Below are 71,818 nucleotides of genomic sequence, written 5' to 3'. Positions count from 1 at the left end.
TCTCTTTGACCCATGTGGATCATCCAATCCTTAATCTCTCTTTTCAATAGTTGTCCTTGAGGTAGGCCCAGGGCTTGGCTGTGAGTCTCTGTATGTTTTTCTGTCAGTCACTGGATGAAGGCTCTCTCATGACAATGTGGGTATTCCCTACCAGATTATAGGAGATGGACAGTTAAGCCTACTTATCCACTATTGATAACAGTCTTAGTGTGAGTCATCCTTATACATTCATTGGAATTTCCCTTCCATCAGGTTTCTCCCTGATCCCAAAATGCCCCCATCAAGATAGCTCATTCATTTTTCTCCCTCTCCAACCATGTCCCCAAGCTAATCTGTCATGTCCCCACCCAAACCAGCCCCAAGTCAACTCAAGAAATCTGTTCCATTTTCCTTCACCAGGAATAACCATGGGTAACTGTGTTGCTTTGGGCACTCCTTGTTACCTATTCTTTCAGAGGATATGGATTGTAGCATGCTATACTCTACTGTACATCTATTATTCACTTATGAGTGAGTACATATGTTTGTCTTTCTGTGTCTGGGTTACCTCACTCAGGATGATTTTATTTTCTAGTTCCACCCATTTTCCTTCAAATTTCCTAATGTCATTGTTTTTAACAGTTGATTTATGTAAATTTACCTCCTTTTCTTCAGCCTTTCTTTGGTTGAGGGGCCCATAAGTTTTTTTCATATTCTGGCTATGTTATGAACATAGTTCAACAATTGTACTTGTGAAAAGATTGAACATCCTTTGGGTATATGCCCAAGAGTTGTATAGCTGAGTCTTCCATCAGATTGGTTCCCAGTTGCAAGTGGAGTTCATATAAAATATATATATATATAATATATATAATATATATATTATATAACGAAGTCCATTTAAATGAAAACAAACATTTATAGACAATATTTGGGAATTTGGGTGTCGTTCTTTCCAAACTACTTCTTGCTGGTAAGGGGCACTGCTGTCATGGGGGATTCTAAGAAGATGCAAGTGGAGTTCTTAATTTATCTAAGTAATAAAATCCAGGAGTCAGATATAGAGGAAAATGGTGACAAATCAGGAATAAGGAGCAAGCCACCACCACGCCTTGCCTCCTTAGTATCTCAGCAGACAAGAGAGCAAGTTCCTGTTTTTCCCTGCATATATCCTGTTTCTCCTGGTTAGCTCCATTCCTGTCTGTCTTTCCAGACCTCCAGACCTCCAGACCTCTATGGTTAGCTAGTGGCAAGCTCCATTCTCTGACCTTTGGATAGATTTACCACTATGCTCAGTTTTCTGAGAAAATACCATGTTGCTTTCCAAAATAGCTATACAAGGTTCCACTACCACCAGCTGTGGAGGAATGTACCCCTATGTTACAAGAGCTTCATTGTCCAGCAGGACCTGCCACCCTTGTCAGCCCCAAATAAACACTCAGAGACTTATATTAATTATAAAGCTGTTGGCCAGTACCTAGGGTTACTTATTGGCTAGCTCTGTCTTAATTAACCTGTTTCTATTAAACCAGGAATTTCCACCTGGACTTGGCTTACCAGTAACTGCCAGATCTGCAGCTTCTTTGCCTATTACATGAGGACTACTCAGCATCTCCACAAAGAAGAGAGTTATTTCCTGTTGTCTTTGCTTATATCCTGATTCTGCCAACCTGTGTCACTTCTTATCTGGCCAATCAGCCAATCAGAGTTTTGTTCATTAACCAATAAGAGAAACATATACACAGAAGAACTTTTCATATTACCCCTATATCCACATCAAAAGGTTAAATTCTTAAGTCATTTCCAGTTTCTTCTCTGCTTCCTATTTGTAGTTAAGGAGATGGGGAGCCCTGCCTGCCACTTGTTGTCCTTGCCTCCTTTCCCATCATTTATTCTTATTTCTATAAAATAATAAGCCAAAATTATACTCATTCTCGATTACTTAAGTTGCCTTTATCCATGATGTTTTATCTCAGCAACACAAGAATAACAAATGTAATGCTCTTCCTACAACACTTCACATTTGTGTATTTTGTTGGTCCTTTTTTCATTGGCTTCCCATATATTAGCCTGACTATCCACCATTAAGATAAGATGTATATTTCCAAATATTATAAATCTTATTTTCTTCATTGTCAAACTATTTTCATGAGCAGAGATTCCTTGCACTATATAATTAGTTTAACTTTTATTGACTTTTTATTAACTTTCCTGTCCTGTTGCAATTCTTGCTGACACTTTTGCTCTTCCAAGTAGTTCTGCTTTATTCTTCCGTGCCCCATTTCTTCATGTATGTGTTTGTGAATCAGTGAGGTCCATTGAGATTGCTTACTAGAGGACAAGGAAGGAATCGTGTAGAGGAACATGTGTGCCTTACTAGTAGCTACACTAAAATCTCTCCCTCCATCAGCAACTACTACCACTATCCGGGAAGGAGGGATCTCATGAGCCCTGTACCCTAACTAATGTTAACTGCTTATAAAGCCACAGGAAAGGAGTGGTTGCTTGTAAGTCCCTCCTATCTGCTTGATAGAGTATTTTAGGGCCCATTTTTTTTTTATGAATATAGAGTATTTTTTTATTTAATTTTATATAACAAAGTCCAATTCAATGAAAACAAACATTTATACACAATATTTGGGAATTTGGGCGTCTTTCTTTCCAAACTACTTCCTGCTGGTAAGGGGCGCTGTCTTGGGGGATTCAAAGAAGATTCAGATATCCTAGCTGTAGTCCGTAGGGCTGTTTTGTCCAGCTGTTTTGAATGTAGGATCAGCTTGTACTCTGTTTCAGGCGGTCTGGTGTGATCAAACCACATTAGTCTGGAAGGAATCCACATCTTTTCATTTTCTGTGGAAACAAAAATAGAAATACTTTTCCCCAGTAACTTGTTCTTCAACTTAAATTTTGGAGTCAAAGCATTTTTTTTTAATTTATTATTTTACATGTCGATCCCAGTTCCCTCTTCCTCCCTCCCTTCCTCCCTTGCAGCCCTCCCTCCCTCCTTCCCTCCCTTTTGCCCTCTCTACCCTCTCCCATGCACTCTAAACACCCTCCCCTCCCAACCCCCCCACCACAATACCATATGTAGGGGAATGCCATCCAGTTGGGGTCATGTAGATCTGACAGGTCCTGTGAAGTAGGGACTAGGGCTTCTCTCCTATCTCTAGAATAAGGCAGTTATCCCTCCATGGGGGATATGTTTGCAAAGTCCTTTTGTGCACCAGGGATACATCCTGGCTCCACTGTCTGAGGTCTCTTAGACTGCTCAGACCTTCTGGCTGAGACCCATATTCAGGGGGGGTCCGAGTCAGTCCCCTGTTGGCTTCCCAGCTATCAGTCTAGTGGCCCTTAGCTCCTCCTTGTTCAGGTAAGCTGTCTCTATGTACTTCTACCGCATGGTCTTGTCCTCTCCATCTGCTTCTGGGTTCTAGTTAGACTCAGTGTTTATGTATGGGTGTTTGCTCCTGTTTTCAACAGGCATTAGTTGAGGACTCCATGGATAAGTTAGTTGTTGATCTCACTCTCCGGGAAGGGCATTTATGATAGCCTTTCCACGGAAGCTGAGATTGTTAGTTGGGAGCAGTCTTGTAGTTCCCTCGACCTTTCTTTGTGTTAAACTTTATCTTCAAACCAATATTGGCTCCCTCTTTTATGTTCTCTCTCTCTGTCTCTGTCTCTGTCTCTCTCTCTCTTTCCTATTTTCCATTCCTAACCAGGCTCAATCCTCCTGGTCGCACATGCCTTCCTCTCCTCCCTCTCATTTTCTCCTACTTCTCTCTCCATTAGCTGTCCTCCCCCACTTTACCTGAGGTCTGGGGGACTTGTCCCTTCCCAGTTCTGTGAGGGACTTTATATGAATCTCTTAGAATACAACTTGTATCCTAGTTCCTCTGGTGATGTGAATTATAGGCTGGTGATCATTTGATCTAGTTCTAAAATCCATATATGAGTGAGTACATACTGTGTTTCTCTTTTTGTGACTGGGTTACCTCATTCAGGATGGTTTCTTCAAGTGCCATCCACTTGCCTGCGAATTTCAAGATACCATTATTTTTTTCTGCAGAGTAGTATTCCATTGTGTAGATGTGCCACATCTTCATTAACCATTCTTCAATTGAAGGGCATCTAGGTTGCTTCCAGGTTCTTGCTATTACAAATAGTGCTGCTATGAACATAGTTGAACAGATGTCTTTGTTGCATTGATGTGAATCCTTTGGGTATATGCCTAAGAGGGGGATTGCCGGGTCCTGTGGTAAACTAATTCCCATTTTCCTGAGGAACCGCCATACTGATCTCCAAAGTGGCTGTATGAGTTTGCACTCCCACCAGCAGTGGAGGAGTGTTCCACTTTCTCCACATCCTCTCCAACATAAGTCATCACTGGTGTTTCTAATTTTAGCCATTCTGGCAGGGGTAAGATGGTATCTCAAAGTTGTTTTGATTTGCATTTCCCTGATAGCTAAGGATGTGGAGCATTTTCTTAAGTGTCTTTCAGCCTTTTTGATTTCCTCCATTGAGAATTCTTTCTTCAGTTCTGTACCCCATTTTTTAATAGGGTTATTTGGTGTTTTGTTGACTAGTTTCTTGAGTTCTTTGTATATTTTGGAGATCAGCCCTTTGTCGGATATAGGATTAGTTAAAATCTTTTCCCAGTCAGTGGGCTGCCGTTTGGTCTTGTCAACTGTGTCCTTTGCCTTACAGAAGCTTCTAAGTTTGAAGAGGTCCCATTTATTAATTGTTTCTTTCAGTGTCTGTGTTAGGGCCAATTTTTATGTATGCCTTTTGCACTAATCACAGCTACTATAAGTTAAAGTGTGTCTTGTCCATGTAATGTGTAGAAGACATTACACATAATTCTACCCAATTCTTAAGGTTTTATCCGTTCTGTACCTTCTTCCTCTGAGTTTTTTATTTATTTTCTCCCTCCCATCCTATTCCCCACCCACTCTACAGGGATGGTGATGTCTTCCAGGATGGATTAACAAAATGTTTCAAGTCATTTGTACTAGGGTCTAAGTCCTCCCTCCTGTCTCTAGGCTAAGGGAGTATCCTCCATGGGGAATATGCTCCCAAAGCCCTTTCTTACACCAGGGATACATACTGGTTCCACTGTGAGAGGGCCCATAGGCTGCCCAGGCCTTCTAACTAAGACTCATGTGCAGGGGCTTCTGACTCTGACCAATCCTGGTTTCCCAGCTATCACTCTGGGTAGGGGGGGGTCCATTAGCTCTCACTTGTTCAGGTCAGCTGTCTCTGTGGAATTCTGTAGCCTAGTCTTGACCACATTTTCTTATCACTCCTCCCTTTCTGCAACTGGATTCCAGGAGTTTGGCTCAGCATTTAGCTGTGTGTGTTTGCTTCTGTTTCCATCAGCTACTAGATGAGGTCTCTATGATGGCAGATAAGTTAGTCATCAATCTCATTATCAGGAAAGGGCCATTAAAAGTAGCCCCTACACTGTTGCTCAGATTGTTAGTTGGGGTCATCCATGTAAGTCCTTGAACATTTCTCTAGAATCAGATTTCTCTTCAAACCTGTAATGGCTCCCCCTATTATGTTATCTCTCTTTCTTTTTTTTTTTTTTTTTTTTTTTTTTTTTTTTCTCCTCTATTCATTCCCCAACTCAATCTTCCTGGTCCCACATGCTGTCCTCTCCTCCCCTTCACTTTCTCCTAGCTCCCTCTCCATTCACTGCCCCCCACTCCCAATATGCTCAGGAGATCTTGTCCCTTTCCCCTTTTGTGAGGGACCTTGTATGAAACTCTTAGGTTCTTCCTTGTATCCTAGTTTCCCTGGTGATATGAATTATAGGCTGGTGATCCTTTGTTCTATGTCTAAAATCCATATATGAGTGAGTACATCCCATGTCCCTCTTGTTGTAACTGGGTTTCCTCACTCAGGATGGTTTCTTCAAGTTCCATCAATTTGCCTGCAAATTTCAAGATTCCATTTTTTTTTCCACTGAGTAGTACTCCATTGTGTAAATGTGCCACATCTTTTTTTTTTCTTTCAACTTTCAAATTTACTTTTTTTTATTTTTTTATTTTTATTTTACATATCTATTGCAATTCCCTCTCCCTCCCTTCCTCCCTCCCTCACTCCTGCCCTCTTTCCCTCTTTCCTCCCCTCCCATCCCCCACAATTCCACATGTAGGGTGGTGCCATCCAAGAGGGGACATCTAAATCTGTCAAGTCATTTGAAGTAGGGACTAGGATTCCTCTCCTGTCTCTAGGTTAAGGGAGTATCCCACCATGGAGGATGTGTACGCAAGATCCTTTTGTGCACCAAGAATACATCCTGGTTCCACTGTCTGAGGTCCCTTAGACTGTTCAGGCTTTTTAGCTGAGACCCATGTTGAGTGAGTCTGAGTCAGTCCAATGCTGGATTCCCAGCTATCAGTCTGGGGGCCCGTTAGCTCCTCCTTGTTCAGGTCAGCTGTCTCTATGTGTTTCTGCAGCGTGGTCTTGTCCTTCCTCTCTGCATCTGGATTCTAGTTCGGCTCAGTGTTTAGTTGTGGGTGTTTGCTTCTGTTTCCAACAGGTACTAGATGAGGGCTCCATGATGGTGGATAAGTTAGTTGTTGATCTCACTATTTGGGAAGGGCATTTATGGTAGCCTTTCCACTGTTGCTCAAATTGTTAGTTGGAGTCAGTCTTGTAGGTTTCTGGATATTTCTTTATGTTCAGTTTTCTCTTCAGTCCTATAATGGCTCCCTCTTTTATGTTCCCTCTCTCTTCTCTCTCCCTCTCTCTCTCTCTCTCTCTCTCTCTCCATCTATCTCTTTCTGTCTTCTGTTAATACACTGACTTGATCTTTGATTAATTCTTTTATTTAATTTTACATTCCAACCTCAGTCCTTCCTCCCACTCCTTCCCCCCACTCCCTCACCTCCTCCTACTCCCCCTCATTTACCCCAAGCCTACCCCAATCCACTTTTCCTCACAGGTAAGGGCTACCATGTGGAGTCAACATAGTCTGGCACAATATGTTGGGGCAGGGCCATTAAGACTGAGCATGGCATCTTACCATGGGAAACTTGTTCCATAAAACTAGGATTATATCATAGTCCAACTACCACTGAGCATGGCATCTCATCCAAAAGAATGCAATCCAACAAGCTAGCTCATGTACCAGGTTTTTATCATGTTCTTAATGCCAGGGGCCCTTAAGATAGTTCAACATTCACAACTGTCTCCCATAAATGGAGGGCCTTGTTCAGTACCCAGGAATCTCTACAGTTGTAGGTCTAAAGTTCATGAGTTTCAACAAGCTTGCTTCAACTGTCTCTGTAGATTTCTCCCTCATGATCTTGACCTCCACTCACTCATATATTCCCTCCTCCCTTACTTTGACTGGATTTTCAGAGCTCAGACTCATTCTTGGTTGTGAATCTCTGCATCTGGTTTCATCAATTACTGGTTGAGGGCTCTAGGATGATAGTTGGGTATTGATCAATCTTATTACAGGGGTAGGCTAATTCAGACATCCTATCTACTGTTGTGGGCATTCAGAGCTGGGGTCCTGCTTTATATTCTTGGGAGTTACCCTAGCACCAGGTTTCTTCCTAAGTTCATAGTGGCTCTCTCTATTAAGAACTCTCTTTCATTGCTCTTCCAATGTATCCCTCCCCATCTAGGCAATCTCATTCCCTAATGTTTTCATCCTCCCTTCCTTCCCCCTAGCTAACTTCTGCCCCAAGTTTACCCCACAGGTATCATCTAATTTCCCTTGAAAAGTTGATCTATGTGTCTTTCTTAGGGTCCTCCTTGTTACCTAGCTTCTCTGGAAATATGGCTTTCACTCTGGTTATCCTTTGCTTTATATCTAATATACACTTATAAGTGAATACTTACTGATTTACCTCATTCCAGGATGTTTTGGGTTTGTTTTTTCTTCTTCTGTCCATTTGCCTGAAATTTTCATGACATCATCATATTTTGCCACTGAGAATCACTCCATTGTGTAAATATACCACATTTTCCTTATCCATTCATTAGCTAAGGGGCATCTAGGTCATCTACAGGTTCTAGCTATTACAAATAATGCTGCTATGAACATTCTTGAGCAAGTGTCCTTGTGGCATGATTGAGCATCCATTAAGTAAATGCCCTAGAGTGCTATTGTTGGGTCTGTCTTGAGGTAGATTGATTCCCAATTTTCTTAGAAACTGCCATAGTGATTTCTAAAATGGCTGAACAAGTTTGCACTCTCACCATCAATGGAGGAGTTTTCCCTTGACTCTCCATCCTCTCCAACATAAGCTGCCCTAGGTTATTGATCTTAGCTACTCTTACATATATTATGTGGTATATCCGAGTTGTTTTAACTTGCATTTTCCCTGATGTTTAAGGATGTTGAGCTCTTCTTTAAATGTCTTTTGGCCATTTGAGATTCTACTGGTGAAAATTCTGTTTAGCTCTTACCCCATTTTTCAAATGGGTTATTTTGTACTTTGATGTTTAGTTTCTTGAGATCTTTATAATTTTGGAGATCAGCCTTCTGTCAGATGTGGGATTGATGAAGATATTTTCCCCTTCTGTGGACGTGTTTTGTGTTATCTACCATGTCCTTTGCGTTACAGAAGCTTCCCGGTTTCAGATGTTCCTGTTTTATTGACTGTTGCTTTCAGTGTCTGTGCTGCTGGTCTTATATTTATGATGTGGTTTCCCATGCCCATGTATTCCAGATTACTTTCCACTTTCTCTTCTCTCAGGTTCAGTGTAGCTAGATTTATTTTAAAGTTCTTTTTCCACTTGGATTTAAATTTTTGCACAGCAGTGGATATGGATCTATTTGCAATTTTCTGCATGTAACATACAGTTATGCTAGCATCATTTGTTAAAGAGGCTTTCCTTTGTCCATTGTACTATTTTACCTATTTGTAAAAATTCAGGTGTTCATATGTGTGTGGATTGATATCAGGGTCTTCCATTAAGTTCCATTGATCCACCTATCAGGATTTTTGCCAATATCAAAATGTTTTATTACTATAGCTCTGCAATAGCATTTGAAGTCAGGGATGGTGATGCCTCCAAAAGATTCTTTATTGTAGAGGATTGTTTTAGTTACTCGGGATTTTGTTGCTTTTCCTCATGAAGTTGAGTATTGTTTTTTTTTTTGTTTGTTTGTTTGTTTTGTTTTGTTTTTAGATTTCTGAAGAATTGTGTTTGGATTTCATAGGGATTGCATTGAATCTGTACATTGCTTTTCATAGGATTGCCATTTTTATTATGTTGATCTTACTGATCAAAAAGCATCAGACATCTTTCAATTTCTTTCTTTAGGAGCTTGAAGTTTTTGCTATTCAGGACTTTCATTTGTTGGGTTAGTGTTACCCCAAGATATTTTATAATTGTAGTTAATGTACAATGTGATGCTCCCCTAATTATTTTCAGTCCATTTATCATTTGTACATATGAGGGCTACTTATTTTTTGAGTTGTTCTTGTATGCTGACACATTAATGAAGGTGTTTATCAGTCAGAGGAGTTCCAAGGTAGAATTTTTAGAATTATTTATGTATACTGTCTTATAATCTGCAAATAGTGAAAGTTTGACTTCTTCCTTTCCAATTTGTATCATCTTGATCTCCTTTTGTTGTATTATTGCTGTAGCTAGAATTTAGAGTACAATATTCAATAGAAAATGAGAGTAGACAGCTTTATCTTTTTTCTGGTTTTACTGGAATCACATTAAGTATCTCTCCATTTACTTTGATGTTGGCTCTTGGCTTGCCTTTATTATGTTTAGGTAGGTATTAGTATCTCTGATCTCTCCAATATCTTTATCATGAAGGGGCTTTGGATTTTTTCCAAAGGCTTTTTCAGCATCTAATGATCCTCTAACAAGTTTTCTTTTCTTTCAGCTTGTTAATGTGGTGGATTACATTGACAGATTTCCATACATTGAACCAAGCCTGCATGTCTAGGATGAAACCTACTTGGTTATGGTGAATGGTTATTTTGATGCATTCTCAGATTTTCTTTGCAGAATTTTATTGAGTATTTTTCCATCAGTGTTCTAGTGGGAGATTAGTCTGTAGTTCTATTTCTTTTTGCATCATTGTGTGGTTTGGCTGTCCGGGTTAGTGTGGTCTTATAAAAGGAGTTTGGCAATGGTTTTTCTGTTTTTATTATTGTGTGAAACAATTTCAGAAGTATAGGTATTATCTCTTCTTTGAAGTTCTGGTAGAATTCTGGGCCAAAACCATATGGTCCTGAGACTTTTTTTGGTTGGAAGACTTTTGACGACAGCTCCTATTTCCTTAGGGTTTAAGTCATTTATCAGGTCTTGATTTAATTTTACTGTGTCGTATATATCCAGAAAATTGTGTATTCCTTTTAGATTTTCCAGTTTTGTGGAATAAAGGTTTTCAAAGTATGACTTGATGATTCTCTCTGTGTGTCTTCAGGATCTGTTGTTATGAGTCCATTTTCATTTCTGATTTTGTTAATTTAGATGTCTTCTCCCTGCCTTTTGCTTAGTTTGCAGAAGGGTTTGTCTATGTTGCTGATTTTCTCCAAGGAACAACTCTTTGTCTCATTGATTCTTTCTATTGTTCTCTTTGTTTCTATTTTATTGATTTCAGCGCTCAAATTGAATATTTCCTATCAACTACTCCTCCTGGGTGAGTTTGCCTCTTTTTGTTCTAGAGCTTTCAGGTGTTCAGTTAATTTGATAGTGTGGGGTTTCACTAATTTCTTTATATAGGCATTTAGTTCTATGAACTTTCCTCTTAGCACTTCTTTCATGGTTTCCCACAAGTTTGGCTATACTGTACTTTCATCTTCATTGAATTCTAGGAAATCTTCATCTTTTCTTTATTTCTTCCTTGACCCAGGGCTGATTAAGTTGGGCATTATCCAGTTTCAATGAGTTTGTGGCTTTCTAGGCTTTGTGCTGTTGTTGAATGCTAATTTTAAGCCATGGTGATCTGATAAGATACAGGTTGTTATTCCAATGTCTCTGTATTTGTTGAGATTTGCTTTGTAACTGAGAATGTGGTCAATTTTAGAGATCACCCCATGGGATGCTGAGAAGAAAATATATTCTTTTGTTTTTGGGTGGAATGTTCTATAGATGTCTGTTAAGCACATTTGAGTCATAACTTCTGTTGGCCGCATTTCTTTCTTAACTTTCTTCCTGGCAGATCTGTCCCCTGCTAATTTTTTATGAATGTGAACATTCAAGGTTGGGACTTCTCACTGGGTTTTTCTATGAAGAATATGAAATATCCTTCATCATCGCATCTCTTTTGATTACCTTTAGTTTGAAGTCTATTTTGTTAGATGTTAGGACAATTATGCAAGTTTGCTTCTTAAGTCCCTTTGATTGGAAAATCTTTTACCAATTATTATATGGAAATATCTCCCTTTGAAGTTGAGATGGGATTCTTGTATAAAGCAGAAGTCTGGATCTTGTTTTCTTGTCATCGTACAATATAACTTACTCTTTAAATTTAAGTCTCTAAAAGCTTGAGGGATGGCACAGTGGTCAAAAGCACATGATGCTTCTTTTTTTTTTTTTTAAGGGTACATGGATCTTTTAATTCATTAAAGTGCACAAGAGACAAATGTATATAGAAAATAGCTTGGTGCAGTATTGACAGGCAACCACTTCCTAGTTTGTTAGGAAATGCATGACTTTCAAATTTACAATTCCAACAGATTTAAGTCAAGCCCTAGCTACTTGGGTGGCCAATATCAGATTCCTTACAGTCCCTGTAATGTCAGTTTATAAAACTTGAGATTCATCTTCCGTGTGTATATACTGTACTTTAGTTGAAAGAGGTTATCAGAGGCCCCAGAGCTTGAGTTCAGAGGTGATCTAGGTCCTCTGTAGGAACAGTATGCAAATGAAGTCTTTACTGCTGACCCTGCTCTCTAGGCTCAAAAAAGTGGGCACACCTGTTTGGGCTGCCCTCAGAGGCCAGGAAAGGTCACTGAAAACAGCTGTTCCCAAGTCACTGATGACAGAAAACAGTTCAATATGGTTCCGCTCCCAAATAATTAAGATGTTAAACAAGTCTGAAAGGAGCACTAACACATTAACTTAAAGACAGACTCACTTACACCCAGGGTCTTAATCCAAGTCTTACACAACAGTTCCCCAGTAAATGCTAATTCAGTAAAACTATGGCTGTTGTTTGCAGTGTTTCACAGCTTCATCACTTTAATAAACCTCTACAGTATGTTAAGCATCCCCTCCCAACAGGGTTGATTAGCAGGCAATCTGAAACTGCTTATACAGAAGACCAGAAGACCTTTACTTTCATCTGCATTTATTTTACACTGAGTTTATTTCCGTGCCATAAGCTTTTGTTTCTTCAGTTTCTTCTGGGATATCTTCTTCTTCTGTGCAACCTCCTCTTCTGGCTTTGGAACAATCTGCTCCTTTTCCGTGAGGATCATCTCGATGTGGCAGGGGGAGCTCATGTAAGGGTTAATCCGGCCGTGTGCTCTGTAGGTTCGTCGGTGCATCTTAGGTGCTTTGTTCACCTGGATGTGTTCAATGACCGAGAATCGACGTCTAGACCCTTAAGCTCAGCGTTACTCTCTGCATTTTTAAGCATGTGCAGCAAAAATTCAGCACTCTTTTTTGGCCACCGACTCTGTGTCCAGCCCCACTGTTTGGCCTGGGCACACCTGCCTACTCCACCATTGTACCGCCGGAATGGCACACATTGCTTCTTCAAAGTGACATCTTTCAGGTATTTGGTGGCTTTTCGGATATGCATGCCCTTGATGGCCTGGGCAGTTTCACGGGTGTTCTTAAAGTGAACCCGAAGATTCGATCCTCTTGACTTGCATGATTTCGTGGGGTTTTCTGGGTCGAGGGAGTAGCGAACCATCTTCACAGGTCACCTCAGGCCGCCTACAGGAAGAGAGGCACATGATGCTTCTTAAAGGAGGTTACTTTGTTTCCCTGCACCCATGTAGAGTCTTCTCATGGCACCAGAGGTAAGGCTGTAAGAGAAGGGTTTGCTGATGAACTTGATTTTAACAGCTCAGCAGTTATGTGTTTGTGAAATGTCACTGCCATGAGAATGAGCCTTCATCATTTCAGGGATTGGGGAGTAACCACTGAGTCCGTGAAGTGATCACTCAACTTGAATTTTCTTCTGAGGGAGAAAACTTAATTTTTTTGTTCCAGTGAGGGGAGCTCAAATTAACCCTCTGGTACCATAATAAATGGATAAAATACACACACCTTTAGTGCCTTTACATCACCATTACTCTCTGTTGTCCTTCTTTGTCTTTTACACCTTATATACCCCATCAAAATCTTTCTGGCAATACAAGCAAGATATTTTCACAGCCACTTCTTTTACTAGAAGGCCGCATTTTGCAGTTATAAAGAAAGTATAAATTACTTTTTTTCTTATATCAAAAGATAATCTTAGAAGCAAAATTGAAAGAATCACAAATCTAAACTTTTACATATGAAAAACACTCGCTTCTCTCTATTTTAATTCCTTATGATGCATACCCATGCATCATGAAAAAAATGTTATATCAGGATGCTGATGGCAGAAATACACACAGGGAATTAATCAACATATTTGATCATCAGCCCATCCTAACAAGAAAGGCACAGCAACTAACAAGCCTGGGACATGTTATTCTTCTTCACGTCAGTGAGTGTCTCACCAAGCTGTGTGCCTTTCTGATCATTGGACTATTTCCCCAGGTTTTTCTACTCAAAACTATGAACAATAATGTTTTAACCTAAACTTAAGTCGTATTTATAATTTAATTTTAGCTATAATGCACACTGAAAGCCATGAACACACCTGTCAATATTGAGATTAAAATCCTTAGCTAACTTAGCTTCTGGGTCACATTTGTTTTCTTAATCATTGACCTAAGCCATAGTCTGTATGTTTCTGCAACAAAAAAGAACTGTGTGATATTTCCTTGTTCTTATTTTCTTCTGCATCCCCTGCTGTATCACAGGGAGAGACAAAAACTATATCTTGCTTTTACCTCTATTTTTTTTCCATTAAGCTTTGCTTCCTAGTGATCCAGTCTTCTGAAACTTTATTGCCACCTGTGTCATGGTCACCAGCAAAATGTCACATTGAATATTGTAAATACTGGTTTGATTTTTCATAGTAAAACTAGCTGCCATTTGCAGAAAAGTGAAGCCTATCAGGCAGACCTCACATCCATTGTTTGTACTCAACACTTCCTTTCTCCCTTCACACAGTGCCATATGGGTCATGGTTTGAGCACATCCGTGGCTGGCTGTCCATGAGAGGAAGTGAAAACGTCCTCCTGCTGAGCTATGAAGACATGAGAAAGGTAACTGCCATTCTTACAGCAACCACCCCGCCTCTCACCAACTCATCCCATGCAGAACCCCACTCCATATCCCCACTCCATCTACTTTGTAAGAGTTAGGTTCATGAAAAGTTCCTAAAAGTGAGACTATGCCCTATGTCCTTTTTGGACCTGCATTTGGCATTTCCTATCCAACATACTTCTCCATCACCCTCATCTTCTATACCCTATTCCATCCTGAGCTAGGATGGGATTGATCACACTTGAACTACAGATATTTTTGAAAACAGATATCTGTTTATGCAACATATTCCACACATCTGATAATCTAGTGGTGTGTGACAAATGGGTAAAGCAGGGTGATTTCACTCTTGTACCCAAACGTATGCCATCACCATTTGCCGAAGCACAAAGGCATGACATCCATCTCTGAATCCTGGGAGAGTAAAAGTGTGGGAGTCACATGAAGAGTACTCTGTGAGATTCAAATCTGACCAGGTGAGTACAGGGTGCAGCCAATCAGGGAGAATGGTGTCCTCTACTGTTCACTACAAATGGTTTTTTGCATTGTGGGCTCAAATACCATGGAGATTTCAAAAGTTGTATTAAATAATATAAAAAATGTTTCAATATTACATAAGTCATATGTCTATATAGATTGATAGGCTTACCCTTATTGGATCATGGCAAGTCTCATTGAATTGAAATGCCCCACAGAAGGTTAGAAAGATAGTTAAGTACTGTGGGTGTGACTCAAATATATATTACTTTAAAAATTAAAGTATCTTGTGATGGTGTTATATGACTGTAAACCTAGCACAGGCAGATAGAGATGGATTCAAGGGTTTAGGTCATACTTGGTTATATGGTGGACTTGGGTCAACCTTGGATATAAGAGACATTATTTTAAAAGACCATCAAGAAAAATTATTTTTAAGTTCATTTATGTATGTATTTTCATTTAGTTCAAAATTCTTCCACTAATGATGGAAATATAATGACACAAAACATATAAGAACTAAAATATTCTTATTTGATCAGCAACTCAAAAGTTTAATAAGTTTAGAAGTTTTGGGTAAAAGGTAACCATCATTTACATATCACAGATCAAGGCATCGATTTTACTTTTAACTATGCAAGAAAAAAAAATATGGCATGGGAAATAAGAAACTAAGGGAAATGATGAAAAAATGTGTGCAATTTGGTCCCTATAGCCCAACCAAGGTAAGTGAAATAGCGCAAGGACACTCTTCACCTGGCAGTCAGAGAGAAGCAGCCGGGGCATTGGTGATGCACGCCTTTAATCCTTTAATGGAGTGGAAAATAAGATTCTAAAGCACAATATTGGTAATGGATGTTTATTCTGGGAGAAATCACTTACACCAGAAACAGATGACCGCCACAGGTTCCCATTACAATGATGCCTTTGGATGCTCTGTCTCTGACCAGGAAGCAAGAGAGCAAGCAGGGTCTGGGACCCCAGACCTAGCCCCCACAGGTCACACCTGCACCTGTCCCCATGCCCCAATGGAAGTGGTCAATGCAACAGGTGCAGATGCAGTGGATATCTCACTACAAAAAATGCATTAAGCACACAATATGTCAGAGAAAACACTAGCTCATCCTTAGGACTGTATTTTTAAAAAAATAGTTGAGGAGGATAAGAAACAGTTTTACAGCTATTTTTTACCTTATAGATGTAGACTGGGTGATGGTGAAGGTTACTGATAATTGTGCATTCTTTGTTTTTGTTTGTATCTTTTCTTATTGTGTTTTTATTATTTAAAACAATTTTTAAATTTCAACTTATTATGCACCTATTATTTCCCTCCCATGATTCCTTCCACATATTATCCTCCCCTTACCCACCCAACCTCAAAAAACAAACAACAACGATAAAGCAACCCTGCCCAAAATAATAAAACATTGAAACAGAAAGAGTTAAAACACTCAGCTGTTACCAAATAAAAGGACACATGCACACAACACTGTGGAGTCTATTCTATGTGGGTCACCTAACCCGGACCACGAAAACTGCCCTGGGATGGTTGATATATCCAATGTCACTGCATTGGAGAAAACTGGTTTTTCCTCTCCCAGCAGGTATAAGTGATAGTTCAGTTGTTAACCTTTACCCTCGTGGCTATATTTTCATTCATTCATTTTAAAAGTTATAGCAAAATTAGATACAATATGATGAAACAACATTATCACCTAAAATTTGAACAAGACAACCCAACAGAAATAAAACAGCTCAAGAAAAGGCACAAGCAGAAAACCACATGTTCACACATCCAAGAAGCCCGTAAGAACACTGAGCTGGAAGCCCTGTTTATAAGCAGAGAAGTGGTACAGGCTGCTGTGACCCTGTGCATACTGTTGCAGTCTGTGGGTTTACAGTAGCTTTTCTCATGTTGGTGTGGAGAACTTGATTTGTTGGAGTCCTTCCCCTCCCTCACTCTTATACTTTTTCTTCTTCTAAAGAGTTCTCTGTGCTCTGAAGGGAGGCATTTGGTGGAGACACACCATTTAGGACTGATTGTTGAAAAGTTTCTCACTGTGCGTACTGTCTGGCTGTGGTCTCTATATCTGCCCCCAACTGCTTTAGGACAAAGCTTCTCTGATGACAGCTGAGTAAGCACTAATCTGAGCTCAGCAGAATATCATTAGGAGTCATGTTGTCACTCATTTTTAGGGCAGTATTATTTGGTTTTAATCTAGGTTCCCAGTATGTCTAGTCCCTGATCACCAAGTATCAAGTATGTGTTCCATCTTGAGGAGTGGGCATCAAGTAAAATCAGTTATTGGTTGGTTATTCTTGGGTGTTCTTTTCCTAGCACGTCTTGTGTGTACTACACCATTGTAGAGCTAGGGTTTTGTGGTTGGCATCATGTTTGCATTTCCCTTTTGATAGTGTGCAGACTACCTTCCTATAACAAAGAGGCTGAAAAGTAGGGTGAACGATGTATTCAGTCACAAGCCCAGCATCTCCATTTGAATGAGTTATGCAGGGGTTGTATTCGACAATGGTGCCTTCTGTCAGTTTTGTAGAACAACGTGTAATCTTAGCAACAGCCTGTGTTGTTCAGATCTTCCCATGGGATACATTTGGCCAACAACTCCATTAGATGTACCCTAGAAATCTAGTTTGGTGACAAGAGATGGCTATTTGTTATATTATTATTAATATTATTAAGTTATATTATTTAGAGTGCCTTCAAATATGTGCACGTGTGTATACACACATATATAGGAAGTTTGTACTGTAGTAGGTTGTATGTGTATTCCCTCAAATATGCCTTAGTTTTAACTTTCTCTTTCTCTCAGTCTCATTTCCCCCTGCTCATTTGATCTTCCCATTCCAGCTCTTGTCAATTATTCAATAATTTTTCCTCTGAATTAAGTTTTTAATTATTATTTGCTGAGGGGACTTTCCTTCCCGATCCAGTCTATTTTGTGTTCTGTATGCTCCTTTTACTTTCATAGGCATCTCCATCTTTAGGTTAGGACATTTTTCTTAGAATTTGCTTAAACTATTTTTCTGTGCCATAGACCTGTGTTTTACTTCTTTCTCTATTCCTATTATTAGATTCAGGGTTTTCATTGTGTCCCAGTAATCCTGAATTTTATTTGACAAATGTATGTATTTCTTCTGTGTCTTAAATACCTGAGATTCTCTTGTCGATCACTTATATTAAGTTCATAAAGCTCATATCTGTGGGTCCTTTTCTAGTTCCTAAATTTTTTCTTTGTAGATTTCCTTCAGGTTGCATTTTCTTGATTAATTCTATTTCCACTTTCAGGTCTTAAATTGGTTTATTAATGACTTTCCATTGTGATTTTATAGATTTCTTTATGAGTTTTGTCCATTTCCTATTTAAGGACCTCTAACATCTCAAAACTTGCTGGGTTAAGGTTTTTTTCTTGTTTGGCACCATGCTAGAATTCTCAGGGTCTGTTCTAGTAAGGTTTCTGGGCTCTGGTGAAGACATCCTGTCCTGGAAGTCATTGATTGTGGTTTCTTTGGGGGGGGGGGTGACATGTAGGCATCTGTGATTGGGAAATTTTTAATTCCAGCTGCTGACATCTGGTCCTATCTTTGTTGGGTTGTGGCTTCCTTACATATTTTGTGTTGCCTGTCTGTACTTAGGGGAGTATTGTGGCTGTGTGTTGCCTGGTAAGAAATTCTTCAGATGTCTTGATAAGTGATGTCACTGGTGTTTCAGGTAAAATGTTTTTCTGTATATAAAAGATGACATTTATTAATGGGGATGGGCTAGGGCGGAGCATAATGAGGTCAACAAGTGGGAAGAGTACAGAGTTTCCCACAGGTTCTTCATAGTAACCTGTGAATGGGACCATGATTGAGGATCGGTCAGAGCAGGAGGTTTGATATGACGCTGCTTCTGAGATTTAGGGCTGCATTTGGAAAAATGGAGGAAGAGCTGAAGATCTGCATTTAGCTTATCTGCTTCCATGCCCAAGCTTTACCTATGGGTTCCCAAGGCATGCTTTTCATTTCATGGTGCCGTTTCTTTCTTCATGTCCCTTTTTTCATCATCCATCCATAGCCCTATCTCTGCATCTGTGCTCTCAGAAGTTTCTGTTTCTACCCACATTTTTGTTTCTTCTTTATTTAGGAAACAAGAAGAACCGTAGAGAAGGTCTGTGACTTCCTAGGAAAGAAATTGGAGCCAGATGAGCTGGATATGGTCCTCAAGTACAGCTCCTTCCAAGCCATGAAAGAAAATAAAATGTCCAATTTAAGTCTCGTGCCAGAAAATTTAATTACTAATGATATTGTCCTCATGAGAAAAGGTAAAAAAAAAATCTAGCTTCAAAATATGTCAGAATGTTTGGAGGGCTTGTTATTCCAAGGAGAGTCTAAGGAAGAGTTGGGAATGTTTCATAATTCATTGCACTTCAAATCATAGTTTCTCAAAACCTTATAGGGTAAATTTTTCATGGTCATCATGTGGGCTTTAAAAACTGTGAAAAAATTGATTTGTTCTGGGAGAGAACTTAAGCAATGTAGAGGGTCATGTCCAATGCTTTCAATGGTAAACAAAATGTTAGATATATTGCAAGTAGACTTTGAAAGGCTCCCTGTATCTTAGACCTCAACTGTAAAGAAAATGTTGAATTCATGGGATCAAAGATATATTTGGGATGATAACCACAGTAAACATTTCATTAACACCTGGAAAATTTGATGAACATGTGAAAGATTGCTAACCCACACTATAAAGACTAAGCAAAATTTTCACGAGTGTTAGAATCTGATGGTATTTGCCAACCTAAATTAGGATTCTGTCAGGCTCAGGGCTGTTCTCTCTTTTTTTTAATTGTCTCTCCTAAGTTTAATTCCTAAAATGGGAATATCCATCTTATCTATGTCAGTGCTTCCTCTCTATGCTGGGAGCAGATTGTAGTTGTGGTTTCATAGGTGTAATATTGAGGAAGTATCTTTCCAGAATGAAGCATACCTGAACTCTCACCTGCACCTTATTAGCAAATAAGTGTTGGTATAGAGCTCAGGGTTAAAGAAGAATGAGTCAAATGTCATGTCTTTTTGGAAGAGGAAAGAAGTTGGGCATAGAGACAGGATGTGGAGAGGTATGGTTTTAATATTTTTCTCCCAATAGTTTACATGTTTCAGGCTTACCCTTCAATCCTTCTCCATCATAGAGTGTAAATATCATGTCCTAGGATTTAAAGACATGAAGTGTATAAATTGAAATAAGTAAGTTCAAGTTGTCAGCAGGTTGCGTTTAATACAATACTCCTGATGTCCTCACAAGTGGAAGTCTGGACTCAGATTTGAGCACACATACATATCACCTCAAGAATATGGTCATCTATACAGGAAGGACTGAGGTCTCTGGAAGAATCCACTGCAGCTGACATATACCCTCTTGTGTTCCAGACTCTGTGGAGACAGAGTTACCTGCACTAGAACTGATAGTCTTACTATGAAGAGCAACTGCCCATTATTAGATTTCCCATAATGAATCAGAAATTGACAGAAGTAAAAAATTATGTGTTCATAAAAGGATTTAATGAAATGCCAAAAGGAATTAAGTTACCTATTTAATAGGAAATTATATGAAAAGTAACAAGCAAAATTTTATCAGAGACATACAGAAGCAGATGTGACAGAATTTGGACACAGTTCCAAGAGGACAACTGTCATTTTTTACAGCTAGATTATTCCAGGTTAAGACCACAATGGAATATTAGTTTAATCTTTTTCAAAACATGCTATTTTTCATATACCATATATGCTAGTAGGAAAGATATATATATATATATGCATATATATATATTCTGTCAAAAAACTTGATCTGACTCCATAAGTCATATATAATTTAATTATCATAGTGATTATATGTGACACCCATTTCTTTTTTTTTATTTTTTTATTTTATTTAATTTTATATAACAAAGTCCAATTAAATGAAAACAAACATTTATACACAATATTTGGGAATTTGGGCGTCGTTCTTTCCAAGCTACTTCCTGCTGGTAAGGGGCGCTGTCTTGGGGGATTCGAAGAAGATTCAGATGTCCTGGCTGTAGTCTGTAGGGCTGTTTTGTCCAGCTGTTTTGAATGTAGGATCAGCTTGTACTCTGTTTCAGGCAGTCTGGCGTGATCAAACCTCATTAGTCTGGAAGGAATCCACATCTTTTCATTTTCTGTGGAAATAAAAATAGAAATCCTTTTCCCCAGTAACTTGTCCTTCAACTTAAATTTTGGAGTCAAAGCATTTTTTTTTAATTTAATTTATTGTTTTACATGTCGATCCCAGTTCCCTCTCCCTCCCTCCCTCCCTCCCTCCCCCCAACCCTCCCTTCCTCCTTTCCTCCCTTTTGCCCTCTCTGCCCTCTCACATGCACTCTAAACACCCTCCCCTCCCATCCCCCACCCCAATTCCATGTGTAGGGGAATGCCATCCAGTTGGGGTCATGTAGGTCTGACAGGTCCTGTGAAGTAGGGACTAGGGCTTCTCTCCTGTCTCTAGATTAAGGCAGTTATCCCTCCATGGGGGATATGTTCGCAAAGTCCTTTTGTACACCAGGGATACATCCTGGCTCCACTGTCTGAGGTCCCTTAGACTGCTCAGGCCTTCTGGCTGAGACCCATATTCAGGGGGGCCTGAGTCAGTCCCATGCTGGCTTCCCAGCTATCAGTCTGGGGGCCCATTAGCTCCTCCTTGTTCAGGTAAGCTGTATCTATGTACTTCTGCCGCGTGGTCTTGTCCTCTCCATCTGCATCTGGGTTCTAGTTCGACTCAGTGTTTATGTATGGGGTGACACCCATTTCTTTAGATATTTTCATTGTACTAAAACTCATAAGTCATGAGTGTCACTGGAAACCAGGTCATTGAAGGAAGAGGTCAACTTCATTATGCACCCCTCCCTGATTCGTGACTTCAGGATAGAGGATGCTGATATGGACATGCTGTGAAACACTTTTGAAAAATAAAATGCATGAGGAAACTTTTTGTCTTTTCAAAGCATACACATGATTGGTTCCTTCTTTTTAGTCTTGAAGGTATGAGAAGGTCAAAGTTTAATTCATTCCTTACCATTACATTCCTAATTCCCTAAATCATAATTTATGAAAAAGCTGTGTTACATGTTATCCTGGACTTAACTAGGCATTCTCTAGCTCTATTTTTATTGTCCCTCTACTCAGGGGACAAGGGAAATACCTTGTCTTGCCTCTGAAGAGTTACTTTTATCTGGGAGACTTAGTCATCTGGCTAGTTAGGTTTAATATGGTTTTAAGGTTCAAGCAACAATTTTCCACAAACAATTTTGGTCATTATGATTCCATATTTAGATACTGCAGAATATGCAGACCATAGAGATGGTCATCCCAATGCAGCCACTATTTGGTTAACAGAGCATTTATGATAATATCACAATCAAGACATGTTATAGGAATTTTCTTCTGACAAACTTCAAATATATGGAACCTCATTAGCTCACAGTGGTGTTTCCATGAGAGAGTGTTTGAGCCATTAAACATTTACACTGGTTTCCTGAGAAGACATTAATCTGAGACACAGAGGGAAGAAGACCTAGGTAGAAGTCCACTATCTTAAGACCAAAAAAATAAAACCCAGAGAAGGTCTGCACAACAAACTCTTGTGTGAACTACTGCCTCCAGAACTATGAGGAAGTTCCTTCCTAACAAAAGTTAAATCACCATGAATTATGGTTATCCTGTCTGCTGACACACCAGAATTTGAGGAGATTTTAGATAGAGGGAATAAAGAGAAATACATGCTTGTATGCTAACAGGATTTTGACATAGTTGGACTTAGAAGTTCGTGTGTGTACCTGTAAAGACATGTTTCTCTCATATGGATTGGTGGGCAGCCATATTGAATTTTCTGAGATTCTTGTGACTTGGCTTCCAATCTGTCTTGTCAGGAGCCAGGAATGCTGGGAGAAACAATACAAAAAATGTATTCTGTAATGAAGATAATAATGAAGTTGAGAGTAGCAATGTATATTATAGTTACCCATCTTAACAAATGGCAATCTTATAGCCATATCAAAATTTTATTTGAATATACTGTATCAATAGTTACCATTTAATTATGAATGCTTTATTTTTATTTTATAATACCACTGGGGATTTGAAGTTAACTGACATGATAAAAAAGAAATGTAATGTGTTCAGGAAGAGCATGACCCTATTGTCAGTCTTTTTGGCTTCAAATCCACATTTATCACTATCATTTGGGGTAACATCTCAAGGACTAATTTTCCTCATCAGCACAGTGGGGAAAAGGCCAGTACCTCCTTCACTCATTCACAAATGCTTTCAACAATTCTGTATTGAGTATGTGCTATGTTTCTGGTATGATTTGGTAATGAAGCCTTTGCTGTTATTAGAAATATTTTACTTTTCAAATATATTAGACACATATTTCAGACTTTTATACAAAAATTAAATGTGTAATAGTTTCATACCTATGAAATAAAATAAGCAGGGAGATAGGAAAAGAGGATCATAGTGTCATTAATAAGGGAAGAAAAGTACAGGAAGTGGCTATAAGGATAACATCAGCAGGCTAGGATGAAGAAACACAATGAAATGTGAGCAATTACACAATTTGACATCTCAGTTGTCAAAACTGAAGACATACTAGAATGTAGTGATCAGAACCAATGTATGTAAAAGGTATGTTAAAAGTATCGTGTAGGAGTTCATGTATCACCAAACACCATATTGACTGAAACAGATATCAGCTGGGACTGAACTGTTTTAGCTGGGAGTAGCCTGGTCTCCTCATCTGATGGAATGATCAAGATGATTAGCCTATATCTCACAACAGTGTGTATCTCCAACTTCAGGGGATCTGATACCTAAATCCACCAGAGGCACCTGTATTCATGTGCACCTATGCACATATCATTAAAATTAATAATAGACATTTTAAAAGTTCCTTGCATGCTTTGTAGAACTTCTATATGTAGAACCTAAAATGTAAAAAGAACAATTAAAATCTGCTTGGATAATTGCTATAAGAAACACTGTTGGGTTGGATAGTGTGATAGAAGCAGGTGTAAGGGGATGCAGGAATAATCTGGACATATATTAAAGTAGAGCCAGTTTTGATGCTGTTAGATTGTATGATTGATACACTGGGACAGAAGAAGGAAAGACTATGTCCTCACAGGTAAATGTTTGCATATTATTTCTAGGCATAAGGCATTTTCTCCAGGACGTCACCACAGTCCCACTTTTACCCGTGTGGCCCTTGTCAAGCAGACGCTAAGAACATGGGGAGGAAGGCGTGAGAGCAGGGCTAAGATCACCATTAACCCGTCTCTGTGTCTGCTTCACCTTCTCTAGGCGTAACTGGGGACTGGAAGAATCACTTTACAGTAGCGCAAGCTGAAGCCTTCGATAAAGTATTCCAGGAGAAAATGGCCGGGTTTCCTCCAGAGCTTTTCCCATGGCAATAACTGCTTAAGACTTCATGTATGGACAGCTACGTATAATTTTCTGTATATGTGAATGATTGCATGAGGTCATAGAATAAATCCTGTTACTGAATTGTGGAGTTTTGCTTTTTTTTTTTTAAGACATTAGTAGTAGCATCAGAAGTAATGGTAGTAGCACTAGAGTAATGATTGTTCTAATGTGTGTTTACGAGTGCATGTGTGCATGCATGCATGTCTGTGTACATTTCTTTATGGGCCAGAGGAGTTCATTGGTCCCCACAGAGTTGCAGTTACATGTTCTGTAATGCTCCTGTCTTGTGTTCAAGGAACTGAACTCAGATTCTCTATAAGGGTAGTACAGTGCTTTAGACCTCTCAATCAACTCTCCACCCTGAAACTTAGACACTCAAGTCATCAAATATTTGATTTTTTTATTACAGGTTTGGTATGCATTATCAGCTAACACCAATAGGCTTCATGGAATTTCAGCTTAAAAACAGTCCTTATAATATTTTAAACATAAAAAATACAGTATGGGAAACGAAGTTATTTTTATTCTGTGACATTTGGGCAAAAGAATAAATGAATTGTATTTAATTTATTGACCTTGAAACCTTATTAAAATAGCCTATCGTGTCAGACATTTATAATCTAACATGTTTTCTTAGTACTGTACACTAGTATTTCAATTTTTTGTAAATTTCATAGGGTATATGCAATAATGACCTTCATATTGAAACTCTGATACTTACAATTTTGCGTCTCTACTACCCAGTCTTGTCCTGTGGTAGCTCATGCCTTTAATAAAAGGATTTGTCACAGAGACCCACCTGCCTTTGGAATTAAAGGCATGGGCCACCAAGCTCTGTCTGAATACTTCCTATAATGTTTCAAAACTATGTTAATTTTCAGGAAAGTCCCTGAAATGAGACATCATGGGGCACAGTAAGTTGTCAGTGCTTGAAGAACACATTTGTTTTAAGTTTTATTCAATGAGATTCCCATATGAAGAAGAAAAATCAGTGCAAAAAATGAAAAATAACAAAAATCCAGACCTACCACTTTAATATTAGCTTGTCAGAGGCTCTTCAAAACAACTGAGAATCACAGGACTGTGTGAGCTATAAATAGATCATTTGCCTTAGCAAACAACAAAATTCAAATGGATGAGGTATAGTCCAGTGGGCAGACTGGAACATCCTCAGCATCAGATTCCTTGTGTGGTGGGCCATGCTGCTAATGGTTAATCCCAACTCCTCCAGGGCATCATTGGAAACAAAGATAGTCAAGTCCAGTTAAGGATACATGAGGCACCAGCTTTAAAAAAAAGTCCTGGGGCAATTGTGGGACACACCTTTAATCCCAGCACTTGTTAGGTAGAGACATGCAAATCTCAGAGTTTTCATTCTGCTTGGTCTACTGAATGAGTAGCAGGATAGCCAGGACTACGAAGAAAACTCTTTCTGGAAAAAAAAGAGAGAGAATGATGAAAAGCATCATTAGATGCAAGATTGATCATTATCTTCTATAACAGTATTGCTCTCCTGTCTCCCTGTCTTATATCAAGAGCAGATGAAGAACCATTGTTTTCCCAGATGCCAAAGAATCAGGATAAAATGACGACCTAGTACACGAGGTTTTCAGACAGGAAGCCAATTAAATATCCAGTTAGGACAGAATGAAGCAGCTGAGGAGCTTGATAAAGGCACACACAAGTTTTATGGGCCTCAGATCTCAGCATGTGTGTGGCAGGTAGATCAGATGTCCATAGTAATCAAAAGTCATCCGATGAGTCTGTGATCTGCCTGAGCTACAGAGTCCCCATGTCAAGGTCTACCTCTGAGATATTACAAAATGTTGGAGGAAAATTTGGGGAGATACAAAAATAATTGGAAGATCTGTGTTCTGGGAGATGACTTAGCTAGTAAAGAATTTGTCACCAAATATGTGAACCTAACCTTTGTATTCAGGCCACTCTAATGGCAGGGTAATGACAGCATACACATGTTGTCCTATTAGCTCCATATGTGGAGCCTAGGAGTGTGTCCAGAACACATATACAAAATAAGAATATGTAAACACACACAGAGAGAATTTTTCATGTAGTCATGGCCATCCTGGAATTTCTGTAGTGCAAGCTGGCCTCACACTCACAGAGACACACCTTCCTCTGCCTCTGCCTCTGCCTCCCAATCCTGGGACCAAAGGTATGTGCCACCTCAACATGAATGCTTGTTTTTTAAATGCATTGATTCTAATAAAATATTTTAAATAAATATATTTTACCCTCAGTTTATATTTAACTTAGCTTTGGGATTTTTGCCAGAATTTCTCACAAAGCTGGAAAAGAGTTCTGTCACTGCCTCACCAAGCACTGCTTGGTTAATTTTCCAATAATTCAATACTGTTGTTAATTTTTTTAATTTTTTGATACAGGGTTTCTCTGTGTAGCTTTGGAGGCTGTCCTGTAACTCGCTCTGTAAACCAGGTCAGCCTTGAACTCACAGAGATCCTCCTGTCTCTGCCTTCCAACTGCTGGCACTAAAGGCATGTGCCACCACCATCCAGGTGTAGTTAATTTTAATCCTCTGTGAATGTCAATATAATTTCCTGGGAGTTTGTCCCATTAAACTAAGTTCTGCCCTAACACAGCTTCCCAGCACAAGTCAGAGGCCGCGTGCACCTTCCATATCACTGCAGGGGGCCATGGCTAAACACCTGGCAAATAACCTGAGTGATCCCAGGTGTGGAATGAAAGAAGTTCATTCCCTCTCAAAAATACATCACTTGCTGTGTGCTGATACACATTCATTGAACGGCCAATCTGTAAGTAGAAAAGCCACCATAATGAGTCCATTGTCTTGATGACTGTGTAAAGGGAATTTGCAGGGAATTGGCTGGAAATGGGACCTGGGCTAATCCGGTAATCTGGGAGAACAGAGAGAAGTTCTAGATTGCCCATGAAGTGGAGCCTGGTGGTGATGGTACCATAGCTGAAAGAGTCACAGCCAGACCGTTCTAAAGTTTAGCAAGCCCTTCTCCATCAATAAGGGGTGACCAATCTGGGTTTGGTGGACAATCCTTTCATCCCACCACAAAGGAGTCAGAGGCAAGCAGATCCCTGTGAGGCTGAGGGCAACCTGGTCTACATAGTGAGGCACAGGACAGCCAGGGCTGTGAGGAGAAAGCCTGTGTTCAAGAAAAAGCCTGGAATTGTGACACACACCTTTAATCCCCCCCCCACTCTCAACACAGAGGATTACACATCCTTGACTTTGAGGACCACTGATCTACAGAGTGAGTCTAGAAGAGCCAGGGCAACACAGAGAAACCCTGTTTCAATAAAGGAAAAAGGAGAGGTGACAGCAATCTGATGGAATAGTACGACCTTTGGCAGCCTGAGTTGAGGCCTTTTTACTGAGATGGTCACCAAGTAATGGAGGCCACATTTCAACTGGGTTCGTGCCCCAAGATTGGAGGAATAAGAATGTCTGGCAAAGGATGTGTTAGTGTTTTAGATCCCCACAAATTAAATCTGCTCAGAGAGGAAAGACATCGTCAAATATAACAAGCCTCCATAGGGTGCCGCCATAGACTGGGTGGGGCCATTGAGTGGATGGGTCTGTTGGATTAGTGAGGAAAAGGTGGAGGAACTGGGAGGGGCCTGGATGGAAAATACATTTAAGACCAGGTCCTGGCTCTGGAGTTTCAAACAACAGCACTGATCTGGTGAAGACAGGACAGCCTGCTGCTGACAGCCAAGGTAAGTCAACCAGTAAACGGTTGGGCTTGGATACTGTACCATTTTGTATTCCCAAGAGCAATGAGTAAGTGATCCTTTCCCCCACATCTTCACCAGCATGAGCTGTTTTGAGGTTGAGGTTTTGGTTTTTTGTTTTGTTTTGTTTTTTAGTTGTTTGTTTGGCATTTTGGGGCAAGTTAAAAATCCCAAAGTAATTGTAATTTGTGTTGATCTGATAGATCTAGATGTTGAAGGATTTTTTGTTTGTTTGTTTATTTGAGGACAGGTCACTATATACAGCCCTGGGTGCCCCCCCCTCTATGTGTAGATCAGGTTGCCCAAGACCTCACAGATATCCTCCTGCCTCTGCCTCCTGAGTGCTGTTATTGAACTAATGTACCACCCCACCCAGCCAGTTTAACTTTGTATTTTATTTTATTCTTTGTTTTATGAGGTAGGGTTTCTCAGTGTAGTCCTGAATTTTCTGCAACTCTCATTGTTTAATAGGCAGCCCTCCAACTCAGAGATCCTCCTGCCTCTGCCTTCCTAGTGCTGGGATTAAAGGCGTGTGTGTTACCTGGTCCTGTTATGATTGCATGTTCTTAATTCCATTTGAAAAAAAAATCATTGTATATTAAAATACTACCCATCTGTCAGATCTTGCTGTGTGACAAAATTGTTGCTTGTAATCCTGTCTACTTGCTCAAGATAGTAACCCAATGAAAGAACAAAGTAAATTATCAACCTAAGTCCAATTTGCTGAACCATGAGATTTGTATAATTTATTCACAGACTGTTAAAAACCAGGCATAGCCATGCAGTGGTAGTGCATGCCTTTAATACCAGCACACAGGAGGCAGAGGCAAGCAGACATCTGTGAGTTTGAGGCCAGCCTGGTCTACAGAGCAAGTTCCAGGGCAGCCTCCAAAACTACAGAGAAACCCTATCTCAAAAAACCAAAACATAAAAGAATACATAGCAGGCAAAATAACCATAGTGTAATATAGGTCCCATCATCAGGTCAGATGTAGTTGGGTTAAATTCATTCTGTTTGTATTTATCAGTGTTTATATTTGTTTGATATTTTCCTTTTGAGACAGGGTTATCTGTAGGTCAAGCAGGCTTCAGTAGTATTCTGTAGTCAAGGCTGGCCTTAAGAAAAAAAAACCTGCAGAAGCTTCTAAGTTTTAAGAGGACCCATTTATTAATTGTTGCTCTCAGTGTCTGTGCCCATGAAGTTATGTTCAGGAAGCAGTCTCCTATACCAATTTGTTCAGGGGTACCTCCTACTTTCTCTTCTAAGAGGTTCAGTGTGGCTGGATTTGATCCATTTGGACTTGAGTTTTGTGCATGGCGACAGACATGGGTTTATCTGCAGTCTTCTACACACCCTCATCCAATTGTGCCAGCACCATTTGTTGAAGATGCTGTCCTCGCTCCATTGTATTCTTTTAGCTGTTTTGATGAAAATCAGGGGTTGATAGGTGAGTGGGTTACTATCAGGATTTTCAATTCGATTCCATTGGTCTACCTGTCTATTTTTGTGCCAATACCAGGCTGTTTTTAGAACTATACCTCTGTAGTAGAGGTTAAAGTCAGGAATGGTGATGCCTCCTGAAGTTCTTTTATTGTATAGGGCTGTTTTGGCTTTTGTTTTTCCATATAAAGTTGATTATTATCCTTTCAAGGTCAGTGAAGAATTGTGGTGGGATTTTAATGGGGATGGCATTAAATCTGTACAATGCTTTTGGCAAGATTGCCATTTTTACTGTTTATCCTACCTATCCAACAGCATGGGAGATCTTTCCTATTTCTGGTATCTTCTTTAGTTTCTGTCTTTAGAGCCACAAAGTTCTTATTATGTAGGTCTTTCACTTGTTTGGTAAGCATTACCCCGAGAAACTTTATGTCGCTTGTAGCTATTGTAAAGGGTGATGTTTCTCTGATTTCTTTCTCTGCCTCTTTGTCATCTGAAAAAAGCAGGGCTACTGATTTTATTTTTTTTTTAGTTTATCTTGTATCCTGCTAGTTTGCTGAAGGTGTTTATCAGCTGTAGGAGTTCCCTGGTAGTGTTTTTTGGTTCTCTTATGTAAACTATCATATCATCTGCAAATAGACTTCTTCCTTTCCAATTTGGAACCCCTTGATCTCCTCTTGTTGTCTTATTGCTTTAGCTAGAACTTCAAGAACAATATTGAAGAGATATGGAGAGAGAGGGCAACCATGTCTTGTTTCTGATTTTAGAGGAATCGCCTTAAGCTTCTCTCCATTCAGTTTGATGTTGGCAGTTGGTTTGCTGTATATTGCTCTTATTATGTTTAGGTATGTTCCTGTTATCCCTGATCACTCCAAGACCTTTATCATGAAAGGGTGTTGAATTTTGTCCAAGGTTTTTCAGCATCTAGGGAGATGATCATGTGGTTTTTCTTTTTCAGTTTGTTTATATGGTGGATCACGTTGATAGATTTTCATATGTTAAACCATCCCTGCATTCCAGGTATGAAGCCTACTTGGTCATGGTGGATGAGTTCTCTGATGTATTCTTGAATTCGGTTTGCCAGTATTTTATTGAGTATTTTTGCATCGATGTTCATCAGGGATATTGGTCTGTAGTTTTCTTTCTTAGTTGTGTCTTTGTGAGGCTTTCGTACCAAGGTTATCATGGCCTCGTAAAAAGAGTTTGGCAATGAACCTTCTGTTTCTATTGTGTGGAACAATTTGAGGAATATTGGTATTAGTTCTTCCTTGAATGTCTGGTAGAATTGTGCGCTGAAGCCATCTGGCCTTGGGGTTTTTGGTTGGAAGGCTTTCAATGACTGCTTCTATTTCATTGCAGGTTATAGGTCTATTTAAGTTGTTTGTCTGTTCTTGATTTAATTTTGGTTAGTGATAGTTATCCAGAAATTTGTCCATTTCCTTTGAATTTTCAATTTTTGTGGAATACAGGTTTCCATGGAGAAGTCAGGTGTAATTTTGATAGGTCTGCCTTTATATGTTACCTGTCCTTTTTCCTTCACTGCTCTTAATATTCTTTCTTTATTCTGTATGCTGGGTATTTCGATTATTATATGTTGAGGGTTTATTTCTTTGGTCCAGCCTATTTGGTGTTCAGTATGCTTCTTGTACTTTCATGGGCAAGTCCTTCTTCAGAATAGGAAAGTTTTCCCCAATGATTTTGTTGAATATGTTTTCAGCATCTTTGAGCTGGGCTTCCTCACCTTCCTCTATGCCTATTATTCTTAGGTTTGGCCTTTTCACGGTGTCCCACATTTCCTGGATGTTTTGTGTTAAGGATTTGTTAGATTTATGATTTTCTTTGGTCAATGAATCTATTTCCTCTAGTTTATCTTCCATGCCTGAGAGTTTTCTCTGTTGGTTATGCTTGTGTCTGTAGTTCCCAATCTTTTGCCAAATTTTTCTATTTCCAGCATTCCTTCGGTTTGTGTTGCCTTTATTTTCTCAATTTCAGTTTTCAAGTCTTGAACCGTTTCCTTCACCTGCTTAATTGTTTTTCGTAGCTTTCTATACTTTCTTTACTTTCCTTAAGAAATTTGTTCATTTCTTCCACTTTTTTGTTTTTCTTCCATTTCTTCAAGGGATTTTCTCACATTTTCTTTGTGGGCCTGTATCATTTTTATGATGGTAATTTTTAAGTCGTTCCCTTCTGCTTCATCTTCTTTGTTGTTGTGTTCCGGTTGGTGTAGATTCCCTAGATTCTGGTGGTGTCATGCTTGTCTTTCTGTTGTTAGGTGTTTTCTTGTATTGCCTTCTTCCCATAGCTTCTTCCAGTAGGTGTTGGTGGGGTCTCTCCCTCTCTCTATGGTACTTCCCAGGTGGGCTTATGTGAGTCAGAGGTTCGATATCTGTAGCTCTGGTTGGTTCAAGCTCTCTAGGAGATCTCTCCACAGGCAGGGGTCCAGGAATTGGGTCAGCGATCAGGCTACAGTAGAAGACTGGTCATGGGGGTCAAAGATCCCAAATGCCAGTACTCTGGATGTTCCTTGTGCCTATAGGCAGATCTAGCTTGGGCCTGGTACTCTCCAGCTGAGGCTTCTTTAGCCCTGCTATGGGGGTCAAGGATCCTGCTGGCAGGAACTCAGAGTGGTCCTGCAAAGATAGGCAGATCTCTGGGAGGGGCCCGGGACTCCAGTAGAGGACTGGCAGTGGGGGTCAGAGACCAAGCAGGTGGAAATTACGGGTGGTCCTGCATGGATAGGCAGGTCTCCTGTGCCGCTCGGAAAAGCTCCCTGAAGTTGTATGGACTGTTGGCTCCACCCTCTGTCCCAGTGCTCAACCAGAGCAGTGGGACAGTGGACAGGGTAGGGCACAGGGTAGGGGGAGGGCAGGCTCTTGGTGGGGGTAGTTGGGGGTGTGTCAGAGCTCTAAGAGCGCTCTCAATGGGGACAGGACACAGGAGCAGGAGATCCGGGGCCAAACCAGGGAGTTCCTGGGGGAGGGTATAGGGGAGCGTCTGCCCGAATTGGGCCCAGACTCACCTCTAGCCAAGGGCTGGCAGCAGAGCATTTTAACCCATTTCTTTTTTTTTTTTTTTTTTTTAGGTTCTTTTATTTTATTTTATATAACCAAGTCCATTTAAATGAAAACAAACATTTATAGACAATATTTGGGAATTTGGGCGTCGTTCTTTCCAAACTACTTCCTGCTGGTAAGGGGTGCTATCATGGGGGATTCAAAGAAGATTCAGAAATCCTGGCTGTAGTCTGCAAGGCTGCTTTGTCCAGCTTTTTTGAATGTAGAATCACCTGGTACTCTGTTTCAGGCAGTCTGGCTTGATCACATTAGTCTAGAAGGAATCTACAGCTTTTCATTTTCTGTGGAAACAAAAATAGAAATCCTTTTCCCAAGTAACTTGTCCTTGAACTTAAATTTTGGAGTCGAAGCATTTTTTTTTAATTTAATTTATTATTTTACATGTCGATCCCAGTTCCTTCTCCCTCCCTCCCTTTTACCCTCTCTGCCCTCTCACATGCACCCTCGCCACCCTCCTATCCCCCCACCCCAATTCCATATGTAGGGGAATGCCATCCAGTTGGGGTCATGTAGATCTGACAGGTCATGTGAAGTAGGGACTAGGGCTTCTCTCCTGTGGCTGGGTTAAGGCAGTTATCCCTCCAGGGGGGATGTGTTCGCAAAGTCCTTTTGTGCACCAGGGATACATCCTGGCTCCACTGTCTGAGGTCCCTTAGACTGCTCAGTCCTTCTGGCTGAGACCCATATTCAGGGGGGCCTGAATCAGTCCCATGCTGGCTTCCCAGCTATCAGTCTGGTGGTCTGTTAGCTCCTCCTTGTTCAGGTAAGCTGTCTCTATGTGTTTCTGCTTCTGCCGCCTGGTCTTGTCCTCTCCATCTACATCTGGGTTCTACTTCGACTCAGTGTTTATGTATGGGTGTTTGCTCCTGTTTCCAACAGGCATTAGTTGAGGGCTCCATGGAGAAGTTAGTTGTTGATCTCACTCTCCGGGAAGGGCATTTATGGTAGCCTTTCCACGGAAGCTCAAATCCCTCCAGTATTGGCCCATTAGAAGCATAATGATGATGGATCTAAGGTTGGAAATGAATGTCCATTGGCCATTTTGTGTAGAATTCTGGTGCAATGCTGATGGATAATGGTGCCCCTACCTGCCCAGACATCTGCATCCCTTCTAAATTCCCAGCATCCAGTAAGAGCTCCCATATTTTCTTTGTTTCATGTCCAGATCATCCAGTCTTCCTCATTCTTCGGTCTAGAATGTTTACAGATCTGTGATAGGTGCTAGGTATAGACCATAATCCAGGCTTTTCATCCAGCATCTTCACATTTGGTACTTAAATATGGCATTTGGCAACTCCTGATCTCCCCTCTTTGTCTTTCCAGATCTGGTTCAAAAGCAGAGGAGCTAGGAACAATCAGAACGAGACTGGAGAACTTCCTGGGAACTTTGGCTGTAGATCTCACAACTGGCTGAAGGTAGTGTCCCTCTTGTCTCCTGTGGCAGTGAAGATACCTTGTGTGAGAGTCCTGAGCTACAAAAGCATCAATATTCTGTAAGCAAATTGAGTCTTCAAAGGACTAAAAGTCTCCTACTTCCTCCAGCAACACCACAGCATGAAAGTCTCCAATTGCACTCAGACCTTGAAAGGAGTCAGTGTGCCAAAGGGACCCTAGGACCATCACCAGAACGAAGTCTTCCAGTGAATACTGGTCACCCTACACCGGGAACTGGATCAGAGCCCCATAATCATCAAATGGCCCTAAGCTCAATTAGTTATGGTTGTGAGGGTTCTCTAGGCTCTATGCTTCCCTCTGATAAACATCGTGCCAAACAAGTTAGCCCTGAAGCTCCAAGGAAGGAAAGGAAGGAGCGCACTGTGTACTCCAAAGAACAAAAACTCGTCCTCCAAGGGCATTTTGACCATTGTAATTACCCAAACTTGGAGCAACGAATGAAGCTGGCATTAGTGATTGGTGTGACGGAGTATGAGATCCGGGTATGTCTCACTCTTGTTCCTTTTTCTTCAAAGCTAAAATCTAAACTTCACATACTTGGTGATGTCTCACTTGGGACAATTGTGGAAGGTGGTCCTATGTACAACCATGGCTGTATCTGGTTATTCTTCTTCAATCTGGGCACTATTATGGAGCCCTATTATCACCTTGGCAAGTTCACAGGGACCCACATACTAGGGACCCTTATAAAATTGTGTCTGAAGCTTCCCTAGGCATTTTGTGTCACATCATAAACTATCCTACCTTCTTCCTTTTAGAGCCCAGGACATTTAATTTTATACAGGTAGTTGCTGGAGCATGTACACCTGGGAACACAGGTCTTCCTCTGACATCTTTTTTTTATTCTTTTCAGATCTGGTTCAAGAACCAACGTGCTAAGTACAGACAGAAAAATCCCAAGAATGATAAAGCAAGACTTCCAGAGTCATGTGAATGCTCTAGGAGTAGTTCTGCTCCAATTGATTCCGAAGTTCTCACGTCTATTCTTCCTTCAGGCAATATAGAGTCTGTGTCTCCCAGCAGATCCATTGTGGGAAGGATTCCAAATCTCAACTCCAGCCTGCAGGCTTCTCTCCATGATAATCAAGACATAGAGGATGCTGGGTGTTGTCCCCACAAAGACCTACTTGATGGTCAAGCCCCTGCTGTAGCTTCTGAATCATATCAACCCAGAGTAGCTGAATCCCAGACTGATTCAGCAGTAGCTCAAGGTCCGGTCCCAGGGGAAGCTCCAATTCCCACCACAGATGTAGCCCAAGTGCCAGATGTTGCTCAGTACCTACATCCACCTTCTGAGCAGCTATGGCAATGGATACAAGAGGATCTGGATAAATGGGAGGACTCATTGACTTAGAGTTACACACTGCCTCGACAATACCTCTCACCCTCCACCAATACAGACTACAGAATCTTTACAGGAAGGTGTTTCATGCAATTAACCTGAGGATATTGGAGACTGATGCAGGCAAATCTGTATTAGTCTCAGACATGTTCCATTTAATGAGATTGTTTTAAAACAAATTAAGATGTTAAGTATTTTCCTATATGTTATATAAAAGCAGAAAATATTTTCTGAATTGGAACCTTGGCCCCACCCCCACCTGGAGATGTGAGTGCCTGGGTCCCAGGCTGGAACCCCTAACCCCTAGGCCCTAATAATCTCAGGCACAACATGTGCCCACACCTGCCCTCTAAATCCAAAAATCATGGGACACCACCCCATACCTCAAACCCTTCAACACTGCATCTGCCATCATTGGAACTTTGGCCCCTCCCACACGGGGACAGGTGAGTGCCTGGTTCTCTAGCTGGAGGACCCTACCCTGTGGGCTCTATTCAGCCAGAGCACATTGTCCTTCCCACACCCACCCTACAAAGCCCCAGAAATCTGGTGGCAGCCTCTCCACACCATGAACCATCCTGCCACCATTAGAGCCTTGATCCTTCTTTTTTTATTTATTTTTTCTTATTTTACATATCGATCCCAGTTCCCTCTCCCTCCCTCCCTCCCATGCCCCCAACCACACTCCCATCCCATTCCCCCCACTCCACAGGGAGGTTGCTGGCTTCCAGGAGGGGTCAACAAAATCTGTCAAGTCATTTGGAGTAGTGACTAGGGCCTCACTCCTGACTCCTATCCCTCCATCGTGAATGTGCTCCCAAAGTCCTTTCATGCACCAGGGATACATCCTGGTTCCATTGTTATAGGTCCCTTAAACTGCCAACACCTTCTAACTGAGACCCATGTTCAGGAGGTCTGAGTCAATCCAATGCTGGTTTCCCAGCTATCAGTCTGGGGGCTGAGGTACATTTCTAGTGTTCATCCTCTGATTTTAGAATGAAAAAGTCTGGTCATATATCCCTGTTTGACCCAAATTAACTCTGTATCCCAGGCTGTCCTTGAACTAGCAGTTGTCCTGCTACAGCTTACCAAGTAGCTGGGACTATAGGTCTGTGTCTGAAGGTTCCACTCTTATGTAGCCTTTGGTAACATTAAGAGTGTATAATTATTCTCCTCCTTTAAATCCTTAGGAACTCTTGGAGAGATTTTGTCTGTTGTTGCTTGATGCTACTTTTCATTTTGTGGCAGGGTCTTCTGGAGCCAATGCAGGATTTAGAGCAGCCATGTAGTTAATCTAGGCTGGCCTTCAATTCTTGACCCTCTTTTGTACACCTCCAAGAACAAACAGGCCTGTTGTCCCAACCTGGCAAATTGTAGCAATAAATGGTCCTATGTTCCATAACCTTTCAATAAACTGGCAATAAATCATTAAGATTGACAAATTTTGCAGCATATGAAGCCAGAATTTCTTCTACACTTTAGCACCAAGAGAGCAGGGTCATTACTCTCTTAGTTTTTATTTCCCACACAATCTTGTCACTCCATAATCATTTGGAAAACAATGATTAAACATTTCTGGGTCATGGTTACTCACACCTCAGGAGGGGAAGACAAGATAATCTGTACGAGGTTGAGGACTGCCATTTTGGAAATCAACATGGCTTTTCCTCAGAAATATGGGAATCTATCTACCTCAAGATACAGCTATGCCACTCCTGGACATGTTCCCAACTAATTTAAAAATATTCAGCCACATTTTTTGTTTTTTTTTTTCAACACAGGGCTTCTCTGTACAATAGCTCTGGCTGTCCTGTAGACCAGGCTGGCCTCAAACTCACAGAGATTCGCCTGCATTTGCCTCACAAGTATTGGGATTAAAGGTGTGTACCACTACTGCCAGGATCCAAATTTTTATGTAACCAAAATTCCTCTGTAAATCCCACAACCCTTGAAAGTTCCCAGTCTTGCAGGGTTTTTTGACTATATAGAACTTACCATTTCCTGTGTTTAATGCTATTTTAGGGAGATAGTACTGTCTGACAGAAAATAAAGCTTTCTTAACTTGACCTAAAAATTTGAGTGATTATCTTTACTCTCTTTAGGTGAGATTAACAGTAAATTTGTACAGTGGAGTATTACTCATCTGGAAAAAAGTAAGATCATAAAATTTGCAGGCAAATGACTGGAACTAGAAAAATCATCACAAGTTTGATAACCAAGACACTGAAAGATTAACGTGGTCTGTATTCACTTATATCTGGGTATTTTCCTTTAAAGAGACGTTAAAAAAAATTACAATCCACAGAGCCAAAGACAACAGGCATTCAGGAAGTGATTGGGGTGACACATGGACATTCCCTGTGGGTAGGGTGGAAATTTTATGAGTGGAATGTATGCAGTGTAGGAGAGGGGCAGGAACGAGAGGACAAAGGGAAAACATGAGGAGGGAATGGGTGGAGGGTGGAAAGGAGGGGTGAGAAGGATTCAGTTGGGTTTGAGGGGTGTGCAGTGGAAATTAACAATAAAATGACTCCTAATGAATCTCTGCTGTACTTACAGATGGCCTTACTCAGCCATCATTAGAGTGTCTTACTGCTGCAGCAGATGGAAACAAATTCAGACAGCCACAGATATACATTATGTCCAGAGAGAGAGAGAGAGAGAGAGATGGAACATGCAGCAGTAAACGAGACGTCTCTATCAAATATCTCCTCTCAGAGCTCAGAAAACTCCTTGTAGGAGGAGTCAGAGGAGTAATGGAGACAGAGGGGTTGGGGAACACCAGGAGAAAGGGGACCTCTAAAATATCTGAGCAAAGCTCACTGGAAATCAGACGCTGAAGCAGCAATCACAGTGCCCACAGGGGACTGGACCAGGTCCTCTGCATACCCACTATTGCTCTCACTTTAGTACTTTACAGGATTTTTGAGAATGCGAATGAATCTTGTACCTGCTCTTGGATATCTTGTATTGTACCGTTGGCTTCTCTTGTCCAAATCTGATATCATGGGTTTTGTTTTACCTTAATATATTTTATTTTATGATGTTTTGTTTTTGTTTCTTAAAAGTCTATTCTTTACTACGGGAGACAAAAAATGGCCAGGATCTGGATGGAAGGGTGGGGAGAGGGGGAGGAGAGGAGAGGCCAAAACCTTTATTCAGATTATATGAGAAGATAAACAATGCCTAGTAAATGGGGGGAAAGTCAATGAAAGACAAATGCAATGTTCGATTCTGTGATCTGCTTATGGCTTCTGTGCTCCTGGCTTTGGTCATTTCTCCATCTCACCCCCACTCCCACCCCTGAAGCACACACAGCTTGTCTTCCAGATGCTGGCTGTCTCCTCTCCTCTGGTGCAGTTGTTCAAAGTAATCATGCCATGGTACTGGCATCTCCAAAATCCCGGAATCTTATACTGCACGCAACTGGGCTGCACATTCAAAATAGCCTCTTCTGGGCTAGTTCCAGGGCCTCCCCACTTGCCACACAGAGCCAAGGCTCAACTGCTTTCCCTGGCCCCTACACACCTTCAAACACCACCACCTGCGTGACTCTTGTGTTATCAAACTCAGCTGACAGCATGAGGTGTAACTTGACCATGCTGGAACACAGCTTCTGTGTTCTGACTCTTAGGAAAGTTTCTAGAAACTTTCACCTCAATGATGCTGGTCTTTTCTCCATCACGGCTAATTTCTCAGATGCAGCTGATCAGCATCGTGTATCCAGCAAAGCAAATGTTTCACGTTAGTGGTCTGGTATCTTGTTAATCACAATTGATTTTTCAGGCTACTCTAATCAGAACCACAGTATCTTAATTTCAAATAACAAATGGCTGGAATAGCACCTCTTGAACTTCACAAGCCATGCCTCTATCTTATACATCGCTTTCATCATCCTTACCCTCCACACTCTGAAAAAAAAATTTAAGAGATCTCAACACTCCGTGTTTTTCCAATTCAAAGTTCCAAAGTCCTCCCACAGTCTTCTCCCAAACATGGTCAGAGCAACACCCCACTATCCTGGTACAAACTTGTCTTAGTTAAAGTCTCTATTACAAGGATTAAATACCATGACCAAAGCAATTTTGGGAAGAAAGGCATTCATTTGGTTTATGTTTCCAAATCACAGTTCACCATCAAAGGAAGTCAGGATAGGAATTCAAACAGGACAGGAACCAGGAGGCAGGAGCAGAGATAGAGGCCACAAGCCGATGCTGCTTATTGACATTCATCTCAAGGCTTGCTCAGCCGCTTTTTTCTTTTTCTTTCTTTCTTTGGGTTTTTGTGGGGATTGGTTTTTCAAGGCAGTGTTTGTCTATGTGGCCCTGGCTATCCTAGAACTTGCTCTGTAGACCAGGCTGTCCTAAAACTCACAGAGTTCCTACTACCTCCGAGATTGTACCTCGTGCATGCTAGGATTAAAGGCATAGACCACGTCCACCTGGCTCATCTTGCTTTCTCACAAAACAGGACCACCAGTCCAGGTGTGGTACTACACAGAATGGGCTCAGCCCTCTTTCATCAATTACTAATTAAGAAAATGACCTTCACCTTGTGTCAACCTGACATGAAACTATCCAGCACAGAGGATATAAAAGCTGGAGGAGCAAAGGCAGGGCCAGGTGATCTGTGAATTTGAGGACAACCCGGTCTGCAAAGCAAGTTCCAGGACAGCCAGAGATGACATAAAGAGAAACCCCATCTTGAACAACCCCCAAAAGAAAAAGGAGCTGGAAGGATCCTGGGTGGAGAAGAATTTTAAGGCCAGGCCCTTGAAGTAAAGCTTTACTCACCAGGAGTGTATTGGGCAAGTTGGGAGAGCCTGCTGAAATCCAGAGTGAGTTGGCCACTAAGGCCCCCACGTAGATGGTAAGGATGAGGTGGGGTAACTTGGTGTTGCCTGCCCCAGGGTGCCCTCACTCCCTTGTTAGACACAGAGGGTACCAGGGGAAGCAGAGAGGACCTGGCAGACAATTGTAAATTCTGAGTATGGTTCCTTCCCACTGCTAGGCTCCAGGTTTCCAAAAGCCTCAAGAGCCTTCGAGGAACCCAGACCCCCTAGTACTCCCAGAAGCACCAGTGCAATCAAGCCTCCAAGTGTATCCAGGTCCTACAAGGAACCTGAGTCCTCTCATGCACCCAGGACCACCAATGGAGTTAAGTCTGGGCATGATCCAGGTCCCCCACAGTGGCCATGTCTCCAATCACTAGGAAACAGTAAAACGGACGCAGGTGTTCAGATCCTCAGGTCCTCAAAAGAGCCCTGCTGTCCGTGGTTCCTCAGACGTTCTGGTTCTCTCAGACTCTCCATGGTTGCAAATTTCCCCAGCTGCTCTGAAATGCCAGCACGGGGAATGCTTCATGTGTGCCACAAAGGATTTGGGTGCCAAAGTAGCAGGTAATGTCTGACTCTCGATCCTCCCTTCCTGACACAGAATAGCCCCTCTTCCATCAGCTCCCCTTCCCCAGCCCCTACATAGTTAGCCAGAGTCCCCAATTCCCGGTGCTGCTACACCGCTTTGGGCAGCTAAGGAATGTTGTGGAATTGTGATATATTTGCACCCAGGGCTGGAACTATTCTATTCAATTCAGGTACGCCCTGGATCTATGCAACAGCTCCATGATCTCATGAGCAAAGCTAACAGGTCTCCTAGGGAAACCCTGGACTTTTCTACTGAAGTTTTCTTATTCCCAGGTATGTCAGCACATAACTCATCCTGTCTTCATCTCTCCTTCTTGGCATCAGGATTCCTAGTACTATTTGTGAGGAGGGGCTTGTGGGGTAGGGTCAGCCTTCCGATTCACCTTCTAGATCTTGTAGTCTAGGCTGGGGCATAAGGGTCTTACTCTGACCTTTTTTTTTTTTTTTTTTTCCATTATCCTTCCGGATATGGTTCAGGAGCAAACGGGCAAAATACAATCTGTAAAGTCCCCAAAAGAACGACCTGAAAAGCAGATATCCTGGAGCTGCAGTTGGGTCTGACCAGACCTGAGGCCACTTATCTATCATTGCCTCTGCTGAAGGTATGTTCTTTTGTGTTTGCGGGAACTGTTCTATAGGTATCTGTTAAGTGTATTTATTGGAAAATCTTTTCCCAACTCTGAGGTGATACCTGTCTTTACAGGTGAGGTGTGTTTCTTGTATGCAGCAGCAGAAGGATGGGTCCTGTTTTTTATCCATTCTGTTAGCCTGTGTGGGTTTTTTTTTAAATAATAATATATATATATAATTACATAAATAATCTGAGTTGAATCCACTGATATTAAGGGATATAAATGACCAGCGATAGTTAATTTCTAGTTTTCCTAATTTTTCTGGGTTCTTTTGGTGGTAGAGGGGTGTGTGTGTGTGTGTCAGGACCATCATGTCCAAGAATTCTTAAAATTAAACTGAGCAGTAAGAAGTGCATAAACAGTCTGGCTGGCTGCATGAGACCATACTGTGGCACACATTCTGAGGGCCTAGTTATGTGGGGCCCTGGAAGTGCCCACAGTACATATCGCAGGCATATGAACTGGCTTTCTGGAACCCATGCCTTGTGGGTTACCTTGTTCAGCCTGATGCAAAGAAGGGGCGCTTGGTCCCTCCTCAACTTGGGATGCCAGCTTTGTCAAATCCCCAAGGCAGGCCTTATACACTTGGAGTGGATGGAGTTGGGGGCAGTAGGAGGAGAGGAGTTGGAACTGGGATTGGTATACATAATATGAAAAAATTTTTTAGGAAAATAAAGGTAAAAACTTTGGATGCTTGATTTTAGAGAGGTATCCAGGTATCAGATATGTTCAATCAAAAAGCTGGGCCCAGATGGCTGTGGAGTCGTCTTGACCATCATCTGAGGATCGAATGGTGTAGCTGATTTAGCCTCCTTTACTTTTCCAGTAGATTTCTTGGCAGCCTCTGAGCTGCTGTTGAAGCTTTGCTGAATTCACCAGTCTGCATCTTGGACTGGAGCTGGGTGTACAGATGATTCACAAGATGCTGACTGATATGGGGTTCTTTCTCTTGCTCCTGCAGCCCTGGAGAGTCTGGGGGAACCAGAGCTCCTGGGGAACCATGGTCAGCAAGGCTGCCTTGAGAACCTGAAGATGCCTGAAGACTGCTTCCATTTTAATGTTTCCTGGTGCTTAAGAGACCTGGTCGCTGTGGGGACCTGGATCACTCCAAGACTTGGCTCCATTGGTGGGCCTAGATGCATAAGAGGACATAGTTTCCTTGTTGGGACTGGATGCACTTGGAGGCTTGGTTGCATTAGGAGTTTGGTACCATGGGATATGAATTCCTTGCTGGCTCTTGAGGCTTTTGGAAACCTGGAGCCTAGCAGTGGGAAGGAACCATACTCAGAATGTATAAGTACCAGGTCCTGTCTGCTTCCCTGGGACCCTCTGTGTCTAACAAGGGAGTGAGGGCACCCTGGGGCAGGCAACACCAAGTTACCCCACCTCACCCTCACCATCTACGTGGGGGCCTTAGTGGCCACTCACTCTGGATTTCAGCAGGCTCTCCCAACTTGCCCAATACATTCCTGGTGAGTAAAGCTTTACTTCAAGAGCCTGGCCTTAACATTCTTCTCCATCCAGAATCCTTCCAGCTCCTCTTTTTCGGGGGTGGGGGGTGTTCAAGATGGGGGTTTCTCTTTATATCATCTCTGGCTGTCCTGGAACTTGCTTTGCAGACCGGGTAGTCCTCAAATTCACAGAGATCACCTGGCCCTGCCATTTCTCCAGCTTTTATATCCTCTGTGCTGGACAGTTTCATGTCAAGTTGACACAAGGTGAAGGGCATTTTCTCAGAGATTGAGAGGGCCAATCACAGCACCTGGGATAGCAGGCCCTGGGGCTCACCAGAGCAGCACAACAGATCCACCCCTGTTAGTAGAAGTGTGAGTGAGCCATCCCCAAAATCATGAGTGACATAGCTGCACTGGACAAGCCCTACAGCTGCCCAGACCCATGGCTGTGACTTGGCCTGCTCCAACAACCACCCCATCTACGGTCTGCTGGAGCATATGAAGAGATCTGATCCACAGAGTGGCAGCAGGAAGTCCAGGAAGAGTCTTGGTGGAGGCCCCAGCATCAAAGTGTAGTGGAGACTAAGGGTCTGGAACCAAACCAATGATTCTTCGCAATGAACACTTTCAAGTAGAGATGTAACAGCCAAGGAGTGTATGGTGTGACTTGTTGGGTAATGTTGAAGCTTCCATGATATTTTTCATTCCTTCCATTTAAAAAGAAAACTCATGGTATTTTCTTCAGTTTTTTTCGTTTGAATTTTGTTTTTATTTGGGTAGGGGAGGGCAGGGACAGAGGGTGAATGTCCAAGATGATAGAGTGTACATTCTTAAAGCATGTGTATTAACTTTAATCCATTTGTTTGGATTTCCTTGGTGTCTGTTATGTCTCCCTTTTTCATTTCTGATGTTAATTTGGATGTTTTCTCTCTGCCTTTTCAAAGTTTTGGGTAGGGATCTGTCTATCTTGTTTTAAAAACCCACTCTTTCGTTCTGTTTTATTTTATTCTTGTATTTTAGCCCTGAATTTGATTTTTCTCTTGTGTCTACTCCTCTAGGCTGTGATTACTGCTTTTTTTCTAGAACTTTCAGCTGTGTTAAATTGCTAATATGAAATCTTTCCTGGGGGGGAGGGGCACTTAGTGCTATGTACTTGCCTCTTAAAACCACCTTCACTGTGTCCCTTAAATTTGGCTATGTTCAGCAAGCACATGATGGCTCACAACCCTCTGTAATGATATCCAGTGCCCTCTTCCTGGCCTACAGATATGCAGACACTTTCTAAATAATAAATAAATCTTTTTTTAAAAAAGTTTGGGTATATTGTGTATTCATTTTCATTCAAGTCCAAAAATGCCTTTAATTTCTTATTTACCCATTTTTTTCATTCAGTAGAGTTATTCAGTTTCCATGAGTTTGTGAGCTTTCTGACTTTTCTGTTGATGTCCAGCTTTATTGTGGTCTGATAGGATGCAGGGATTTATTTAACTTTTATATGTTGATCTGGCTTTGTGTCAAAGTATGTGGTCAGTTTTTCAGAAAGTTTCATGAGATGCTGAGCAGAAAGTATATTTGTGTTTGGGTGAAATGTTCTTAAAATATCTGTTAGGTCTATTTGGTTTGTAACTGCTGCTGGCTATAGCATTTTTCTGTTGTCTTTTTGCCTGGATGACCCATCTATTGGTGACAGTGGAGTACTGAAGTCTCCCACTAAATGTGTGTGTGGGTCAATATGTGATTTAAGGTTTAGTCGCTATTTTACAAACTTATGTTTGGTGCATAGACGTTAAGTACTGAAATGTTGCCTGGTGGTGGTGCACACCTTTAAACCCAGCAATGGGAGGCAGAGGCAGGAGGATCTCTGCATTCAAGGCCAGCCTGATCTATAGAGCAAGTCCCAGGATAGGCTCCAAAGCTACAGAGAAACCCTGTCTTCAAAAACTAAAAGAATAAGTAAATTGCAATGTCCTCTTGGTGGATTTTTTTCCCTTACTATGAGTGTGTATTGCCCTCCTATCTCTTCTAATTATTTTGTTAGACATTAAACTGACACCATCTTATTTTGTAGGTCCATTTGTTTGGAATGTTTTTTTTCCAACCCTTTACACTCAGGCATTGTATCATTGGTGTTAAGTGTGTTTCTTGTATGTAGCAGAAAGATGGATCCAGTTTTCCTATCTATTCTGTTAGTCTGTCTTTTTATTGGGGAATTGAGACCACTGATATTGAGAGATATCAGACCATTGACTATTGATTCCCTGGTATTTTGTTGATGGTGGTGGTGTGTGTATGTTCATGTGTGCAAGTTCTGCTTCCCTTTTTTTTTTCTGGTCTGGGATTACTGTTTTGCTGATGGTAGTTAAAACTTCCTTACGTTCTAATTTTCCTTCTAGCACTTCTCTAGGGATGGATTTTTAGATAGTGTGTAATCTTGACTTTACCGTGGAATATCTTACTTTATCCATTTAAGGGGATTGAAAGTTTTGTTCTATATGGTAGTCTAGGCTGGCATTCATGGTCTCTTGGAATTTACAGAACATCTACTCAGGACCTTCTCCATTGAAGTCAGGTGGAGCTGGGCATTGGTAGCACACGCCTTTAATCCCAGCACTCGGGAGACATTGGCAGGCAGATTTCTGAGTTCAAGGCCAGCCTGGTCTACAGAGTGAGTTCTAGGATAGGCTCCACAGGCAACACAAGACCCCAAAAAAAAGTGAGGTGTAATTCTAGTAGGTCTGCCTTTATGTTTCTTGGTTTGTTTGTTTTTTCTTGCAGCTTCTGTTTTTATTGGGGGTTTTTTGGTTGGTTTGGTTTTTTTTTTTTTTGTTTTGTTTTTTGTTTTTTTTTTTTTGTTTGTTTGTTTGTTTTTTTTTGAGACAAGAATTTCTTTGTGTAGCCCTGGCTATCCTGGAACTCACTTTGTACACCAAGCTGGCCTTAAACTCCCAGAGATCCACTGGTCTCTGCCTCACGAGTGCTGGGATTAAAGTTGTGAGCCACCATGTCTGGCTTCTTTGCACCTTTTAATGTTCTCACTTATTCTGTACAGATGGTGTTTTGATTATTACATGTCAAGAGGAACTTTTCTGATCCAATCTATTTCCTATGCTTCTTGTACCTGTATGGACATCTCCTTCCTTGGGTTTGGGAAATTTTCTTCTATGGTGTTATAGAAAATGTTTTCTGGGGATGAAGAAATGGCTCAGAGGTTGAGATTACTGGCTACTCTTCCGCAGATCCTAAATTCAATTCCCAACGACATGGTAATTCACAACCATTTTTATGGGATCTGGTGCCCTCTTCTGGCCAGCATGGATACATGCAGGCAGAGCGCTGTACAAAATAAATGGTACTATGTGTCCTACCTCACCGAGGTGATGGGACAGACTTAGTTGGCATGCTAGGGGAGGCTTTACCCTCTCTGGGGAGCAGAAGGGAGGTGTTATGGGGGAAAGATGGAGGAGCAAGAGAGATAGGAGGGACAGGGAACTGGGATTGAATGTAAAAAATGAGATATTTTCAGGGGGCTGGAAAAAATGGCACAGAGGTTAAGAGCACTGGCTGCTTTTCCAGAGAACTGAGATGGATCAGTTCCAAGCACCCACATTGCAGCTCATAACTGTAACTCCAGTGTCAGGAGATCTGACACCTTCACACAGCATATATATATGCAAAGCACCAGTGCACATTAAATGAGTTTATAAATCTTTTGAAAAAGAATATGCTCCTTCATTGCAAAATCCATATACATGGTTTCATTTTTTAAAAAAAGGCAGGGTGGTGGTGGAGGCTGGGATACTGGGCTCTGTTGGGGATGGGGTCAAAGAAGAAAGGCAAATCACAGCAAGGGTTGGGATGAGACTTAAACATCTCTTTATTTTACAAAGTTGGGAGTTTGGTTTTGCTTTTTGCCCTGGTTCTTTCCTCTAGAAGTAAGAAAGTATTAACTTAATTTTGACTTTTATGGGAGCCCAAAGTTGAGAGATTTCAAGCTTTTAAGAGATTTGTATCTAGCAGTAGTTTCCCACACCTTTAATCACAGCACTTGGGAGGCAGAGGCAGGTGGATTGCTGTGAGTTTGAGGCCAGCCTGGTCTACAGAGTGAGTTCCAGGACAGACTCCAAAGCTACAGAGAAACCCTGTTTCCAAAACACCACAGGCCCACCTGGTGCTGCTAGGCCTGGGCAGGTCACAGGACCATTGCAGTGCAAAACCAGTCTTTTGTTGTTGTTGTTGTTTAATAAAGTTTTATTTTTCCAAATGTACAGCTGATTGAACCTGTTTATGCATCTTCACCAGCATCTGGGGTGTCTCCACCCTTTGTTTCTTGTGTAAATTACTTGGGTTCTGTGTTTTGAAACCAGCGTGATAAGTCCTTTACCAAGCAGCTCCGGAAGAGCTGCTCTGGCCAAGGAACCTCGAATCTTCAGTCTCTGAGACCACAGCCAGAGTAATAAGCTTATAATTGGGTACTTCCTTGCAGAGTTTTAGGTATGTAGCTTTGTCAAACAGAACTAGATCATTGAGCTTGTCCAGAACCTTGCCTTTGGACCACTTCTTTTTAGCCTTGCCACCAGACTTGTTTACTAGGGCTTTGTCTTTCTTGGCTGACTTCCTGGAGTCTTTCTTGTCATCCTTAGGCGGCATGATGAAGCTCAGAGTGGTGACGACCACTGCAGCCTCCCTAAGATGTCTGGGGGAAAAAAAAAAGAGTCTTTTATTGCTTACTGAGTTAACTATTTGAACAGACAAAGGGCCTGAGTTAATCACAGCAGGTGGAGTGGGTAATACCCAAGGGGCTGCCAGGCCGAGAAGAAACAAGGGAAGTATCTAGGGATTCGCAGATTGATGTGCTTCCGGGCTAGGGCAGCCTGTCCTGTGTTGATTGGCCAATTTGTCGTTATGGCCTATAGGCCCTCCCAGAGCAGTTGCTATGCTCTCCAGGTCACTGTCAGCCATTTTTACCATAAAGCACCATAAGGCACATCCAGGGCCTGCCAGCTAACTTCTGATCCATTCCTTGCCATGTGGAGGGAATCTGACCTCCAGTTTGGCGAGGTTAGGAAGCTCAGCACATTTTCCTGAGTCAGAGGCCTTTGTCTTGCTGGGTCTTCTCTGCAGCCTGTCATGCTGCTAAAGCACGGAGCTAGGTGAGGGTCTGGTCCCTTCAGGCAGACACCCACTGCCCGCCCAGTGGGTGGAAGACATCCATGGGCCTAGCCAGCACTGCTGGGACCAGGCAAGTAGCCGCCGGCTTAGGGCAAGTGGAGGACACCCACAGGCCTACCTGATGCCACCGGGGTCTAGTGGGTGGAGTGCTGCTAGGCCAGGGCAGTAGATGACACCCGCATGTTCACCCAAAGCTGCTAGACCAGGGCAAATGGAAGATACCCACCAGCCTACCTGGCACTGATGTGTCCAGCAGTAGGGGACACACATAGGCCTGCCCAGTGATGCTAGGCCTGGGTGGTTATAGGATACTGCAGCGGGTAGAGGACACTTGAGATGCCCCGGCCCAGGCCATGTGGCTCCGGCCAAGTGTGACAGACACTGGAGAAGCCCCAGCTAGCAGCTATGTGGTGCAGGTCAGAGAAGACACCCCAGAAGCCCCTGCCTGCAATCACACACTACGAGTCAGACGTTAGAGACGCTGGAGAGGCCCCACCCAATGCCCATAGCCAAGTGCCACCAGTATGATGAGCAAGTATTGTAAGGATGGAAAAATACAGCCTAACTCTCCAATGACCCCAGGAAGCTGGAAGTTTAAAAAGACTGAATACCTTAAATTCCAGACCCTGTACTCAGCCAGTAAACAGGTGAAAGGTCACACTCCTTGCGACTTACCTGACTTTGTAAAAGGCTTGTGAAACCCCTGCCCCAATGACCTAACCTAACTGCCATTTGTCACCCTGTAGAGAGCTGCAAAGTGCCACGCCTTAAAGATGGTGCTGGCTTCTGCCTTCCACCTTCCCGATGGCGAGTGCTCTCTGTATTAAACAATTCCATATTTGGCTAAGGCTGAGAATCTGGCTTGCTTCCATGTATGTGGACCTGTCTGTTTTTGTTTTTCACCGCATGGCATTCTGGGGTTGACTGCCCAAGGGCTTTTAAGCTGTGGGCTGGGCTACCCCAGGGTCAGAAAATTATACAAAGTTCCTGAATAAACTGCTTAAAGAAGAGTCTGGGCGTTGCGTTTTCTTAGCTGGTCAAAGTAGATGGGACATCACCCCACCTAGGAGCCCGCACAAATGCAGACCTCCAGGGCTATAGAAAACTGATTGGTGAACGACGCCCAAATTCCCAAATATTGTGTATAAATGTTTGTTTTCATTTAATTGGAATGTTATATAAAATTAAATAAAATTAAAAAAAGAAAAAAGAAAAAGAAAACTGGTCTATAAAGCGCGGTTTTGGATGGTTTAAATTGATTGGCACGCCACTAGACTGATAGCTGGGAAGCCAACAGGGGACTGACTCGGACGCCCCTGAATATGGGTCTCAGCCAGAAGGTCTGAGCAGTCTAAGAGACCTCAGACAGTGGAGCCAGGATGTATCCCTGGTGCACAAAAGGACTTTGCAAACATATCCCCCATGGAGGGATAACTGCCTTATTCTAGAGATAGGAGAGAAGCCCTAGTCCCTACTTCACAGGACCTGTCAGATCTACATGACCCCAACTGGATGGCATTCCCCTACACATGGTATTGTGGTGGGGGGTTGGGAGGGGAGGGTGTTTAGAGTGCATGTGAGAGGGCAGAGAGGGTAAAAGAGAGGGAAGGAGGGAGGGAGGGCTGGAGGGGAGGGAGGGAGGGAGAGGGAACTGTGATCGACATGTAAAATAATAAATTAAAAAAAAAAATGCTTTGACTCCAAAATTTAAGTTCAAGGACAAGTTACTGGGGAAAAGGATTTCTATTTTTGTTTCCACAGAAAATGAAAAGATGTGGATTCCTTCCAGACAAATGTGGTTTGATCACGCCAGACCACCTGAAACAGAGTACAAGCTGATCCTACATTCAAAACAGCTGGAGAAAACAGCCCTACAGACTACAGCCAGGATATATGAATCTTCTTCGAATCCCCCAAGACAGCCCCCCTTACCAGCAGGAAGTAGTTTGGAAAGAACGACGCCCAAATTCCCAAATATTGTGTATAAATGTTTGTTTTCATTTAATTGGACTTTGTTATATAAAATTAAATAAAAAAATTATATATAAAAAAATAATAATAAAAATAACTCTCCTCAGGAAAAAAAAAAATTGATTGGCACGCACCACAAGGGCTCTTGATGCTATGAGATGATTGGTTTACGATGCATGGGCTTTGTTGTAAACCCAATAAAAGCTGTCTCAATTCTGTACTCAGGGTCCTCAGCCCTCTACCCCCACATGCTGTATGACTGTGGACCCCAGTGCCCTTGGAATAAAAAAGACCTCATGCTGTTGCATCAAGAACGCTTCTCGTGAGTGATTTGGGGTGTCACCTTTCCTGAGTCTGAGCGTGAGGGTCCACGTTCTGCGGGTCTTTCATTTGGTGCATTGGCCAGGAATCCAAGACCACCCCTCACACCCAAGAACCAACTTGAAGGTAAGGGGATCACCCCTGGTGTGTGTGTGTGTGTGTGTGTGTGTGTGTGTGTGTGTGTGTGTGTGTGTGTGTGTGTGTGTTTACCAACATCTCTGTTCTGAGTATCTGTTTTCCGGACCAACTGTGCGCTTTCGGTTTCAGTTTGCAGCTGTCCTGACTTTTTGTGCCTGAGTGGTTGACATTTGGCGTGGATGGCCACCAGAGGGAACCCTTTTAATTCTGAGATTATCTGAGCTGTTAAGGCAACTGTTTTTCAGGCTGGAGATGGCTCTCATCCTGACCACGAACACTTAAGAACACTTGCGTGGGGACATCTTTGGGGCCAGGAGACTGAGTGAGACCAGGAGCGCGCACATCCCCTGCCTCCCCCCCCCCCAGGAGTGTACCGGGGGCCACCAGGGCCTAGCCGCAGCCAAGTGGCCGTGGGCAGGTTGGCAGGCAAACTCTAGGCTCCCTCCCTGTGAGGTGACCAGCCAGCGGCTACCGCTATCTTTCCTCAGTTTCTCTCAAAGTCATTCTTGATACAGTTCTGATCCTTCACTAGGATGGATGACGTAGAGACCAGGGTGCCACAGGGGAACCTTCCGCCTCTCCCCTCCTCCCCCAAGCTCAGGCTCCAGTGGCGGCAGGAGAGGAGCCACACCAGAGTGGCCCCCAAGTGTCGGGTGGCCAGATACCAGCCTCCAGTACTGGCCCTTCTCCTCAGATCTTTATAATTGGGGATCACCTTCGATCCCCAATGCCTTACGGGGTTGGTGGAGTCCCTCTTGTTCTCTCAGCAGCCTAATTGGGATGATTGTCAACAGCTGCTGCAGACGCTCTTCACAACCGAGGAGCGGGAGAGAATACTATTGACTTGGGATTCCCCTTGACTCTGCCCAGTTGGGATTTCAACACCACTAAACGTAGGGAGAGCTTGAAAATCTATCGCCAGTCTCTCGTGGAGGGTTTCCGAGATGCCGCAAGATGGCCCACCAATTTGGCTAAGGTAAAGAGAGGACTCCTTTTGACCCTACCTTGGAAGCCCAGAGAGCTTCGATGGTCTGACCTTCATAGGGCAATCGGCCCCTGTATATTAGAAAGAAACTCCAGAGACTGGAAGGGTTACAGGAAGCTGAGTGATTTAGTGAAAGAGGCAAAGAAAGTGTATTACAGAAGGAAGACCCAGAACGAGAGAGAGAAGAGAAAGAAACAGAAAAGAAAGAGACAGAGAAATGAAAAAGAGAAGCTCTATCACCAGGCCTTGGCTAGAGGTGAGTCCGAGACCAATTCGGGCGGCCTCTCCCCTACACACTCCCCCCCCCCCAGGGAACTCCCTGGGCGGGCCCCAGATCCCCTGCTCCTGTGTCCTGTCCCCATCAAGAACGCTGTTGGAGCTGTGATACACCCTCACCAACCCCCACCATGAGCCTGCCCTCCCCTACCCTGTGCCCTACCCTGCCCACTGTCCCACCGCTCTGGTTGAGCACTGGGACAGAGGGTGCAGCCAACAATCCAGACACCTTCGGGGAACTTCTGGGAGCGGCTCTGAACACAGGAGACCTGCCTATCCACGCAGGACCACCCATAATTTCCATCTGCCTGGTCTCCGACCCCCACTGCCAGTCCTCTACTGGAGCGCTGGGCCCCTCCCAGAGAGCTGCCTATCTCTGCGGGACCACTCTGAGTTCCAGCCCACAGGTTCCTTGACCCCCATAGCAGGGCCTCTGCTAAAGAGGCCTCAGCTGGAGACTGCCAGGCAGAGGCAAGATCTGCCTATAGGCACAAGGAACATCCTGAGTCCCAGCCTTCAGGATCTTTGACCCCTATCACCAGTCTTCTGCTGGAGCCTGATTGCTGACCCCCATCCTCGGGCCTCTGCCTGTGTAGAGACCTCCTAGAGAGTTTAGATCACCCAGAGCTACAGACCTCTGACCCACATAAGCCCACCGGGGAAGTACCTTAGAGAGAGGGAGAGACCCCACCAACACCCATTGGAAGAAGCTATGGGAAGACAGCAATGACACCACCAGAATCTAGGGAATCTACACCAACTAGACCTGAACACAACAGAGCAGATGAAACAGAAGGGAAAGACTTAAAAATTGTCATCATAAAAATGATAGAGGCACTCAAAGAATATATGAGAAAATCCCTTTAAAAATGGAAGAAAAAAAACAAAAAAAGTGGAAGAAATAAACAAATTTCTTAGGGAAAGTAAAGAAAGTACACAAAGCCAAGAAAAAACATTTCAAGACTTGAAAACTGAAAGAGAAAATGAAGGCAATACAAACCAAAGGAATGCTGGAAATAGAAAAACTGGGCAAAAGATCAGGAACTACAGACGCAAGCATAACCAACAGAATTCAAGAGATGGAAGAGAGAATCTCAGGTGCAAAAGATAAACTAGAGGAAATAGATTCATTGACCAAAGAAAATCTTAAATCCAACAAATCCTTAACACAAAACATCCAGGAAATGTGGGATACCATGAAAAGGCCAAACCTAAGAATAATAGACATAGAGGAAGGTGAGGAAGCCCAGCTCAAAGGTGCTGAAAACATATTCAACAAAATCATCGAGGAAAACTTTCCCAATCTGAAGAAGGACATGCCCATGAAAGTACAAGAAGCATTCCGAACACCAAATAGGCTGGACCAAAGAAAAAAGACCCCTCGACATATAATAACCAAAACATCTAGCATACAAATAAAGAAAGAATATCAAGAGCAGCGAAGGAAAAAGGACAGGTAACATATAAAGGCAGACCTATCAAAATTACACCTGACTTCTCCATGGAAACCCTCAAGGCCAGAAGGTCCTGGATAGATAGATGTTCGACTAGTACTAAGAGACCACGGATGCTAGCCCAGGCTACTATACCCAGCAAAACTCTCAATCACTATAGATGGAGAAAACAAGATATTTAATGACAAAACCAGATTTTTCCAATATGTATCTGCAAATCCAGCCCTACAGAAAGTATTGGAAGGAAAACTTCAACCCACAAAAATGTAGGTAACAGATAATCCCACTACACCAGAAGGGTAAAGCAGGACAAATATATTCACAATACCACTGCCAACAACAAATCTAAAACAAACAAGCATCAACAATCAATGGTCCTTACTCATCCTCAACATTAATGGTCTTAACTCACCTATAAAAACACAGGCTAACAGAATGGATATGAAGACAGAATCCATCCTTCTGCTGCATACAAGAAATGCATCTAAGATTCAAAGATAGACATTACCTCAGGGTAAAGGATTGGGAAAAGATGGCTGACAGAGGCTTGGAAGAGAACTGTAGTTCAGATACCGGCCCCAACCATGGCCAGGCAAGTAAGAGAATTTCTGGAGACAGCTGGGTTTTGCAAGCTATGGATCTTTAGCAGCTCCACTCTACCCGCTGACTAAAGAAAAAGAAATTTTCTCCTGGGCTCCAGAGCACAGGGGGCATTTGATGCCATTAAAAAGACCCTGTTGAGCGTACCTGTCTAGCCCTCCTTGATGTAACTAAACCTTTTACCCTTTATGTAGACGAGCATAAGGGAGTAACCTGGGGAGTTTTAACCCAATCCCTAGGGCCATGGAACAGACCCGTTGCTTATCTGTCAAAGAAGCTTGATCCTGTAGCCAGTGGATGGCCTGGCTGTCTAAAAGCTATCGCGGTCATGGCTGTACTGGCCAAAGATGCTGACAAGTTGACTTTGGGGCAGAAAGTAACTATAATAGCCCCCCATGCATTTGAGAGCATTGTCCGGCAGCCCCTGACTGATGATGACCTCACCGGCATGACTCACTACCAAAGCCTGCTTCTCACCGAGAGGATTGTGTTCACTCCACCAGCCAACCTCATCCCATCACTCTTCTGCCTGAGAAGACTGATGAACCAGTTCCTCATGACTGCCATCAACTCTTGGTTGAAGAGACTGGGGTTTGCAAAGATCTTATGGACATCCCGCTGGCCAAGGAGGCATTGACCTGGTTCACTGATGGGAGCAGTTACATGGTAGAAGGTAAAAGAATGGCTGGGGCAGCAGTGGTGGACAGAACCTGCATGGTCTGAGCCAGCAGCCTGCCGGAACCTCAGCACAAAAAGCTGAGCTCATGGCCCTTACGCAAGCCTTGCAGCTAGCCGAAGAAATGTCCATAAACATCTACACAGGCAGCAAGTATGCTTCTGCAACTGCACATGTGCACGGGGCTATCTCTAAACAAGGGGGCTGCCTAAACTGTGGTGGCTTAAAAAAAAATACTAAAGGAAATTTTCCAAAGATTTAAAATACCTAAGGTAGTAGGATCAGACAATGGTCCAGCTTTTGTTGCCAAGTCAGGGACTGGCCAAGACGTTAGGGATTGATTGGGAATTACATTGTGAATACAGACCCCAAAGCTCAGGTATAAAGGATATATAAAAAGAAACCCTCACTAAATTGATCATGGAGACTGGCATTAATGATTGGATAGCTCTTCTACCCTTTGTGCTTTTCAGGGTTACAAACACCCCTGGACCCTTTGAGCTGACCCCCTATGAATTGCTCTATGGGGCGGGGGGGGGGGGCCCCTCCACTGGTGGAAATTGCCTCTGTACATAGTGCTGATATACTGTTCTCACAGCCTCTGTTCGCTAGGCTCAAGGTGCTCGAGTGGGTGAGACAGCGAGCGTGGAAGCAGCTCCGGGAGATCTACTCGGCAGAAGGAGACTTGGAAGTTCCACATTGCTTCCCAGTTGGAGATTCCGTCTACGTTAGACGTCACCGCACAGGAAACTTTGAGACTCGGTGAAAAGGCCCACTTTGTGGCCAGTCCAAAATATGTCCTCCTCTTCCCCTGGACTCACCCCCACGCCACTCGGAGTTATAAGACTCGGAGACAGACTCTTACAACTGCTCCAGCAGTCATTTGTATTCCTCTCTGGTTGCTTACTGTTGGAAAATTGTTACTTTTGTTAGGAAACGAGTGAGTACAGTCCAGATTAGGGTACTTAGACAACAGTACAAGAGCCTTCCGAGTCAAGAGGAGGCTGCCCTTCAGTCCTCAGTTCTAAGATTAGAACTATTAACAAGAGAAGAAGTGGGGAATGAAAGGATGGAAAAATGCAGCCTAACTCTCCAATGACCCCAGGAAGCTAGAAGTTTAAAAAGACTAAATATCTTAAAGTCCAGACCCTGTCCTCAGCCAGTAAATAGAAAAAAGGTCACACTCCTTGCCGCTTATCTGACTTCATAAACTGCTTGTGAAACCCCGGCCCCAATGACCTAACCTAACTGCCATTTGTCACCCCACCTAGGAGCCCGTGCAAATCCAGGGCCATAGCAAACTGATTGGTCTATAAAGCACGGGCTTGGATGGTTTAAATTATTGGCCCACACCACGAGGGCTCTTGATGCTATGAGATGATTGGTTTACGATACACCAGCTTTGTTGTAAACCCAATAAAAGCTGTCTCAATTCTGTACTCAGGGTCCTCAGTCCTCTACTTCTGCGTGGCGCATGACTGTGGACCCCAGTGACTTGGAATATAAAAGACCTCATGCTGTTTGCATCAAGACCGTTTCTCATGAGTGATTTGGGATGTCGCCTTTCCTGAGTCGGAGCATGATGAGGGTCCATGCTCTGCAGGTCTTTCAGTGTGTGGTAGAGAATCAGAAGCGGAAAGACTTGTGTACTATGAAGAAACGCTCACTGGACATGCGAGGGTGGTGAGGAACAGCCTGATGTGTGTAGCCTGTGCTGCCCTCAGAGGCCATGGAGATGCCCAGGCCCCGCTGCCACCCAGGGCCACGTTCTGTGTCCATGCCCTGCAGCAGCAGCAGCAGTCTGGGTGGATGTCTCTTGCCCATGTACCAGCAAAGGCCAAGGGGATATCCCTGGTCTGGGATACCTCCTGAGACCATGTAGATGTCTGAGTGCTTGCTACCCAGAGCTGGCCCCACGCTTTACCTTCTGTGGCACTCAAGCGAGCAGGCCCTGTCCCTTGCTGGGCTTGCCAGATGCAGCACTTGGGAGAGCTCACCCCCGCACCTCTCCTGTGCTGCAAAGTAGAGCTGGCCCTACTGACAGGTGTCTGCATCACTCAGGAGAGCTGACCCACCCCAAACCGCCCATCTGGGCAGCACGTGAAACCTGGCTCTCCCCCTTGCCAGCAGCGCTCAGGACAGCTCTGCACCTCACCTGGGCAGCACAGTAGACCTGGCCCAGGTGATGAGGGCACCAGAGAGCCAACCCCAAGGGCAAGAGCAGGAGAGCTGGCCCTGCCCGTTATGATAAAGTGTGAGGGGAACCTTGGCAGGATCCAGGGCAGGTAAGGGTGACCGAGGCAGAGGGACAAACACGCCAGGCAGACAGAACTTAGTGAAAGGTTTTATTACAAATGGAAAAGAAGTGGAAGGAAAGAGACACAGAGAAAGAGGACAGAAGAGAGGAGGGAGGCGGGAAAAGTCCCGTCTGCCCCAGGGGAACAGCGGGAAGAGAGAGAAAATGTTACGTGTAGGGGTCTTTCTTTTAAAAGGGGACCCTTGAACCTGTGAGCAGACCAGCAGTCATGGAATCCTTGGCTGCCCAGGGTACTGCCTGAGTGCATTCTGTTAGGTGACAGGGGCAGGCCAGCATAATGCCTGAATACTTATACTGCCCCTTGCCGGCTTTGGTACTTGAGTGAAGCTGGTCCGGCCCATTGCCGGGACCGTGCTGGAGAACTGACACTCGTTATGTGTGTGCAGGAGAGGCGGCCCTGATATGAGCCCAAGAGAACCGGTTCTGACCCTTGCCGGATGCCATACACGGGAGAGCTGGTCCTGGCCCTGCCCTGCACTAAGCTGCAGAGCTGGCCCTAGTGGTGTAGTGATAGAAGAGAGGGTGGCCTGGGCGAGATCCGCATCTACTCCATCTAACAACCGCTGACGCGTGTGAGGAGGCCAGCCTGCATGACACAGGGCAGCGACAGGGTGTCTGAGAGGAGCCCCCCCCCCCCAAGGATCCAGTATTGATAGTTTAGCAGAAGCCGGAGGCCTCAAACCAGACCAATGACTCCTTGCAAAGGGTTGCAAGGGAAGCTGTCTGAGAGAAAGGGTAGACTGGGTGACACATCATGACACATCGCAGTTTCCACAGTAAGATGTTTTCATTTTTAATTTTTATTTTCTTTTGCAGGGGAGGTTGCAAGGGTTAGAGCATGGGTATGGAGGGACAGGGAGATGAGTAGAATTTGAGTTCGTGATATAAAATCTGCAAAGAACCAATACAAACTTTTTAAAGGAGAGTTTGGGTTTTTTAAGAGACTGAATATTTTAAAGGGACTGAAGTTTTTTTTTTTTCTTGGTTCGGTTTGCTTTTAGAGGGTTTTGTTGTTTTGTTTGTTTGTTTGTTTGTTTTCCCAAGATGTGGTTTCTCTGTGTAACAGCTCTGGCTATCCTAGAACTCTGTAGACCAGGCTGGCCTTGAATTCACAGAGATCTGCCTGCCTCTGCCTCCTGAGTGCTGGGATTGAAGACCTGTGCCACCATCTCCCAGCTAAAATAGTTCTCTCCACCAGCACCCAGACAGGGTTTCGCTGTGTAGCCCTGACTGTCTGGAACTCACTCTGTGGACCAGGCTGGCCACCCCTTTCCCACTCCCCAAGGATAGTGAGGCCTTCCATGGAGGAATCATCAAAGTCTGTCACATCATTTGGGGGAGGGCCCAGGCCCTCCTCCGTGTATCTGGGTTGAAATAGTATCCCTCCTACGGGAACTGAATTTGTAATGTCTCTGAATTTGTAAAGATTGAGACTTTTATTTTGTTGTTGTTGCTTTGTTTGTTTTTTGAGATAGGGTTTCTCTGTATTGTTTTGAGTCGGTCTTGGAACTAACTCTGTAGAACAGGCTGGCCTTGAACTCACAGAGATCCACCTGCCTCTGCCTCCCGAGTTCTGGGATTAAAGGCGTGCGCCACCAACACCCAGCAATTGTGAGACTTTTAAAGTACTTTATACTTTTAATGTGAGGTTTGGGGATGAACAAGAAAAGGAAAGGTTGTGGCTTCATGGTGATGTTTGTGTTAATTGTGCTGGATAGCTGTAGTTCATCTTATCACGGGCTACAGTCATCTGAGAGGATGACTGAATGATCTTATTTTTAGCCTATTTTACATCCCAGCCTCAGCCTCCCCCACCCGGTCCTCATCCTCTCCTCCCAGTCTCTCTCCCCCACTCTCGCCTCCTACCTTTTCAATCCCCTCCATCCAGGAAAGGGAGGTTCTCTTGTGAGTATCAATAAAGCATGGCACATCAAGTTACAGTAAGAATAAGCACCTCCCCATATTAAGGCTGGGCCAGGCAGCCCAGTATTCGGGAGTAGGGTCCCAGAAGGGAATAAAAGAGTCGTAAACAGCCCCTGTTCCCCCTGTCAGGAGTCCCATGCAGGCCCCCTGGTTGTCATTTCAGTTTCTGCAAGCCCCTATTGGCCCAGGTTCGTTGATTATTAGAGAATTGCCATGGTATTCTTGACCCCTCTGGCCCCACACTCCTTCCTCCTCCTCCTCCACAGGACTTCCCAACTCCACCTAAAGTTTGGCTGTGGGTCTCTGCATCTGCCTTCGTCAGTTGCTGGATGAAGAAGCCTCCCCGATGGCAACTGGGCCAGGCACCAATCTGGTCACAAGAGATGGCCAGTTCCAAGAATGGATAAAGAAAATGTGGTACATTTACACAATGGAGTACTACTGCTCAGGGGGTGAAAAATGGAATCTTGAAATCCGAAGGCTCCTGAGTGAGGTAACCCAGTCACAAAAAGAGGAACATGGTATGTACTCACTCATGCATGGATTTTAGACATAGAGCAAAGGATCACCAGCCTACAATTCACACCGCCAGAGAAACTAGGATACAAGGAGGACCCTAAGAGAGACATACATGGTCCCTCCCAGAAGGGGAGAGGGACAAGATCTCCTGAGCACATTAGCGGAGAAAGGGCAATGAGTGCAGAGGGAGTTAGGAGAAAGAGGAGGGGGGAGGAGAACATGAGGGACCAGGAAGATTGAGTTGGGGGATGAATACACAAGAGCAAAAAAGGAGCTACCATAATAGAGGGAGCCATTATAGGAAAATGTCCAGAGACCTACAAGGATGACCCCAACTAACAATCTGAGCAATAGTGGACAGGCTACCTTAAATACTTCTCCCTGATAATGAGATTGATGATTAACTTATATGCCATCCTAGAGCCCTCATCTAGTAGCTGATGGAAGCAGAAGCAGACACCCACAGCTAAACACTGAGCCAAACTCCTGGAATCCAGTTGCAGACAGGGAGGAGTGATGAGCGAAGGGGTCAAGACCAAGATTCAGAAACCCACAGAGACAGCTGACCTGAACAAGGGGGGTGGGGCTACTCAACCCCCAGACTGATACCTGGGAAACCAGCATTGGACCTACTCAGACCCTCTGAATGTGGGTCTCAGGAGACCTGGGCAGTCTAAGGGACCTCTGACAGTGCACAAAAGGACTTTGGGAGCACATTCCCCATGGAGAGATACTCCCTTAGCCTGTTGTCCATGATGGGGAAGTTTTTGTCATGCTGTCCAATAATAAAATCTTGCTTTCCATGACCTCTTACATCTGCTTGAGTTATATTGGAGCCTCAGACCCACAACACTTAGCTTCCAAAAAATCAGACAAGATAGAGTGCATTCAGGGTAGAATGGCCTCAATTATGACCTGTGAGTTCTGTAAAGTTATTTCCAGGCACATTGTCCAGGTCACTCGTGGCTCCTCTGGTCTAGACCATCTTGGGACTTTTGAGACATGTATCTCTGCAGGCTGACGAGATGGGTAAAGATGCTTGCCAGGGGCCAGGCCTTTAATCCCAGCACTAGGGAGGCAGTGGCAGGCAGATCTCTCTGTGAGTTCAAGGCCAGTCTGGTCTACAGAGCTAGTTCCGGGACAGGCTCTAAAGCAATACAGAGAAACCCTGTCTCAGGAAAAAAAAAAAAAAAAAAAAAAAAGATGCTTGCCAGGCCACCCCTAGTGTTGGAGGAAAGAACCAATTCTCTAACCTCAAGCTGTGTTCTGACTCACTGTGTGCACAGCCACATGTACCCGCACACAAAAAAATAAATAAACAAACAAACAAAATGTGATTTACATTTTTTCTGGGGATGGTGTAGATTCTGAAGGCATTAGGCATGCATGGTGCACATACTTACATGTAGGCAAGACACTCAAACACACTAAATAAATAAATACATCTAAAGAATTAAGGGGAAAAAAGCAGAATGAAAGAGGAAGATGCCCCATGTCTTCCCCTGACCTCTGTATGTGCAAGCTCAGGGACATGCACGCATGAGCAAATATATACATACAAATAGAGAGATGGACAGATGATAGATAGATAGGTAGGTAGATAGATAGATAGATAATAGACAGATAGATGGATGGATGTAGATAGATGGATGGATGAATGTAGAGAGATAGATGGATGGATGTAGAGAGATAGATGGATGGATATAGAGAGATAGATGGATGAATGTAGAGAGATAGATGGATGGATGGATGTAGAGAGATAGATGGATGAATGTAGAGAGATGGATGGATGGATGAATGTAGAGAGATGGATGGATGGATGGATGTAGAGAGATAGATGGATGGATGTAGAGAGATAGATGGATGGATGTAGAGAGATAGATGGATGGATGTAGAGAGATAGATGGATGGATGTAGATGGATGGATGTAGAGAGATAGATGGATGGATGAATGTAGAGAGATAGATGGATGGATGGATGTAGAGAGATAGATGTATGAATGTAGAGAGATGGATGGATGTATGAATGTAGAGAGATAGATGGATGGATGAATGTAGAGAGATAGATGGATGGATGAATGTAGAGAGATAGATGGATGGATGAATGTAGAGAGATAGATGGATGGATGTAGAGAGATAGATGGATGGATGTAGAGAGATAGATGGATGAATGTAGAGAGATGGATGGATGGATGAATGTAGAGAGATAGATGGATGGATGGATGTAGAGAGATAGATGGATGGATGAATGTAGAGAGATAGATGGATGGATGTAGAGAGATAGATGGATGGATGTAGAGAGATAGATGGATGAATGTAGAGAGATAGATGGATGGATGAATGTAGAGAGATAGATGGATGGATGGATGTAGATAGATAGATGGATGGATGAATGTAGAGAGATAGATGGATGGATGTAGATAGATGGATGGATGTAGAGAGATAGATGGATGGATGAATGTAGAGAGATAGATGGATGGATGTAGAGAGATAGATGGATGGATGGATGTAGATAGATGGATGGATGGATGAATGTAGAGAGATAGATGGATGGATGAATGTAGAGAGATAGATGGATGGATGTAGAGAGATAGATGGATGAATGTAGAGAGATGGATGGATGGATGGATGTAGAGAGATGGATGGATGAATGTAGAGAGATGGATGGATGGATGTAGAGAGATAGATGGATGGATGTAGAGAGATAGATGGATGGATGTAGAGAGATGGATGGATGAATGTAGAGAGATAGATGGATGGATGAATGTAGAGAGATAGATGGATGGATGAATGTAGAGAGATAGATGGATGGATGTAGAGAGATGGATGGATGAATGTAGAGAGATAGATGGATGAATGTAGAGAGATAGATGGATGGATGTAGAGAGATGGATGGATGGATGTAGAGAGATAGATGTATCATTATGGTGCACACAAGTACATCATATGGGGCTAATGCAAGGAACAGATGTCATAGTTTAAAAAAAAAATAGTTGTCCCCAGAGAGTCCCCTCCCACACATGTCCTGAAGCCTAATCCTCCATAAGTCCCCTGTCTTTCTGCTGAGGCTGGGCTGTTGTCCTAAGAGGATTGGAGCATTTACTAAATTAGTCCTGACCGGGAACACAGGAAACAGAGTGCATGAGGTGGAGTGGGGAAAGCAATAAGGAAAACAGACAGCTATGGAGGCAAGGGCAGAAATGGAAACAAGAAAGCGGATACAGCCAAAAAAAAAAAAAAAAAAAAATGCAGGAGACCAAGCACATAGTTGCAGTCCCAATGGGTGGCAGGTTTCTGAGTCTGAGGCCAGCCAGGCCTACGTAGCAAGACCCTCCCTTTAAAAAACACGGATAGATGGAGAGATGGCTCAGTGATTAAGAGAACTGGCTGCTCTTCCAGTAGACAAGGGGTTTGATTCCACATGGTTGCTTAGAATGCTCTGTAACTCCAGTTCCAGGGGGTTGGATATGTTCTTTCTGGTCTCCAAGAGCTCAGCCTGCACAGATATGCATGCAAGCAAAATACCCATACACATCAGTAGTTTCTTTAAACAAGGGTTGCCATATCCCAAGAAGAGACCAACAAAGCCTGGTTTTTCCCTCTCCCAGATGTGGGAGTTTCTTCACCTACTATAATAATAGTGTCTATCTGATGTGTTGCTGTGATGATCTCAACACTTAGGACTGGCTTGTTTTGTTTTTGCTGTACTAGGAATTGAACCTAGTACCACCTAGAACCATGTATCACTAAGCCATGTCTTCAACCCCTCACTGGGGGATCATAGGCAGGAGCTCTACCACTGAGCCACACCCCAGCCCCTCACTGGGGGATTCTAGGCAAGGGCTCTACCACTGAACCACACCCCCAGCCCCTCACTGGGGGATTCTAGGCAAGGGCTCTACCACTCAGCCACACCCCCACCCTCTTTTAAAACTTATCTGTAATGAGGTCTCATTAAGTTACCTAGGCAGGTCTTAAACGTGAGATCCTCCTCCTCCTCAGCTCCCAAGTGCCAGGATCACTAGCCTGGTCTACCCAGGCCTTACTGTGGTGTAACAGTAAATATGCAGGAACACACTCTGGACAGAAAAAAATCTTAATTTCTTCCCACCTAAACAAGTTTCCCACTTCAAAAAAAAAAATCACACAGGAACAAAAAGAAAAAAATCACCCAGATCTGAGTGGAATCCAACATTTTTAATCAGTTTCACTCCGGGTAGCCTGGGAAGCCAGAATGTGGGGAAGAGAACAGAGAGGCTAACATCAAATAAGGGGGCCCCTGGCCTCACTCATTGTCCTATGGCCGTTGCCTTGTGGCTTGTAAAGTAGGGTTTGCAGGGGGAAAGGAGGGTATTATGTAGCCCGGGCTGGCCTCAAACTTGTAACCTAGGATGACCATAAACTCGTAATCCCCCTGCCTCTACATGTCTGTGTTGAGAACACGAGCGTGTGACACCACTCCTGGCTTATGAAATAGGACATTGGACATACTCTGTGGATGTCTAAAAGACCTCTACCCAGGTAGGTCCATGAATCGGACTTCCAGCCTCTTGATAAGGTTCAACTTCTACAGACATCTGGAAGACCCCAACACTGGTGCCTCCTCAATATGACCCTGGATTCTAGAACATTCTCTTCATCTTTCAAGTCATCCCCAACATTTGCATCAAGCTTCTTTTCCATTTTGTTTTTGTACAAGACACAACCTCATAGCTCCAGTCGGTGGCACATGCCTGTAATATGCATGGATACTGATAAGTCATATATATACATAAGTCAAGTGGACAGTCAGTTTCTTAAATCTACCATGTAAACCAGACATGTGTTAACTTCAACTGTATAAAATATCCAAGTGAATTTAGAGGTTTCACTCTGTAGCCCAGGCTGTCCTCAAATTCCCAGGAATCCCCCTACCTCGGTTTCTTCCATTCTAGCACTAAAAACATTGAGTGAGTTCTGACTCACATTCTCCAGATAAACTTCAACAGATTTCCTTCCTCTCTGGAGCACATTCTCAGCACCTTCACTGAAGTCTGGGGGGAAAGCAGCAGATACAGGCATCACAAACATAATAGCTACTGACTGCTTGCTGCTGGGCTATCTCAGGAGAAGAAGGCGCCTCTCTCACTGATTGGGGTAGGGCTGAATGGGAGCTAGGCTCTCTGATGGAGCTGAGGGTGAATTGTCCACAGCCTTTGGCAGGATTGCTACCTCCTGTCCCTTACTGGGAGATGCCTTACTGGGAGATGCTCTCTGGAATCTAAGCTGGAGGAGGCAGAGAGGGTGCTTTAGCTGGAAGGGGGAATGGGTAGCCTCTTCTACAAGATCTGAAACTTCCAGGCACTCTGATCTTTGTAGTCCAGAGGGTCCATGGGGTTATAGGTGAATTTCCAGGTGCCTGTGGGGTCCTTGAATTCCAGGCTGTCCACAGGGCTGTAGGCGCTGTAGCTCTGGCCTGACAAGGAGGTGGGTGATTGGGCCAGGGATGGCCCCACAGAGGGGCCTGAAAGGGGGCTGAGAGCTGGACCTCCCAGCTGGGGCACCATGGGAGAAAGGTAAGGATCCAGCCCACTGAAATAGGAACTTGGAGATGCATAGGCTGAGGGGGAAGAACAAAAAGCAGAGGCAGGAGCATAGGTCATGGCATAGGGGGCTGAGGTGAGAGAGGGTGCTGAGGCCACTAGCCCAGCTCGCTGGGCCTCAGACAAAGGAGACTCTGAAGCTGGACTCCAAATGGACACAGTGGCCACTGCCGCGGTAGGTGAGCCTGAGGGGCCAGGCAGTGATGGGCTGTAGGAATCTGAGATGCCCAAAGGGTCTGTACAAACATCTGTGGAGGGCCTTGGGGATGTGCCTGCCTTCCTCTTCGCAGGACGAGCCTTGGCCTGCCCCCCTGGGGGCTGCTGCTGCTGCTGTTTCTGCTGCTGTCGCTGCTGTCTGCATTTTGCCCTGCGATTCTTGAACCAGACCTGGAGGGAGAGAGAGGGGGGAGACGGGATGAATAAAGCATGAAAAGACCTCAGAGTCCTCAGGTGCCAAGGGAAGACAAGGCTGATGGAAACACCATACTTTGCCACTCTGCATCCGACATCTGCCCATCTGCACTGGGTGGTTTTGTGTGTCAACTCTACACAAGCTAGAGTCAGAGAAAGAGCCTGGTTGAGGAAATGACTCCATGAGATGCAGCTGTAAGGCATTTTCTCATTTAGTGATCAATGCGGGAGGGCCCAGCCCATGGTGGGTGGTGCCATACCTAGAATGCTGGTCCTGGGTTCTATAAGAAAGCAGGTTGAGCAAGCCAGTAAGCATCTCCCTTCCATGGCCTCTGCATCAGCTCCTGCTCCCAGGATCCTGTCCTGTTTTAGTTCCTGTCCCGACTTTCTCCAGCAATTGACAGCAATGCTGAAGTGTAAGCCAATTAAACCCTTTCCTTCCCCAACTTGCATTTTATCCATGGGGCTTTGTCACAGCAATAGGAACTGTAACTAAGACACCATCCAATTATGCATGCACATGCACACAGCAACCTACATGCATTGATCATACACATTTCATACACACAGGCAATCATACATACACGCATATTATCAGTCTACATGCATCATCTACCAGCCTGATTGATCACACATCTTTGCATACAACCATGCATTATCCTCACATATATGGGTGCAGTCATACACATATACACATACATACCTACACACACTCAGCCACCTACCCCATCACATGACCATCTATGCAGTCATGTGTTATCCTCACCTATATATATACTCAAGCACACGTACACAATATATTAACATGCTCCTGCTCATGAATATGTACATGCAATCATACATGCATTATACTCACATACCATACATGTAATATGTCATACTTGCATACACTCATTAGCCCATCCCATACATATCTATTTTATAGATAGACACAATAATACCAGGGCTAGGGATGTAGCTCAACGGTAGAGCATTTGCCTGGCATACATACACAAAGCTCTGGATCCAATCTCCCACACTACATAACACACACACACACACACACACACACACACTTCTCTCACCCACCTACTCAGTCATCTACCCTACTCCTTAAAGGAGAAATCAGAGGGGTTAATATTCTACTGTAAGGAATATTAGTGTCACAGTAAATTGATGGGAGATGTCATTCTGTCAATATGTTTCTTTCATTGGTTAATGAATAAAGCACTGTTGGCCAATAGGAAAGCAAGATAGGTGGGACTAGGAGACATGGAGAATTCAGGGGGAGGTAGAAAAAGAGTTTCAACATATAGGACCAACAGGGTAGAACTCCTGATCCTCTCTCCGGTAAGATAAGACCACGTGGAGACACTTAGATTGATAGAAATGGGTTAATATTTAAGACAGAGCTAGCCAATAAGTAATGCTAACAGCTTTATATCTAACACAGTGTCTCAGTGTGTTATTTGGGGCTGGCGCGGCTTGGGACAAGGCGGGTCGGAAACTGCTCGTAACAGTAAATGGGTAAGCCATACAGTGGCATTGGAGACTCACTATGTAGCCCACCCAGACCAGCCTCAAATCCAAGGCAGTCCTCCTGCCTCTGCCTCCTACATGCTGAGATTACATGAGTGAGCCACCACACTTTGTGTAGTATTCTAGAACTGTACGTCAAAGATGCTGTTCAGTAGCATCTGGAGCCTTGGGTTGGAATTTAAAGCACTACAATCCCTGCAGGTCTCCTTGGCTTACAAGGTGACCTGGTTGATCAACTGATTGATGAATAAACATGATGAAGGGACAAGATTGGTGAAGATAGGCTTAATGTGACAGGACTGTTGCAATCCTGCTCTTCAGGATGCTGACACACAAGAAAACCCAAAGCTAAAGGTCTTGGGGGGGGGGGGCTGTAGAGTGAGTTCAAGGTCAGCCTTGGTAACTTAGTGAGACTGTCTCACAAGACATTGCTGCAATGGATGGCCCCACACCCATGTGCATGTGGGCAGCACAAAGCTATCCAGTGGGTTCTAAAAAGATGAAGAGGAGGAGGAGGAAAATAAGACATGAATGAAGTTGAGCAGGAAATGGAGGTGGGGATCCTGAAGAAGTTGGAGGGGGAGGGAGGGGTGGATATGGTCAATATATTGTGCCCATGTATGAAATAATGCCTGGCGGTGGTGGCACACACCTTTGATCCCAGCACTTGGGGAACAGAGGCAGGCGGATCTCTGTGAGTTCGAGGCCAGCCTGGTGTACAGAATGAGTTCCAGGACAGCAAGGCTACACTGAGAAATACTGTCTTGAAAAACAAATTAACAATAATAATAACAATAATAATAATAATAATAATAATGGCTGGTGATGTATTTCAATGGCACAATGTGACACCCTAAAATTGAATCCTCATTTCTGAGAATAAAGGAAACAGAGTGAAGGGAAGAATATCACTTGGAGGACAGTGTGGTAAAAATGCAAACAATAGGGGGGGTTGGCTGGGCACTGGCGGTGTGTGCCTTTAATCCCAGCACTGGGGATGGGGGGGGGGGAGATAGGAGGATCACTGAGGCCAGCCTGGTCTACAGAGGGACTTAGTTCCAGGATGGCCATGGCTACACACAGAGGCCCTGCCTTGAAAAAAGAAGAGGGGTTGGGGAGGAGAAAGAAGGAAAGGAGAAGAGAGTCAGCGACATAAGAGTAAGAGTTTAGGCTACTTCATAATTGTGACTGTTACTCTGTGGCCTTACTCTGGATCTGATAATGACCCACAGAAGATCACAGTAAGGGACCGGGCAGTGGTGATGCACGCCTTTAACCCCAGCACTCGGGAGGCAGAGGCAGGCGGATCTCTGTGAGGACCTACAACAGAGTGAGGTCCAGGACAGGCTCCAAAGCTAGGGAAACCCTGTCTCGAAAATCTTTAAAAAAAAAAAAAATCATAGTAAGGAGGGTCCAGAACATCCTACCTGGACCCTGGACTCAGGCAGGTTGATCTTGAGAGCCACCTCCTCGCGTGCATACACATCCGGATACTGGGTCTTGGAGAACAGGGCCTCCAGCTCCTCCAGCTGGCTTCTGGTGAACGTGGTTCGCTCCCTCCGCTGCTTCCTAGGAGCGCCTGCATGTGGGCGAATGAAAGAACCCCCAGGTTGGCTAGGTCTGCTGGCTGGTCCAGTGGGACGCCTGCCCAGAAGTTCTTTCTGTACACCCATCTGCCCATCGGTGTTTATTCCCTGGCCTTCTCCTGCCGGCTCAGTACCCAGAGGACCTGGAGATGCATTCCAGTTACATGTCCACAGGAGGGAACTACTTTGAGCCCTGCAAAGATTTTTTTTTTTTTTCCCGACAGAGGGTTTGGGTTCTCTTTTCTCTCCTACCTCCTTCTCCCTCTTCCTCCCCCTCTCTTCCCTTTCCGTTAATTCATTACAGCAGGATTTCACTATGCAGCCCGGACTGACTCTAATATCCTGGGATTTAGTGATCCTCCTAACGTAGCCTCCCAAATAGCTGGGACAACAGGCAGGGGCCACTGCACCAGACTCCCCTACTGAGCCTCATCATGCGTAAAGATATATTCTTGGCCAGGCAGTGGTGACACTCGGGAGACCAGCCATGTACCCAAACTACATGTCTCAAAACGGAGGGAAGAAGGGAGGAAGGGAGGGAGGGAGGAAGAGAGAAAGAGAAAAAACTGTTAAATAATAGTAAGTACCATAGTAGAGCATGATGGTACAGGACTATAATCCCAGGCCTATAGAGACTGAACCAGGAGGCTAGGAGCATGGCTGGGTGGTAGAGCCCCTGCCTAGAATCCCCCAGTGAGGGGCTGGGGGCATGGCTCAGTGGTAGAGCCCCTGCCTAGGATCCCCCAGTGAGGGGCTAGGGGCGTGGTTCAGTGATAGAGCTCCTGCCTAGAATCCCCCAGTGAGGGGCTGGGGGTGTGGCTCAGTGGTAGAGCCCCTGCCTAGAATCCCCCAGTGAGGGGCTGGGGGTGTGGCTCAGTGGTAGAGCCCCTGCCTAGGATCCCCCAGTGAGGGGCTGGGGGCGTGGCTCAGTGGTATAGCCCCTGCCTAGAATCCCCCAGTGAGGGGCTGGGGCGTGGCTCAGTGGTAGAGCCCCTGCCTAGAATCCCCCAGTGAGGGGCTGGGGGTGTGGCTCAGTGGTAGAGCCCCTGCCTATGATCCCGCAGTGAGGGTGGCTCATGGCTCCATGGTAAAATACCTCTGCCTAGAATCCACAAGTCCGTGGATTCCAGCCCAACAACCTCTACTCCAAAAAGAGAAAAAAATTTAAAAGGGAAAAGAAAAAGAAAATTGTCATTACAATGCTCACTTCTTTCAGAAATAAAGGGTTATAGAATCATATTGATTCTGTTTCTAGACCACTGCCCTTCCAATGTCATGACTAAATGCGCTCCTGACTCCCTGGGAAACACATTAACGTCCCTCGGATGCCATACGCCTTTGCAGATGAACATAAAGACGGTGCATGGCCCTACTTCCACCCCACTAAGGGAACCTCAGATGTTCCTTAAAAAAAAAAAAAACAAGATGGGGATGGGAAGGAGGAACATACTTACTTGAGTATGGGACAGCCTGGTGCATCAGGTCCACAGCAGGGCCATTCAGAGCCAAGGCATTAACCGAATAGTGAGGCCCCGGGTTCATATACGCCATCATGATCTTCAGTGACTGGGTCCCGGATGAGGGCACCTACAAAAGAAAGGGCGTGTCCACTCTTCCCACTGCCTGGGCACTGACAAGTTAATATTTATATCCTGTTTTGGGGGCTCTTCTCAGGAACCAACCTCACCCATTAGCCAGTCTCTTCTCTCTCTGTCTCTCTCTGTCTTTAGAATCCAAGTGTTGGTTGTGGTACATTCATTTCATTCATCAAACTCTCACACTGGAGACAGAGGCAGAGACTTCTTTGAGTTCAACACCAGCTTGGTAAATTTCAGGGCCTTAGATTATAGCTTTAGCTGGCCGAGAACTCTGTTTGGCTTGGTTTGTTTTTTTCAGAGACAGGGCTTCTCTGTTGTCTTGGCTGTCGTGGAACTCACCTTGTGGTCAAGGCTGGCCTCAGATTCAGAGATCCACCTACCTCTGCCTCCTGAGTGCTGGGATTTAATATACACCCTGGATCTGGAATTCGATTTGTAAACAAGGCCACAATACCCAACTCAAAACAAAACAAAACAAAAATGTTTTGCCAGGCAGTGGTGGTGCACGCCTTTAATCCCAGCACTCGGGAGGCGGAGGCAGATGGATCTCTGTGAGTTCAAGGCCAGCCTGATCCACAGAGCTAGTTCCAGAATAACCAGAGCTGTTACACAGAGAAACCCTGTCTCAGGTTTAAAAAAAGAAAAGTTTCTTTTCAGTTTTGTGTAACAGGGTTTCCTGTAGTCCAGGCTGACATTAAACTAGCCAAGGTTGATTTGGTATTTCTGACCCTCCTGTCTCCACCTCACAAGTGCTGGAACTATAGACATTAGCCATCACTCCAAGTGTGGGTAAATGTGTGTGTGTGTATAGAAGTAGAGGGGAGGCCAAAATTCAACCCCAAATTTGTTCACCAGGCCACCTCATATTTTCATTTCATTGTTTTATTTTATTTTTGAACGAAGGTCTTATATAACTTGGACTAGCCTCAAATTTACTAGGATGCTGAGGATGAGACCTTGAACTTATTTCCACCTTCCAGGTGCCAAAATCACAGGTCAGAACCACCATACCTGGGTTATATGGTGCTGGGTACGGAGCCATGTCTTCACAAATGCTAGACACACACTCTACCTAAGGAGCTAGGTCTCCAGTTCCTGCCCTGGTTGTTTGGTTGGTTGGTTGGTTGGTTGGTTGATTGATTGATTGATTGATTGATAGCATGTTTGTTTATGTGTGTGTGTCTTTGTTTTGGTTTTGGTTTTTCAAGACAGGGTTTCTCTATGTAGCCCTAGCTGTCCTAGGACTCACTCTGTAGACCAGGTTGGCCTTGAACTCACAGAGATCTGCCTCTCCCCAGTGCTGAGACTAAGGTTGTGTATCACCACCGCCTGGCCCCACCTTGGATTTTGAGATCAGGTTTCTCACTGGTCTGGAAACTGCCAAATAGGCTAGTATGTTGGCCAACAAGGCTCAGGGACTCTCTGTCTATTTCGTACTGGGGTTATAAATAGGACAACTTTTTTTTTTCTTTTGACCTGGCTTCTGGAAGACTAAATCGGGTCCTCATACTTGCACAGCAAACAGGTTACTGAATAAGCAATCTCCTGGGTCCACCCTCAATTAGACAGGAAATCACTATGTAGCCCACACTGGCCTCAGACTCACAGCAATACTCCTGCCTCATTACACTTGGGTAACTGTCAAAGTCACACTTTGATACTAAGTGTATGTGTTACATATCTGCCTCCATGTCCAAATTACTAGATAATAATAGATGATATAAAATGTTTGTCATATGTGTGTATTATTTACTATAAAGTTCATGACCATATTTACTATATAATGTGTATATTCCAAGGTTAAAAGCCAGTATGTCAACATGAACATTATGGCGCTTTTTGTGGTTTGTTTGTTTGTTTTTGTTTTCTGAGACAGGGTTTCTCTGTAGTTTTGGAGCCTGCCCTGGATCTTGCTCTGAACTCACAGAGAGAGATCCATCTGCCTCC

The 71,818-nt window shown here is 43.5% G+C and overlaps 2 protein-coding genes and 2 pseudogenes across 2 annotated transcripts; 1 reads left to right on the top strand and 3 right to left on the bottom strand.

Annotated features, from left to right (window-relative positions):
- Positions 1-12,245: 12,245 nt before the first annotated feature.
- On the bottom strand, positions 12,246-12,864 carry LOC127238875 (60S ribosomal protein L17-like; annotated as a pseudogene).
- Positions 12,865-34,265: 21,401 nt separating this feature from the next.
- Positions 34,266-37,426, top strand: LOC127238447 (homeobox protein EgHBX4-like). Its single transcript, XM_051207065.1, has 3 exons — positions 34,266-34,460; positions 34,832-34,956; positions 37,423-37,426. The coding sequence occupies exons 1-3, from the start codon at positions 34,266-34,268 to the stop codon at positions 37,424-37,426; spliced, it is 324 nt and encodes a 107-aa protein (XP_051063022.1).
- A 9,644-nt stretch (positions 37,427-47,070) lies between these two features.
- LOC127238878 (40S ribosomal protein S25-like) lies at positions 47,071-47,475 on the bottom strand (annotated as a pseudogene).
- A 16,949-nt stretch (positions 47,476-64,424) lies between these two features.
- On the bottom strand, positions 64,425-69,854 carry Crx (cone-rod homeobox). The gene is made up of 3 exons (XM_051207245.1): positions 69,728-69,854; positions 68,115-68,266; positions 64,425-65,145 (listed from the first exon to the last, which is right to left on the bottom strand). The coding sequence occupies exons 1-3, from the start codon at positions 69,825-69,827 to the stop codon at positions 64,495-64,497; spliced, it is 903 nt and encodes a 300-aa protein (XP_051063202.1). The 5' UTR covers positions 69,828-69,854; the 3' UTR covers positions 64,425-64,494.
- Positions 69,855-71,818: the final 1,964 nt, after the last annotated feature.

The sequence above is a fragment of the Phodopus roborovskii genome, unplaced genomic scaffold (assembly GCF_943737965.1).
Source record: "Phodopus roborovskii unplaced genomic scaffold, PHOROB, whole genome shotgun sequence".
NCBI lineage: Eukaryota > Metazoa > Chordata > Mammalia > Rodentia > Cricetidae > Phodopus > Phodopus roborovskii.
This window is presented reverse-complemented; position numbering and strand designations above follow the sequence as displayed.

Excerpts from the sequence above, each read along its gene's own strand:
- LOC127238447 (XM_051207065.1), top strand. The coding sequence starts at position 34,266 with ATGCTTCCCTCTGATAAACATCGTGCCAAACAAGTTAGCCCTGAAGCT. Across the intron at positions 34,461-34,831 it reads TGACGGAGTATGAGATCCGG|ATCTGGTTCAAGAACCAACG; the intron begins GTATGTCTCACT and ends TATTCTTTTCAG.
- Crx (XM_051207245.1), bottom strand. The coding sequence starts at position 69,827 with ATGATGGCGTATATGAACCCGGGGCCTCACTATTCGGTTAATGCCTTG. Across the intron at positions 68,267-69,727 it reads CCAGGCTGTCCCATACTCAA|GCGCTCCTAGGAAGCAGCGG; the intron begins GTAAGTATGTTC and ends GCCCACATGCAG. Across the intron at positions 65,146-68,114 it reads TGCCTGAGTCCAGGGTCCAG|GTCTGGTTCAAGAATCGCAG; the intron begins GTAGGATGTTCT and ends CTCTCCCTCCAG.